The 72,089-nt window shown below is 36.8% G+C and overlaps 2 protein-coding genes across 3 annotated transcripts; both read left to right on the top strand.

Moving 5' to 3' along the window:
• The first annotated feature begins 22,225 nt into the window (after positions 1-22,225).
• LOC127860701 (kielin/chordin-like protein) lies at positions 22,226-25,769 on the top strand. 2 transcript variants are annotated; one of them, XM_052398946.1, is made up of 6 exons: positions 22,230-22,676; positions 22,963-23,113; positions 23,412-23,528; positions 24,277-24,420; positions 24,826-24,870; positions 25,316-25,769. In XM_052398946.1, the coding sequence occupies exons 2-6, from the start codon at positions 22,963-22,965 to the stop codon at positions 25,423-25,425; spliced, it is 567 nt and encodes a 188-aa protein (XP_052254906.1). In that variant the 5' UTR covers positions 22,230-22,676; the 3' UTR covers positions 25,426-25,769. The 2 variants fall into 2 exon arrangements, with proteins under 2 accessions (XP_052254907.1, XP_052254906.1); XM_052398947.1 differs by lacking the exon at positions 23,412-23,528 and having other exon boundaries at positions 22,226-22,676.
• A 15,996-nt stretch (positions 25,770-41,765) lies between these two features.
• Positions 41,766-67,955, top strand: LOC127860797 (SCO-spondin-like). The gene is made up of 29 exons (XM_052399074.1): positions 41,766-41,965; positions 43,624-43,684; positions 43,955-44,023; positions 44,211-44,369; positions 46,559-46,824; positions 46,944-47,082; positions 49,193-49,240; positions 52,847-52,996; positions 53,426-53,590; positions 53,891-54,061; positions 56,369-56,542; positions 57,269-57,439; positions 57,733-57,906; positions 58,633-58,803; positions 59,099-59,278; positions 59,443-59,613; positions 60,174-60,344; positions 60,467-60,508; positions 61,392-61,562; positions 61,688-61,787; positions 61,908-61,978; positions 62,274-62,444; positions 62,740-62,910; positions 63,129-63,225; positions 63,865-63,935; positions 64,627-64,797; positions 65,545-65,691; positions 65,927-66,097; positions 66,513-67,955. Exons 3-29 carry the CDS (start codon positions 43,969-43,971, stop codon positions 66,656-66,658), a joined length of 3,894 nt encoding a protein of 1,297 aa, XP_052255034.1. The 5' UTR covers positions 41,766-41,965; positions 43,624-43,684; positions 43,955-43,968; the 3' UTR covers positions 66,659-67,955.
• Positions 67,956-72,089: the final 4,134 nt, after the last annotated feature.

Genomic DNA, 72,089 nt, shown 5'->3' with positions numbered 1-72,089 from the left:
TATATTTATGAGGAGAAGTACTATACTTAAGTACCACAACCCTTCACTTTCTTTAATAAGAGTAATGACACTTTGTTGTTTTTGTCAAATAACTTTTCAGGCCTATATCTTGGTTGCAGTAAACATTTCCATATGAAACTTCATGGGTTTGTAGAAATAATTGGTAGAAGCGCCATGCACAAAAAACAAAAAACGTGCACTTTCTTAACTCAGAGTTATTTCCCTTTGTTGTTTCCGTATGATGTCACCTTTCAATGCTATATCTTAGATAGGCAACAAGATTTCAACATGAAACTTATTCATGATATAAATGAGAAAAATTGCAATTCTTAAAGCATTTACCCTAAACTAAATTATTTTTTTATGATATGTTTATAGGTGTCTATCGCAAACTTTGTTTATTTATGGTGTTTTCACTTCATATACACTTACGTTTGTTAATGCAGCATCAACATACTAAAACAATATCCCGGAAAGATAAAAATAATCCATTTGAATATCAAGTGTACTTTTGTTTTTAAACAGCTGACGACAGAAATGATTCGATGTTTTATGTGAATTTAAATTAAGTTATAGTGCAGATTCGTTCATACGACACAAAGACACAATTTTGTTTCACGGATCATTTCGGCTTAGAGGACTGGGTGAGTCATGTAAAATATCGAAAATAATATATATTTTTAGCTCGACTATTATATATGAAATATATATAGTGGAGCTATCCTACTCACCCCAGCGTTTCCATTCCCGTTAGTGTGCAAATGTTAAAGTTTGCGTACTACCCCAAATATTTCCTTTGACCTTTGACATATTGCTTTTATATTTTGCATACTTCTTTACCAACATGACCCCAATCTATAAACAAGAGCAGACAACTGTATCAAGCATTTTGACAGAATTATTGCCCCTTTTATACTTAGAATAGGCATATTATTGATAAGCCTGTTCAAGTTTGCGTACCACCTCAAATATTTTCTATGTCCTTTGACATATTGCTTTCATATTTTGCATACTTCTTTACCAACATTATCCCAATTTATAAACATGAGAAGACAACTTTCTCAAGCATTTTGACAGAATTATGGCCCCTTTTATACTTAGATAATTGAACATTTTGCTAAAATTGCCATAACTTCTTTATTTATGATCACATTTGATTCATACTTTGACAAAACAACACTTACCTGACATACCACAATGCACTCCACCCAAACCATCCCCCATGCCCCACCCTAGAATCCCCCCCCCCCCCACACACACAAAATTATTTTTTCCCTTATTTTTGAAAGATCATCTATTAAATGACCACACACCCACATTATACCCCCCCCCCTCTCCATAATGGCTTATGTTATACTGTCAAGCACTCGAATAGTCAAGCGCGCTGTCCTCTGACAGCTCTAGTTTTAAACAACTGGTAGCAAGATAAGTTGCAGATAATTAGTTATCAGTTACCACATTTTAACTAACTCTTTTAACCTGTTTATTCTTTTCAGCTCAATTCAACAGTGAAAAATGGCCATAATATCACTTTAACAAAATGTATTTTGCCGGGTATATCAATTGAACAAATTTGCTCGTTTAGTTGGCATCCTGTTGGTCATTTTGTCAATCCATCAAAAACGCATTCCACGGAGTCAGATTTACAAATGGAAATGGAAAAAGAAATCACAACATATTGTTGGTGATCCGAATGGCCATGTGCATCTAGTATTCGTTTCCGTATTCACCATTCAATTTTTAGACTTAAGAAAAAACAACATACTAAGAAGCAAAAGAAATACTTTTGAGTTGATCAAATGCATGCTTCCTCTGTTGATTATGTCATTAATAGATTGTTATACATGAAAACTTCTGCATTAAGATGTTAAATATGGAGCTAGACTCAACATTAGTGTAATTCAAGAACTGTCCAGTTTTAAAAATACTCTATTTTTAGGCTGAAGTCTAAGTATTGGATGGTTGAAAAGGACCCTGTTTACTTTTTTTTTTTTTGCTCTGCTGTTTTCGAAGAAAACCAAGGTATTGTCATAGCCAGCTCGTCCTGTTGTGTCATCCGCTGTCCGCCGGAGTCGTGCTAAAACTTGCACATTTTGCTCTAAAATCAAAGTGCTTCCACCTAAAACCTTGAAACTTCATATGTAGATGCACCTTGATCAGTTCTACAAGCCACACCCATTTTTGGGTCACTAGGTCAAGGTCACTGTGACCTCTTAAACAAAAAATTCTGACAAGCTTTCATTTATAAAAAAATGCACCCGCAGCTGAGCGTTGGCACCCGTTATGCGGTGCTCTTGTTATTTATTTTTTGGATGATGGTGGACTGCCAAGGGAGGTTACTCAGGCAGTTTGAAACGTTTATTTTCTATATTTATTCCCCTTGCATTCAGAGAGTAGCTTTCTTATTTCCACTCAGCTGTAACATGAAATATCTTTTTAGCTCGGCGTTTTCGGAGAAAACCCAAGGATTTATCATAGCCAGCTCGTCGTCCGACGTCCGCCGTCCCTGTCGTGCTAAAACCTTAACATTGGCTCTAAAATCAAAGTGCTTTCACCTACAACTTTGAAACTTCATATGTAGATGCACCTTGATGAGTTCTACAGGCCACACCCATTTTGGGGTTACTAGGTCAAAGGTCAAGGTCACCGTGACCTCTAAAAAAACCAATTCTGACAAGCTTTCATTTATTCAAAACTGAACCCGTAGCCGAGCGTGGCACTCGTTATGCGGTGCTCTTGTTAAAAAGATATTCGGCGTATATCCTGACGTTGAAATGAAGGTAGAAAATTTACGTTTGTAAGTTATTAAATTAAACAATGGTTTAAGTATTGTTGTGTTCTTTTTTACTGGCATTTACACCGCATTTAATATTTGTAATGAAGTGCACGTATATTAAACCAAATACCGGTGTCTCGTAGATACAAATTTTACTCCGTGAGATCACATCATATGTGTTCTCTCAATACTTATTATGAATGTATATCTTTTTCATCGAAACATATGTTTGGTATTTAAGTACGATGCAGATTTCTTTCCACACATTCAAATAACACTGTTACATCTGTGTCATGCGAAAATAGGTCTTATGGCATATATGCGGCTAGCGGAGCTGAAGCCCAGCCAGGGTTAGCCGGGGCACTTGCACAATCTGGTCAGGGGATACGTTTTCCGATATAAAAAGCACGCACTATTTCGTGGTATCTCCTGAGTTTCGTCCTTAGAATGCATATCATGACAAGTCTGCGCGGATGCATAAGACCCATTTTCGCATGACTTGGATATTTAAAAATCTCATAGCGTCTTGTAAATGGAACAACAAACCACGATGCTTTCCGACAGAAAATTGAAGTCACTCTGCTTTATTTAAAGCGAACTGGCAAATCTCGATAGCCTATTCTGACCTTCAGGAAAGATTTTTAGACGGACTGACCGCGTTCGTCACACATGTGTGGTTAGATTATTTAAACGATTTCCCTTCTATCATGGACACTACAATACTATTTTGGCAGTTTTGTCTCACACTACAGGACAAATGGCATTGACCGATACATTTTCATAATTTGTTCCCCTAAAATTCGTGTTAATTGATATTTATAAATTTACTGCGTTATCAACCTAAGGCGATAGAACATTTCGTCCACCCCTGATCAAAGTTATATCAAGAAACTGTGTATGTATAGATCTTTGCCCTGACGATTTACTGACCCAGCTATGTCCCTCAAAGTCTTGGGGATGGAATTAACCGGTAATGCGCAATTAAAACCGGGCGTAAATGTGTTTCTTTATTTCGTATGAACATTAAGACAGTAGCCCGCATTTGCTTAGACTTTTCAGTGCTTTATGCTGAACTACAAAACGCGGTAATGTTGCCGTATGGTCCGTGGGATTATGCTCAATTGAGCCAATGAAATATTGCGAATGTATTCATCTGGCTTTACTTGTGTAAAGCTCATTAAGGTAAAAAGCTGTGTTAAACAGCTATGCCGAAAAAAAATCCATTAGAGCGGAAGAGTGTCGTCCCTAATTGGCTTGGGCAGACTGCGCAGGCGTATCTGGGACGACACTTTACTCCCATTTTATTACAGCGAGGCTCTATTTCTCTATGACACGTGTATACATCCTACTGGTGTATTCTGGTTATCTTTCATTTTTAATACTCGAACAGTGATATGCGGTCTGTTTTAAGACAACTGTTACCCGCCATATTATTTTGAATTAGAAGGTAAATACAAAATACCACGTCTCAGAAGGTGCACAAATTGACAATGACGTGAGCAAACCCCATAATGCACTAATCTTGTTTGCATCTCAGCAGGCCTAAGAATCATTAACCCATTCATGCCTAGCGTCCTGAAAAAAGGACATGGCAAACAGCGTAAACCCAGATGAGACGCCGCATGATGCGGCGTCTCATCTGGGTCTACGCTGTTTGCTTAAAGGAATTTCTGTAAGAATTGTTCTAAATATAGAAATAAATATACTAGACATCCCTAATTTTGGAAATAAATTGATCCAACTAGAAGGATGGGAGAGTCCACTGGGCGGGCATAAATGGGTTGAATGACGATTGCAAATCCCAGGATGAAGTCATCACAGGCTAATCAGGAACTAGTCTTTCCGCCTAAATTTTTCACAAGGATTTCGCTATGAAGATACGTCCTTTACACGAAAAATACCATTAAAGGGACTTGTAAATAGAGTTCGGCATGTATCGAAGTTTTTCATTTAATGCTTTAAATTAATAATGTTAAAATTGGATACAAAATAGCACCGGTAAATAAACAGACTGAAATACAGAAATATAAAAGTAATTCTTAACTGGGCTCGAACCACTGACCCTTGGAGTTATAATTAAAGTGTAGCACACTCGGCCATCCGTGCTTAGACAGTGAGTAATGGCTTTATCCTTGATATAAGCAATCCATCGTGAAGTCGCAAATATAACGATAACAACAGAACTCTCAAATTTTGTAATCGTTTCGCGTTTGTAACGGCTTATAATGTTCAGGTTTTAAAAACGTCAATATCCAAACTGTGCAAATATAAAACTTTTTTTTAAGTTTGTCAATTTACCCAAACGTGAAGAGGTCCCTTTCAAGCGGAATGTGTCGTCCCTGATAAGCCTGTGCGGACCGCAAACATCTGCGACGGCACATGATTTAGCCCCGTTAGCGATGCTCTATTTTTTGTTGTTTCCTAAATACACGTGCATACAAATCAGGGTGAAATCGTATGAACAATCAGATAAATATTTAGCGTAGATACTCATTAAATTCAGCCTCATTTAGGAACAAAATGTTCTGAAATGAAGAGAATGTTTTAGATGTGTAGGACTTGAATATAGTCTCTAAAATAAAATTACCACTGACGTTGATACTGAGCAAATATACTATTCAAAATTAACATTGTACTTAAATGTTTTTAACAATGTGAATTAAGACGGGCTTTTGGTCGGACAGGTCAGGGTTTTTCTGTGTATTTTTTCCGATGTCGATTAATAATTTTTCTAAAAACAAATTGATATTTTAAAACTTTTTTAGTCATGAGTGTAATTCTGCTAGACAAAATAAATTACATACATTAATCTTTGAGTTTATGATTGTTAAAATGGCACAGGACTTTGTAACGACAAACAAAGTTATTTTACAATTAGGTTAAGTCGCTGGTGCAAGGTAACATTCTTGATGCATTCAACAATAACACATCTCTTCTTCAAAGGTATTGCTTGTGTTTGCTAATTAATAACTTAGATTACATAATCATTATCGACGAAAGTATTTATAAGCAAGCCTTCGCTGAGACTTAGCATTTGGGACCAGTGGGTTAAGGTCGTTTCGATGAAGGTAATTGTTTGTGAATGTCGCGCACACGTAGATCTAGATGAGGATTGCACTCGTGGCCCGTCGGGCCAATAACACGCAGACCTAGATGAAGATTGCACTTGTGGCCCGTCGGGTCAATTACACGCAAACCTAGATGGGGATTGCACCTGTGGCCCGTCGGGTCAATAACACGCATACTTAGATGAGGATTGCACTTGTAGCCCATGGGGTCAATAACACGCATACCTAGATGAAGATTGCACTTGTGGCCCGTCGGGTCAATAACACGCATACCTAGATGAAGATTGCACTTGTAGCCCATGGGGTCAATAACACGCATACCTATATGAGGATTGCACTTGTGGCCCGTCGGGTCAATTACACGCATACCTATATGAGGATTGCACTTGTGGCCCGTCGGGTCAATTACACGCATACCTATATGAGGATTGCACTTGTGGCCTGTCGGGTCAATTACACGCATACCTAGATGAGGATTGCACTTGTAGCCCGTGGGGTCAATAACACGCAAACCAAGATGAGGATTGCACTTGTGGCCCGTCGGGTCAATTACACGCAGATTGCACTTGTGGCCTGTCGGGTCAATAACACGCAGACCTAGATGGGGATTGCACCTGTGGGCCCGTCGGGTCAATAACACGCAGTAGATGGGGATTGCACTTGTAGCCCATGGGGTCAATAACACGCATACCTAGATGAAGATTGCACTTGTGGCCCGTCGGGTCAATAACACGCATACCTAGATGAAGATTGCACTTGTAGCCCATGGGGTCAATAACACGCATACCTATATGAGGATTGCACTGGTGGCCCGTCGGGTCAATTACACGCATACCTATATGAGATTGCACTTGTGGCCCGTCGGGTCAATTACACGCATACCTATTGAGGGATTGCACTTGTGGCCTGTCGGGTCAATTACACGCATACCTAGATGAGGATTGCACTTGTAGCCCGTGGGGGTCAATAACACGCAAACCAAGATGAGGATTGCACTTGAGGCCCGTCGGGTCAATAATTCACAGACCTAGATGATGATTGCACTTGTGGCCTGTCGGGTCAATAACACGCAGACCTAGATGAGGATTGCACTTGTGGCCCGTCGGGTCAATGGCACGCAAACCTAGATGAGGATTGCACTTGTGGCCCGTCGGGTCAGTAACGCGCAGACCTAGATGAGGATTGCACTTGTGGTCTGTCGGGTCAATAACTCGCAGACCTAGATGAGGATTGCAATTGTGGCCCGTCGGATCAATTACACGCAGATCGAGATAAGGATTGCACTTGTGGCCCGTCGGGTCATTAACACGCAGACCTAGATGAGGATTGCACTTGTAGCCCGTAGGGTCAGTAACGTGCAGACCGAGATGAGGATTGCACTTGTGGCCCGTCGGGTCAATTACACGCAGACCTAGATGAGGATTGCACTTGTAGCCCGTGGGGTCAGTAACGTGCAGACCAAGATGAGGATTGCACTTGTGGCCCGTCGGGTCAATTACACGCAGACCGAGATGGAGATTGCACTTGTGGCTTGTCGGGTCAATAACACGCAGACCTAGATAAGGATTGCACTTGTGGCCCGTCGGGTCAGTAACGTGCAGACCTAGATGAGGATTGCACTTGTGGCCCGTGGGGTCAATTACACGCAGAAGTATATGAGGATTGCACTTGTGGCCTGTCGGGTCAATAACACGCAGACCTAGATAAGGATTGCACTTGTGGCCCGTCGGGTCAGTAACGTGCAGACCTAGATGAGGATTGCACTTGTGGCCCGCCGGGTCAATTACACGCAAACCTAGATGAGGATTGCACTTGTGGCCTGTCGGGTCAATAACACGCAGACCTAGATGAGGATTGCACTTGTGGCCCGTCGGGTCAATTAAACGCAGACCTAGATGAGGATTGCACCTGTGACCTGTCGGGTCAATAACACGCAGACCTAGATGAGGATTGCACTTGTGGCCCGTCGGGTCAATTACACGCAGACCTAGATGAGGATTGCACTTGTGGCCCGTCGGGTCAATTAAACGCAGACCTAGATGAGGATTGCACTTGTGGCCCGTCGGGTCAATTACACGCAAACCTAGATGAGGATTGCATTTGTGGCCTGTCGGGTCAATTAAACGCAGACCTAGATGAGGATTGCACCTGTGACCTGTCGGGTCAATAACACGCAGACCTAGATGTGGATTGTACTTGTGGCCCGTCGGGTCAATTACACGCAGACCTAGATGAGGATTGCACCTGTGACCTGTCGGGTCAATAACACGCAGACCTAGATGTGGATTGTACTTGTGGCCCGTCGGGTCAATTACACGCAGACCTAGATGAGGATTGCACCTGTGACCTGTCGGGTCAATAACACGCAGACCTAGATGTGGATTGTACTTGTGGCCCGTCGGGTCAATTACACGCAGACCTAGATGGGGATTGCGCTTAGGGCAAGTCGGTCAGTAACACGCAGACCTAGATGGGGATTGCACTTGTGGCCCGTCGGGTCAATTACACGCAGTAGATGGGGATTGCGCTTAGGGCTCGTCGGGTCAATAATACGCAGACCTAGATGAGGATTGCACATGTGGCCCGTCGGGTCAATAACACGCATACTTGGATGAGAATAACATGTGGCCCGGCGAGTCAATTACACGCAGAAGTAGATGTGGATTACGCTTGGGGCCCGTCGGGTCAATAACACTATTCGCTGGAATTTGCTTTGAAGTATGGTTCTGAAAATTTGGGTTTCATTATCATACCTGCATACTAAGCATGTGGGCCGGTCGGGTATAAAAACCGTTTCCGCGTATACATTCTGATTAATTCCGTTGTGTTAAATTCTTACGCATGAGAACTCCAAAACGTTGTGCATTGGTCGGTAAACTGCGCCACTTCGAAACTTGCATCTTTATTGCCAGATTTTTTTTTTACATCTGGGCCTAATATCACGACAATATTTTAGTCAATATTATGGCTCAACTTAGATTTTGTTTTTTTCACACTTAGATAAGTGTGACAACCGTGCTCATAAAAGCTTGTTTTGAGTTTTAAATCCGATTCAACCACGAGTTTGAAGAGGAATATGTGCAAAGCCAAGAAAATGAATTTCCATTATACTGGATCCTAATCATAATTAAGTCGCTGAATTGTAGTGAGAACCTTATCTATGTAGTTAAAAAGTAAAACGACCTCATTTAATCGAGATATACACGGCGATTACAGAGGGATAGTCACGTGATAGTCAAGATGGTGACGTCCATGCCGAGACAGTTATTTATCGCCGTTTTATACCTTTTATTACTTTTGTTTAATTTTTAAATGACGCTCACTTTCAAGCCATATCAGTAAACATGTGATTTACGTTCATTTTGCATTAAAATTCGCTTAATATCTCGAATTTACTCCCCGCAAATTTTCTGTGTGGAGCTTTAATTAGGTCATCCCGCTAAAAAATTCTACGCAGCGAGTTAATTCTAGATAAAGAGCGAATAAACACGAAATAAACGCTAGTCACTGTCTTGTTGAAATGGCTGGAAAGTGAGCGGCATTAAAATTATAAAAACAAGTAATAAAGGTTATAAAACGGCGAAAAATACCTGCATCGGCATGAACGTGGCCATCTTGATCACGTGATTACCCCCTCTGGATTAGCTAACCTAAACCCGCGCTTTGAAAATGTATGAAAACAAGTTTCATCACATTTGCGAGGGAACGGCGAATGAGTGCATTGTGAATGCAGTAATTATGTGGGAAGAATCCTTTTAAATCATCATGATGCGGTTGAGGTATGCCGTATTCTTTAAAAGCACATGCATAAAGGTAAACCGTTCAATGTGCAATGACGCGTATGCAGCATCCCTTTAGAGGTACAACGAGGCATTTGCATTTGCATTTAATTCTTGAACAGTTAGTTAAGCATATGTACTTTGGTTTTTTAGATGAATGCGGTTTATGAAGTGCTTAATAAACGCAGTAATAATGTATAAGGTATCCTTTAGAGATCTCTTTGATCCCGTTAAGGTATGCCGTAAAATCCAGTAAAGTTACGCTTGTTTAATTCAAAATTAAATTAAAATATGCAGAATCTTTTGAAAATGCTAGTTCATTTTATAGTAGCGTACGTTGTAGTAAAGATATAAAGTATGCTTTAAGACTGACTCAAGAATGTCAAAAACCTTTAAAGATTCAGTAAAGTTATGCAGTATCCTTAAGAGATGTCATTTCAGCGGACGCGATGTCCTTTTAACGTGCGGTTTAGAGCACGAATTATCCTTTTAATGAGCTTCTCAGTATAAGCAGTTTTTTTTTAAAGATGCCCATAAGCACATGCATTATTATGCTAAGAGATAGTAAGCAAATTCATTATACCTTTAAAGGGAGACTCGAAATATGCATTATACTTTGAAGAGTTATTCTGATTTCGAAAAAAAAGAAACAATTTTTACAATATCTTTATTTTTTGACCAAAAAAACAAATCTGTGTCGGACAAAAGCGTGGTAATTTACGCATTGACTGATAAATAATGCTAAATCGAGGCAATAATTTTGACCCTAAAATGGTTTGAAAAATAACTCTGCAATTAATTCGAACCTCGTCCTTTTTTGCTGCTTAGATTAGGGACTTTCTATTGTATTTTTTGCAAACAGTTAGACAGCGATAATTGTATACAAAAAGAGGGCATCATGTAAAACTATTATGATTTCTATCACCAGTAACTGTTTAATTGAACAAGATCATTCAATTTCAAGATTCTGACACCAATAAACAAGAAATATATTTAAAGATATTCGTCGTATATTCAGACTTTGAACTTAAAGAAAGAAAATATACGTTCCCAAACTGTTAAATAAAAAACAGGTTTAGGTATTTTTTGTTCCGTTTTGCTATATAGCCGTATATATTGCAATTTCGCATTCTGATCACTGATTACGCTTTTCGCGATAAAAAAGATTTCTCGGTAACTCTTGGACATCTTCCTGTGTATGCATCTTCTGACAAGACAGCGTGGATGCACAGGCTGGGTTGGAGCTACGCTGGCAGCATGTGGAATAAGACCCATTTTCGCATGACGCGGATCTTTAAAAAAAGGCTCATAGTGTCTTGTAAATAGAGCATCTAACAACGATACTTTCCGGTAGAAAAATGTTACACTGTGTTATTTATTCCAAATGTCGCTAGCCTATTCTTGCGTGGTGATAATATTTATCAAGACAGGCTGAGCGCGTTCGTCACACGTTTGTGGTTAGACAATTAAACGATTATACGATTGTTATCATGAAAGCTCTACTATTTCTGTAGTTTCGCCTAAAAAAACAAGACAAATGGCCATTACCGACAGGGTTTCATCCGTCTCTTTTACTTAAAGTCGTGTTATTTGATATCTTAAAAGCAACACTGTGTTATCAACATAAGGCGTTCATCAATAGTTCATTGCGTCTTCCCTTGAACATCCACTGACCATGCACTGACCCTGAACGTCTGGGGGATGAAATTTAATGCGTAATTGTAATTGGGCCAACCTTTGTGTCTGTGTGTGGTATGAACATGCAGAGAATAGTCAGGATTTCCCTACACTGAACAGAGTAACATCCCATATGACAAAGACGCGGTGATGTTGCGGTATCGGGAGAGGCGCGCCCCCCCCCCCCCGAGAGGTTCTCCCCGGAGAGGTGTCCCGTAATTTTAAGGGGGCGGAGAGGTTCCCTCTATTCAAATCTGGAAGGGCGGATAAGTGCCCCCAGTCAGAATTACGCAGGCGGATATCTGCCCCCTAACAGCAATTCAAGGGGTGGATAAGTGCTCCCTGTGTCAGCTTCAAGAACCATGAATCGTGGAATGCCTTTATCAGTGGGTAAGGTAGACAATTGTCCGCTAACTTATATATTGGCATCCATTTTGCCACGTTTTGCAATATTTAGGACTTGAAGAAAAAAGGGATTTTTTTTCTTTGGTCACACATATGCAATGGAAAAAAGATCCCCTGAACAGACAAATCCTGCAGAATCAATCTGCTCAGGGTGTTCTTTAAGGGGAAGACAATATTTAGGGGGCACTTATCCGGGTCATCAATTCTGACAAGAGGGCACTTCTCCGCCCCCTATTTTTCAGAAGGAGGGCATTTCTCCGCCCAATACAAAAATAGTTAGGGGGCTAATATCAGCCCAGTGAAAAATCTTTGAGGTGGCACCTTTCCGGGGGGGGGGGGGGTAGGGTGCGCCAATCCTAGAATCTATGTTGCAAATGTAACGCTAAGGGGCGTGGTGTGCTCAAATCAGTTAAACAAATATTCGGATGTATTCATTCGGTTTACTGGCGGGAAATTTCTCCAATATTTTATTCATTCTTTTTTCTCTTAATACTATTTAAGGTGAACACTTTGTTTGAAACAGCTACGCGAAAAACAAGTAAAACATGCGGGTCCGTGTACACAAAGTCAGTTTGTTTTGCGTTCTGAATTCGACAAAACGTAAAACATTATTAGTATCACAGATTTGTTTTGATCTCGACATCGTTTCATTACAAGGAGAGATGTGTTTGCCGATACTGTTTTCGTTATTCTCACATGATCTTGACTTAAACTTAAAAGCTAATATAAATGCGTGCGTGTCTATTGATCAATTACCAATTTACCTTCTTTTTATGAGCCGACGACGCAGTAATAACCTCAGATTCCGCAGAAGGACTAAGATCTTCTATGAATAATTTTCTGAAGTATTGAAATAAATGGAATATAAAATCACTGTCGACCAGAACAAAATTGTTATCTGTCATAAAGTCTGATTGCAAAAGGGATATAGTTTGATGAATGCCATTAATACGAATGAAATCGTGAACACTTTTAATTATCTAGAAATATTTATGTCATTAAGCGGCGAATTTATAAAAGCCCTTAATACATTATAAGCCAAAGCCCGTAGGAAAACGAACTCATTACATACTGTTGCAAATTGTTTAATCTACTTGTTCAAATCATATTTAATCTGCTTGATACCTATGTTCCATAGATGCTTAATTATGGAAACGAGGTCTGGGGATTTACCGAGGGGTAAAATATTTAGAGTCAAACACTTATTCTGCTAATGGCTTTTAAATGTCAAAGCATCTGCAAACTCAAATGCTTCGTATGCCGAAGTAGGTGCGGTATATACCCGATGTATATAGGTCAATATTTACGAATAGTTAAATATTTCTTACAATTGCTCAACGAAAAATCTGTATTTTAACCCATTTTTGCCTACCGTCTAGAAAATTGGCCTTGGCAAACAGCGTGGACCCAGATGAGTCGCCGCATGATGCGGCCTCTCATCAGGGTCTGCGCTGTTTGCTTAAAGGAATTTCTGTAAGAAATATTCTAAATATAGAAATAAATATACTAGACATTCCTTATTTCGGAAATAAATTGATCCAATTTAGAAGGATGGGAGAGTCCACTAGGCATAAATGGGTTAAGCAATATTATTAGAACACGTATTTAATGAAGCATGTGGTAACCCTCAATCCAAGTCTCGGGCAACAATTATTCTGAAACTTTTGCAAGAATCAGGCATAAATGACGTATGGTAATATCAATTTTTTGTTTATTTTAACTGCTTAATTATATTTTTTCGCAAAACATTACATGATGTGTTTGTTTCAAAATGGCGAACTTATTTCAATGACACATCATCGATATTTCTTTACAAGGAATTGAAACAAGTTTTTTGAATGATTCATTTACTTAGAGGAAATAGAAAACACGAAATTGTGAAACATACTAGTTAGCAATTTGAGGTTGCCTTCTCATGTTCTATTAATAGAAACTGATAGGCACCGCCACATTATGAACCATGCGAGAATATATACCTTTATGTGCGCTTAATAAAATTAATGACAAGTATCATTTTTTTCTTATATGTGCTTTAAATGACAATAATAGAAACACATTTATGCCTGCCGTGTACAAAGGAGGACCAAATATGTTTGTTTTTTATTTACTTCGGAAACGAATATTCGGATCCGCAACGATCGGCGATTCGGTACGTCATTTCGGATCGAATCCGCACATTTCGGCGTTTCGGATTCGGATCGGATCCGAACATTTCGGCGTTTCGGAACCGCATTTCGGATCGGATCCGCACATTTCGGCAATTCGGAACCGCATTTCGGATCGGATCCGCACGTTTAGGAATCGTTCCCATATTCGGATCCGTACAATACAAAGATTAGGATCCGCGAGTATTTTACTTTCGGATCGGACTTGCGCTATTAGGATTTCAATTGGTTTCATTTTCGGAAATATTTCGGCGGCTGTTTCGATTATTTTTTTTTAATGAAATCGTAAATAAGGATCCAGCATTTAGCAAATAAATACGCATAATGTTTTAACCTTAGGTTTTAAAAGAGTACGTACCGGTTTCCGATTTAGAGAAGAAAGACCAAGCAATATTGTGATTGAACACAATTTAAACCATTCGGTAAAACATTTTGTGGAAATTTATAATACCCGGTATTAATTTCAGACATTTTTGAGATTTGCAGATCAGCAAACTACGGACAGCTAAGGTATTTTCAAGAATTGTTACATCCTCGTGTGAGTCGTTGAGAATAAAAATTGTCCTGTTCACTCGAGTAAATATACTACCACAAATATAATTACGTAATATTTAATTTGTTTTCACAGAAAAGCGCAAACAACACCAATAGGGCCGATGAACAGGACTCAGATTCAGAAGTAAATTTTAATGTTAATCACTTTGATAGAGGTGATGATGATGACGAGGTGATGGAGGAAGATCACCATAATGCACAACAACATGTCAAACGCAGAAGGCAAGCTCCGCATGTTAAACCAGACTCTTTTACAGGAGAGGAAGATTGGGATCAATATATTTCTTATTTTGAAGACTGCGCAGAGTTGGCTCAATGGTCTGAAAAGGAGAAATTACTGTATCTTTCGACTTCGTTGAAACAACAAGCGAGGGTTCACTATAGTTCTTTACCTTCCCATGAAAAAAGATCGTATAAAGTATTAACGGCCCAGTTAGAACAAAGATTCGGAAGAAAAAGACAGAGCACTCGATGGCTATCAAAGATCCAGAACAGGACGCGGGGCAAGACTGAGACTGTCGCCGCATTTGATGATGAAATAAGGCTTTATGCTCAGAAAGCCTTTGTGTCATTAGGACCGGAGGCACAGGAGATGCTAGCGTTGGAACACTTCTTGAAGAGCTTTTCGCCTGAGATGAGGTGCAGACTTATGGGTAAGGGCTGCAGGACAATAAGGGAGGCTGTGGAAGTAGTAGAACGCTACGAGGACATACTAGGAAGGTCCACCACGGGTGCGGGAGGAAGTCTTATTAGAGGAGTGATTGAAAACCGAAAAGGGTCGGGTGATACTGGTGAATCGCAAGATGTAAGATCTCTGGAAAATATACAGTGTTCAATTAAGAGGATAGAGCAGCGTTTAGATACGCTGGAAGCAAGTTCTTCCATAAGTAGTAGTAATAGTAGCAGAAATGCTACACGTGCGGGGCAAAAGATCATTTCTATAGAAGTTGTCCAAGGAACAATAACCAACTAGGAAAGCTTCACAAAAAGTCGGAAAACTTCAGACCGTCACCTTAGTAGGTCTACATATGACGGATACATATACAGAGAGACCTAAATGTAGGGCAGATAGTGATGGGCGTGACAGAAATCTAAGAATTGGTCAAGTTGGTATTAAGCAAAATACTGAGGACAATGGTTTGTACGTTCAGGGTTGTATTCATGAAAGGGACATATCATTTTTACTAGACAGCGGGGCCACTGCTTCGTTAATTTCAAAAGAGACATTTGAAAAATGCTCAGATAGTTTTAACTTGTCATTAGAACCACACGATGTTCATATCAAAGGTGTCGATGGAACAAAAATAAATGTGCATGGATACATCTTTGCAGATATAGCTTTAGGAAATTTTTCAACTAGGGTAAAATTAATTGTCTGCGATATGTCTTTGCCTGGGATTCTAGGACAGGATTTCATGATGCAAAATATAAAGTCATGAAATTTAGAGACTCTGCAGCTTTGTACAAAAGATGGGAAAACGATATACTGTAACTCAGGTGAATCAACAGGAAGCATTTGTAGAGCCAGCGTTAAACAAAATGTGGATATCCCTCCTAGGAGCTGCATGTTGGTTCCGGTGAGTGTATCAAATGCAATTGACATGCATGGGTCCGCTTTTGTTGATGATTTGAATGGAGAAAATATAAAGTGTTTAAAGGGTGTGATAGATCCAAACTTTGAGGAAACAGTAATTGGTTTACTGAATGAAACAGATGAAACCATACAGATTGAAAACGGACAAGTTATTGGACAATGTCACCCCGTTTTTGAAGAAGTGAAGCAAACGAAAGTTGACAGATGCAAAAGCTGTGCCGAAACTACTTCTAAAGAAAAAGATTAAAACAAAGCATCTATTGTACCAGAGCATTTATCATCAATGTTTGAGAGCAGTATAACTGATCTTAACTCAAGTGTGAAGGAGTAATTTGCTGAGCTTTTAAATAAATATCAAGATGTTTTTAAAAAATCTTCTTATGATATTGGTTGCACTAATAGAGTCAAGCACACAATTAACACTGGAATATCATGTCCGATTTGCCAACCTGTTAGACGTCAACCTTATGGAAAAAGAGATGTTGAACAACAAGAGGTCAAAAACATGCTTGAACAAGGAATTATAGGGCCTTCAACCAGCCCATGGTCGTCCCCAATTGTTCTTGTCGGCAAGAAAGATGGATCAACAAGATTATGTGTTGATTATCGGCGCCTCAACGAAGTGACTGTGAAGGACGCATACCCCATTCCACGAGTGGACGATTGCTTTGATGTTTTATCCGGCTGTCGATGGTTTAATTGCATGGATGTTTGCTCAGGGTTTTGGCAAATTGAAATGGAGTAAAAATATAAACTTATAACAGCATTTTCTACAAGTCTAGGATTGTATCACTTCCGGGTCATGCCTTTCGGACTCGTGAATGCCCCTTCAACATTTCAAAGGCTCATGGAAGATGTGCTACGAGGAATCCAGTGGGTGGAATCGTTAATATACATGGATGACATCATCACGCCAGGTGAGAGTGTGGATCAATGCCTTGAGCGGTTAGAAAATGTTTTTATTCGGCTGAGAGATGCGAATTTAAAACTAAAACCGTCAAAATGCATTTTCTTCCAGCAATCGGCCAATTTTCTAGGTCATTTTGGTACAGCAGACGGTGTCACAACTGATCCTGAGAAAATACAAAGTGTAAAAGAATGGCCGATACCGAAGAATTGAAAGGAGGTGCGTAGCTTTCTCGGATTGGACTCGTATTACAGGAGATTTGTTCACAAGTTTTCGGATATTGCAAGGCCATTACACAAGCTCTGTGAAACGTCAACCAAGTTTCACTGGACAGAAGATTGCCAAAAGTCATTTAACATGTTAAAGACGGATCTAACTTCAACACCTGTACTTGCATACCCAAAGCTTGGATCTAAATTTATTTTAGACACCGACGCTTCTGACGTCGCAGTGGTGGCGGTTCTTTCACAGATACAGGACAACAAAGAACGAGTGATTGCTTACATGAATAAATCGATGAATGAACATAAACGTGCGTATTGAATCACAAGAAAAGAATTCTTGGCAGTTGTTTCAGCATTGAAACACTTTCATAGTTACCTTTACGGACAAGAAATACTTTTGAGGACGGATAATGCAGCTGTAAGTTGGATGAGGTCACTGAAAGTACCGTCAGGTCAAGTTGCACGCATGTTGCAGGAATTGAACACATATCACATGACAGTGATCCATCGAAGTGGGAAGAGCCATTCTAACGCAGATGCACTTTCGAGAAGGCAATGTAAAGCATGTAAGCATCAACAAAGTCTGCAAGAGTCATTTGAAACCAACAATATTGAAACACATGACGCAGCAATAGAACATCAAGTAATGGTTAATCACAAGGAATATGACAAATGATGGTGTTAATAAGTTAACAAATAATCAAGTGCTATTGAACGGATGGAGTGCAGTTGAATTATCGACTAGTCAATTGAATGATGTAAACATCTGAACTGTTAAAATTGCACTACAAGAAGGACGACCCAAACCTTATTGATCAGATATTTCTTCACGTTCATCTGAGTTTAAGACGTTATGGAGACAGTGGGACTGTTTGGAAATATGTAACGATATGCTCTACAGAATATTTGTAACAAATGACGGAGCTTCGATTTACCAACTGGTTACCCCTTTTGATCGACAAAATGATGTCATTAGGTATCATCACGATCTTCCATCTAGCGGTCACCTTGGGGTAGAGAAAACATTAGAAAAGGTCCGGCAAGCATTCTATTTGCCGGGAATGACAGATTCAATCAAAAAAATATTGTAGAGCATGTGATAACTGCACGGCCAGAAAACTATCAAGGGAATCAAACGAGGCCCCATTGGGACAATATATAGTAGGGGAACGAATGGAACGTAAAATGATGGATCTTTTTGGACCACTTCCTGTAAGTGATGCAGGGAACAAGTATATTTTGGTAATTTCGGACTGGTTTACCAAATGGACAGAGTGCGTTGCGATTTCTGACATGGAATCAAAAACAGTAGCAAAAGCGTTACTGGACATGTTTGTTTGCAGGGTCGGGGTACCATTGCAGATTTATGCAGATCAAGGGACATGTTTTGAGTCGAAATTAATGAGGGACCTTTGCGATTTACTTGAAATAGAGAAGACTCGTGCAACTTCAATGAGACCCGAAGCTAACGGACTGGTTGAGAGATTCAATCGAACGCATATATCAATGTTAAAATCGTACTGTGATTCAAAACAGAATCAATGGGAGACTTATTTACAGCAAGTTATTATGGCCTATCGTTCCTCACCCCACAGCAGTACGAAAATTAGTCCGAAAAAGAAGGTATTCGGAAGACAGGTATCACTTCCTATGCGGGCTATCATTGGACGACCACAAACAGATACTGTGAATGATGATCTGAATGGCTATGTAGTTGATCTTCATCACAACATACAGAAATGTCATGATCTCGCAAGGACCTATTTAAAAGTAGCTGCCAAGTACCAGAAGAAGAATTATGACAATAATTCTAAGAAGAGAGTATACTCACTTGGACAGCTGGTTTGGTTGCATTACCCATCCCGAAAAGTAGGAATTAGCACAACATTAATCAACAAATGAAAAGGCCCATTTGTTATTACTAAGGTCTTAGACGATTTGGTATGCATGGTCAAGCAATCATCTAAGGGAAAACCAAATCACTTGGATAGACTTTATTCGTATCATGGAATAAAACTGTTCTTAAAAAATAGCAGAATTTAAACTGTCGATGTATTTTGAACGAACTATTATGCCATGTATATACACTGTAGTAATTATTATAAACAAAAAATGTAATTGTAAAACTTATACAAAAATGTTATATATCATACAGGCCTTAATGTGAGATTGGTATAAAGATTATATTTGTATTAAATTGCACTGTATATGTTTGTGAATTGATCCGCTTCCTTGGAGGCCTTGTGAGACCTGCCACTGTCGAGCCGGCAAAGTGACTTGTTATCCAAGGCAATGCACGCTGTTCCCAGAGCTGCCCCTTTGAACTCTTCACCGCAACTGAATTCCACTGGTCTGACATTGGTGTTACCTCTCCCAACTTGAAACGACTAAATCTACCACAAAGCTGTGATTGTCGTAACATTTCTCTTCTTAACCTGCCAACTGAGATTATATTTTAGAAACAACAGTCAACTTTACATGCCGAAATTAACCACTGAGGTGCAATTCCCGAAAGAACTCTCAACTAGAATCGCCGCTTGCGTATCCTACTAAGATGTCGCTGTCATAGTGTCTCTCAATTTAACATGAGTCATTCCAATAAGCTATCATTGGTGTAACAACTCTCAACTAGACATTCCGCTTGTATATCTTACTAAGCTGTCATTGTCACTTCATTTGCCATGAGCCATCTCCATCAGCTATCATTGGTGTAACAACTCTCAACTAGAATGCTGCTTGCATATCCTATTAAGCTGTTATTGTCAACCAATTAGCCATTAGCCATCCCAATAAGCTATCATTGGTTTAACAACACTCAACTAGACATGCCCTTCGTATATCCTACTAATCTTTCATTGTCACTGCATTCGCCACATCATTTAAATTAGCTATCATGGGTGTAACAACTCTCAGCTAGACATGCCGCTTGTATATCCTACTTAGCTGTCATTGTCATAGTGTCACTTTATTTTCCATGAGCCATTCGAATTAGCTAATATCGGTGTAAAAGCTCTCAACTAGACATGCCGCTATCCTTTACTGAACTCGCATCGGCTTCTTTTTTGAAAATAACTTGTGTGGAACTGCTGATAAAGTATGATGACATATGATATGAAAAAAATGAACGGATTGGCAAAATTTTCTGGATAGAAATTCATTAATATGCATTTGTATGCTTAGCTAAAAATGTCGACATGTGCATTCATAATAAAATATATAAAACAATAAACAATCTTTATTTTGATCTACACATGATGAGATTAGTATTATTATTTATATGCTATTTATGTGTAGTGATTACAATAAGTATTTAAATGTTATTTATATTTTTATAATTGTGTCACTACATGTAACAGCCAATATTTATGTATTTACCAAATAATAATTAAACATACAATACAATTTGAACATCGACAGAACATATCCGTATAATACAAACCTATATAGCACAAAACAAATGGTCGATAAGTACAAGAACCATTCAACCGTGTATTTTTAAATACATTCGTTACAGATTTGTTGTTGAAGTACATTCTGAAAAGTTCTTAGGCATCAGATAACTAGCTTTCATTTTCAAAACAGGAAAAAATAGAAGAAACAGTTTAAACGTTATATTTCTTTTGTGCATTTGATTGTTTTCATTTTTATTTCTTATATGTGTGCACTATCTACAATTAACTCGTATGTTAAATACTTTTCCAAAGTTTCGCTTGCGTTGAATGTGCATTCAGATGATCAGAATTTTTTGGGAAAAAAAAGTTAATGTTCATATTGTAATAAACAGAATTACGAATACCTTAACATTGCCAGCCATTCGAACCGACACGAGAAATCTTAGCAGCCCAAGATATTGATTATTGTCCTTATTATATTCTAAAATCTTCCATATTTGGCTAATGGGGTCATAATCACTGACGACGACTCAGAGATGAGGGCGAGTCAGGTAACGTTTTCTTTTTTTTTCTTCAAAACGTTCAGCTAAAACACTATCGGCATTCCTTGTGAGTATGTCTGGTATTTTCAAATCACACCTAGCAATCGACCTAAATATACTACTCCTGTCCGTAAGGTAGTAGCAATCATGTCATTGAGAAATTTCCCTGAGCCTTCACTTAAAGATATCTTCTATCCAGTCTTGGCTTAGGAATAAGGGTTAATAAGGTAACGTACCTAAATCCAGAACCGTTTCCGCTACAAACCACAAGGACATTATTCAATAAGTGCATGCCAAGTTTACTAAAGAATATATATACGTGGTTCAATGTTATTAACACAATTATTTAATATTGAAACATAACTTTGTTCAGAAAATTGACTAATGAAATCAAAGGTTCATTAATTATGCAATTGTATAAAAAGATTGATTCAAAAAACAAATACCAGAAACTCTAAAATATCGAGAAAAATCGAGCGCGATGATTTTCGATGATATATGACTCCAGTTTGTTGCCTGGGCGATATATCAAAGTTTAACTAAGTATAAGTAAAATTTTCCAAAAATCAAATGCACACGGTTTACTGAGATTATATTATTCTTTAACGATCAAATGTAACTGTACATGGACTTGTTTTAAATGTTACATAAACCTCAATTCGAAAACACGGTTCAGAAAAAAACGTGACGTAATATGATTTTTTACTATTTAGATCACATGTTCGCGACGCGCAGGAGCGAACAAAACATAACTAGGCCTGTGAACAACCTAACCTCTGAATCAGAGTATTCAATGATATTGTTTGTTATTCTGATCAATTTATTTTAAATACTGTATACATAGCTAAACAACCTGTCCTCTGAATCAGACTATTAAATGATATTGTTTGTTAATCTGATCAATTTAATTCAAAAAGTGTATACATAGCTAAAGCATTGTATGCTACCTATTTTATACGAGATAAGTATTTGGTACATTTATCAATTAATCTATGTTCACAGCGGGGTTGGCGCCGGATTATATGTTTTATCTATAAGTTTTATTTGCTCTTTTTTAATTCTTTATCTGTGTAAATGTTTATTGGATGACCGAGACATTAAAAAAGATTATCAAAAGCGCGGAATTTCTTTATGAAAGCAATCCTGTCTGTAATTAACATTTTATTTATTTACATCGTAGCCACTACATGTAAGCAGTGAACTGAAAATAAAATTAATTCAATGCTTTTATTGTTTCACTGTAAACTAAGTGTATCAACATGATTCATTTTATGTTTTAAATCTCTGCTTATATGTTGTAGGTATTATCCCACATCGAGTGTGCCTTTAATGAGATATTTTATTGTTTACAAAACGCATTTTACGAGGACACGATTCGACTGGATTACATTTGCATAAATAAGTCTAACAGGATACAAAAAAACTGATTGGTGAAAGGAAATACAACCAAATAAACTACGTTTTTTATTGGCGGATAGGCTTGGCTTACCTAAATCGTATCAACAGTACAGAGGTCGTTCACTTATACTTGCGAAAATACTTTAAATTGTATCTGTTCAAGTTGTGATTACACGAATCATTTGGCGAAAAAGGTAAGAATATTAAATATTACTTTATGCATAAGTGTGGTTTTAAGCTTATATATATTTTTATTTCGCTATTTAGAATATAATAACTAATTATAATGATAGAATATAGTGATTATTCTGCATTTATTAAAATAGTTATGATATTTAGTATTTGCCGGTTTCATAAGGGATCTTGATTTAATGTTTTTAGTGTTCATGTCATACAGCATTGTCTTAATTCGCCGCACAACAATAACTATAACCGCAATTACAATTATGATTAGTTAATGATTTATCTCAATGTGTGCAGATGCATCTGTTACTGCAAGTCGGTCTGGCATGCTCGTTAATTACGGCATGCCTCGCACGTATTCCCGATTGCTCCCTGGTGGACTGTAGGCCGCCAGATTGCCTCGACCAATACACGCCATATGGCCAGTGCTGTCCTATTTGCAAGCCAAGTACGTTAATATGTTTTTTCGAAGATAATACGTGATTCATTATATGGTAAAATAATATTATAAACAATCAGTGTTAAATATCTTAAGTGTTTATATTCAATTTCTTAATTTGGTTCATTACTACCATCATCATTAGTATCATCATCAACAGCAGCAGATCAGAAACATCATAAACAGCAGTAGAAGCGACAGCAAATGTCCGTACCAATATTGATAGCCTCTTTATCTTGAGATTACATAAATAGTTAGCCATAAGAAAACATAAAAACTTATTCTTTAAAGCATGCGTGTTTTACAGAACAACCATGTACTTACAAGGATAGAGTATACAAGGAAGGTCAGCGATTTAAGGATGAATGTAATACGTGTTCATGTACCAACGGAGCTGTGGTTTGTACAGAAATGGCTTGCCTAGGTAATATATTAGTGCTTACATATATATATATATATATATATATATATATATATATATATATATATATATATATATATATATATATATATATATATATATATATATATATATATATATATATATATATATATATATATATATATATATATATATATATATATATAGATATATATATATATATATATATATATATATATATATATAAATATGTCGCTCTGTGTATACTTTTAAAATCATGAGACATAATTGAAAAGCCGTTAGTGTCATTTGTTAATCAAATGGGCCCAAGTAAAGCACAATTGCACATCGCATGATCACTGTAATCCAAAGCTTAAAGTATATTATTATGTAAATATATGTTTCTGTTAAATTTGTTACTGAATCGTAATGATTAAAAATCGCCGTACACACATGCTATGGTGATTCTGATCGTTTAACTAAATTTATTATTTTGAAGGTATATTTAAGAATAATTCAATGCGTGCTTTAAACCTGTTTTCGTAGATTTTGTAATCAAACAGAATTCATCCGTGCATGGTTGGCGTTTGTCCTAAATAAGACTATAATAACAAACATTTTCCGGATGAGTGTTTTGGTCAGCACTAATCTCTTTTCTGACACATCAAAGCCAATCACATATCATGTAAATGTAATTGAGTGAACGTTTAGATGTTTTTTAATGAGAGGTATTCCACACCTACAGCTTTATTCTGATTCAGTTTGTATATAGTATAGTATCGTGTTTTAGGTAAAGACGGTTCTTGTCCAGTACTGAAGGGAAAAGGCGATGTCGCAGATATGTGTGTCCGAAAGTGCAGTTCTGACTATGACTGTCCCGGTGTCAAGAAATGCTGTTCAAAAGCTTGTGATAACCTCTGCCTTACACCAACACGTACGTTTTAAACGTTGAAGATATATCCGATTACTGATGGTGAAAACATGCATATTAAATGTTGACGTAGCGATGAGGCTGATAAACATGATTACCACTTTGCGAGTTATTGTTGTATGAAATAACGGAATATGTACAACACACGACTTTAATTATTCAGTTTGTAACTATGTTTTGTGCGTAATAGAGCCTTATTATTGCACCGAAACTCATGTTTATAGACATATATGTTTTAACTGTTTAGCTAAAAAATGAATACTTGGAAGATAAACAATATCTGTTTAACAGATGTATCTGTTGAATCTATATATTTTTAGTCTGATACAGTTGATACATAGAAACTAAATCATTCCTTATACATGTATTAATATCAGTTTTTGTGTAATTGTACTTGTTTTATATCAGGTAATCCTAAAACTTGCACGAGCAACGGAATCATCTATAAAGAAGGTAAATACTTTTCACCACTACCATCACTACGATCAACGCTCAAACCTCCTCCACAACAAACACTATCACCAACAAGAACGCCACCATCCCCAACAACACAACAATCACCACAATCACCACTTTCATCACCTGAACCACGACTAACAGCAAAAATAGTACCGCCATTACCATCACTAACAGCACCAACACCGCCACCGCTAATCAACAACACAACAAAATGTCAACTTCTAATACAACAGCAATATCATAAAAAATATCAACAGCTGAGCTTTGTCAACAACAATACATATAAATAAACTACTAATACCTATAATGTGTTCAGTAAGTCTGCATTTAATTATACCACTACTACTACTTCCACCACTACTACCTTTGTCTATTAGGAATAATGTCACGTATTATTGGATGTCATCAAAAATCTGTGTTTGTATACAACTGTCTACAGGTGAAAGTGTGCCACCAAGCCACAGATGTTTGACGGACTGCGTGTGTCAAGCCGGTCAAGTGAATTGTTTGCCAGTACCTTGTGCGCCGGATGTGCCTAACATCAAGTAGTGTAACATCCCCGAGAAGAAATGCAGATTTATACTGTAGAGTACAACAACTCACAACTCTTGATATTCGGATTTGTACAACAGAGCAAAATATCTCATAACTTGATGCGCCGATTACAACTACACAGCGCAACAACTTACATGTGTACTTTCGGCATGCTAGTATCTGCTGCTACTAAACAGAGCTACCATTAGAATAACCCGTTTCTATTCGATGCCTATTTCAGAATCCAAGCTACCGTTTGCAGACCGCCTTGATGCTTTGTATATCAAAATATGCCTTATTCTTCGGTTGTAATATTGCATGTATTTAATTTATTAATTATAATAAAATTGTTTCATTTATTTTTGCACGTGTTTCATTAAATATAACCCTTCGTATATTTGAACGCATGTTTTAATGAAAACACGAGCTGTGTTTATGAAACACAATTTCCCCTATTGGCATTTGAATCCGCAAAGCAACGATTTTAGAGAAAATTAAATCCAAATAATACAAGTAGTTAAATGACACACATTACTAAAGTCGAAGACACTTATCAAGACAAAAGAAATCTTATAATTAAAATAAGTACTACTGGTTTCTTAGCATATTTTCATTCATATGAATACAGTGGTGAAGCACGAGCATGTATTAGCAATTAGCGAAATCAAATCCACCAGTTTTTGTTTTATCGGACTGAAATATTATCGTGTAGACACATTTATAACACCAATAGCGAAGAGTAGCACAAGGATATTTTGAAAGGGTTACTATATTGAACATAGGGAAATTATATCATGGTAATGTTTATGGTGATCGAAACAACCTGTCAAGGGAAATACAAATAATTATACATTTTCAAAATTGTAATAACATAGCTAAACAGAACAACTGTAATCTGTTGTCAGTTTGAACCAGCGTAATAAATGATGGCATGTCCAATTTTATGGGAGTTTTTAAGACGTTCGAAAGGTTCTGTATGTATTAACCCAAATACCATATATGAACCTTTCGGTTTCTTTTTAGGGCACACAATATTGGAGGCATGTGCAACGTTGGTGCTTAATAAATGGTTTACGTTATCGATTGGAAATAACATTTCGTTAAATGAACTGATAACTCTTATGGCCTTAACAATAAAGTAAGTATGAGTAATCCGTTGCAAAATGAGAAGCCAACGTATTCATTTGCAGAAACGGGGCGAATTTATAACGTTAAGCTTCGCCGAAAAAAAAGTAACTTGATGTTTTGACCAATAAGTTAAAAGGATTGTGTCTTACACGTACGATAATAAGTGACTTCAGAACAAAGCACAATTTTAACTTAGAATAAAATGTGACTGCATTCATCGAATAATAAAGCCATAATTCAACACTCCACAAACCATTATGTTGCTTGCACTAATTATGATTTAAACATAAATAACTTGCAAATGAGTGAGTGACTGAATGCGAATGTAGATACACGCGGGTAATACGGTTCACCTAACCAAAATTAAACACATTTATGCTATACATGGCCTTACCGTTTTGCTATTTTCTTCATTAATGATTTTGTGTATTCAACAATAAGTATCCCTTACTGTTTTCTAACACCGAAAATATACTTTCGGATAAACGATCATTTACCTGGCGTCTCATGGAATGTTCGACATCGACCATCTGACAGTTGATTTTCCGTTGCAATATATTGTAATAAGAATACCTGATAATGCGGGGCTCATTGCAATATTGCACAGCTTAACTTAAATTAACATCATTTAGGATGTCATAGTCGCGACATATCAAACTGGATCGCGAATGCACATGAAAAATGGACTTAGCACGAAAAACCACATAACTAAACACCCTGATATATATTCGTTTCGTTAACAATGTCTCCGCAAGTCTTTTAAAAAGTAGATTTATACTATAATGATTGTGCAGAAATTCAGAACATGTACTGTTACAGGGCCGGATCCAAATTAAAATCACCGGGGAGGCACAAGTCTTTAAGGGGAGGATTAGGTGGGTTACACTGACCGGTATTCTAGAATCCAAGAAAACGCCATTTATTTATCTATAGATTGATCGATCAATTGGGACGGTGGTTGGGTGTTACGGTCGGTCAGTCGGGCGGACGGACAAACATACAGGCAAACCGACAGACAGACAGACAAACAGAAAGACAGACTGACCGACAGACAGACAGACTCAATGATTCAGTACTAAACACTTATCATCTAACATTATTCCATCAATAGGCTTATAAATCTACCAAACCAACCAACGTCCAAACAAATGCATACACCTCTCATTTGGCATCGCCCATGTGATTCATGTGAGCTTCAATCTGGGAAAATGGGGGTTAAATACATGTAAGTCAAGTGTCGCCCCAGTTTAGCGTGAGCAGTCAGCACAAGCTATCCGGAGCGGTATTTTTGTGCATAAGTTTTCACGATGACGAGACTTCATACACACGAAAAGTACAATAAAAGCGAAACAATGTCGTCCTAGTCAAGCATGAGCGGACTTCACAGGGTAATCTTGGACGACACTTGACGCAAATGCATTAAGCCCCGTTCTCCCGGAGCGAGGTTCGCAGATGCGATAGGAAAGGAACTTACGATTTTCGCTATGTTTATGCATTGCTTTGTACGTAGCACGTGTACCACTAAACTAGCAATGCATTTTGTTTTCTGACACAGTCTAACGAAATCGGTTACAATCGTTACAAAGTTACAGAACGCCTTATATTCATTTTAAATATCGTGATAAGATACTTTATTTTCTAGAAAAAAAAACAGAAGCGGGAAACCATTAATATAGGAGCCTCGCTCTGGGAAAACGTGCCTTAATGCATCAACGTAAAGTGTCGTCCGTGATTAGCATGGAGGTGGGGTGGGGGGAAAGTGTGCCCCCTGTGCCACGGGTGGATCGCGACTAAGTAATGAACATATTTGCTATGCATACGTTATAAATTGCACGAAATACGAACCCTTTACGACTAAACTATTCATTATCCGCTATTAACACCTGATACCTTTTGTTGAACTTTTCAATACAAAAATCTCCTCACAGCATGGGCTGAGCTGGTTATACATTGTGTACTGTTGTGTTTGTTATTTTGATTAACATATCTTTATTGTGGTTTATTTCCATTACTATATATATATATATATTTATATATATATATATTGTAGTTGTTTGCATATTTGTTTTTTTATTTTAAAATTACTTACTGAAATAACAAATACGCTAAATATTATAATCGGCTTTGATTGTCCCATAAACAACTTCGATATGCTGATGTGTTTTTCAATTAACAATGGCATTAACAGTTTGATTCCCTAGCGACATCTTACACTCGAGCTGTTTAACCGATATGCGACTTACATGGTGCTTCAAATAGGATACAAATAACTATAGGAACCATAAAATTAGGTCGTAGCGAAATATAGATATTATTCGCCGAACAAAGTAGTACGGTTGAATCATTTATGGCAGAAATTTCAGTTCTTCGACGACATTCATTCACAATTGACATACACTGTGAATTATATGTGAAATGAAATAATTTTAAACGGATCCCAAATACCAAAACAGTCAAAACACATTTATCATGTCGTGAACGAGTACATTGATGCAAATTTGTGCATAGTGCCCTATGCTGCGTCATAGCCACGTGGTATTATCGCGCGATCACATGTAGTTGGTTAGACTTTCCGGCTATAAATAAATCAAGTGAAAACAAACCACTGTCAGCAATTAACTCCCTTTACTGTGTATAGTGCGTTAGGCTCAATATCAGTCAAATATCTGTAATCACAAATTGAAATCATTCGAAACCTATGGCAAGCGAAATGCACATTAATTCCTTAAATCACGGTTTAACAGTTAACTATATAGTTAAGAGACTTTGAACCCGGGTTCCAAGTGCCGTTTGCACATTAATTTCATTAACCCAGGTTCAAGACTTTGAACCGCGGTTTAAAGTGCGTCTAAAAATAGATAAAAATCTGTTATATGAGACAACCAATCAGCAAAGCTGAAACCACAATTAGAAGGTAAATGCCGTGACTTCATTGGTCATCTCTTAACTATAGGGTTAAGAGACTTTGAACTGCGGTTCAAAGTCTCAAACTGCGGTTAAGAGGCGCGGTATGCACATTAATTATTTAACAGTTAATTAGTTAAGAAACTTTGAACCTGAGTTCAACTTGCCGTTTGCACATTACTTCCTCTCTTAACTATAGAGTTAAGAGACTTTGAACTGCGGTTCAAAGTCTTAAACTGCAGTTTTAAGTCTTAAACTGCGGTTCAAAGTCTTAAACGGGGGTTAAGACGCGCGAAATGCACATTAATTATTTAACAGTTAACTATAGGGTTAAGCGACTTTGAACCCGAGTTCAAAGTGCCGTTTGCACATTTATTCCTTAAACCAGAGTTCAAGAGTTTGAACCGCGGTTCAAAGTGTGTCTAAAGATAGATACAAATCTCTTATCTACATTAGTCAGAGACAACCAATCAGCGGAGCTTAATCCACAATTAGAAGGCAAATGTCAAGATTTCATTGGTCGTTTCTTAACTATATAGTTAAGAGACGTTAAACCGCGGTTCAAAGTCTTGATCCCGAGTTTAATGAATTAATGTGCAAACGGAACTTTGAACCCGGGTTCAAAGTCTCTTAACTATATTGTTAACTGTTTAACCGTGGTTTTAGGAATTAGGCATTTCGCTTGCCATACAAACCATTATTATATGCAGACGGCGCAGGCTCGAATTGCCACACACCTATGCGGAATAAGGGGGGATGAGATGAGATTTAAGCACGTATCGAAGTCTTTATTTATTGCTTTAAATAAATAATATAAGCATTGGATACAAAATAGCACCAGTAAAAAACAAGAATGAAATTACAGAAAGAAAAAAGTAATCCTCAACTAGGCTCGTACCACTGACACTTGGAGTAAAAGTTAAGCACACTCGGCCATCCGTGCTTAGATAGTAAGTAATGGCTTTATCCTTGATATAAGCAATCCTCGTGAAGTCGCAAATATAACGATAACAACAGAACTCTCAAATTATTCAATCGTTTGGCATTTATAATTTTCAGGTTTTAAAATCGTCAAAAGATGCATATAATTGCTATTTTAAAGCATGTCTCCTCGAAATTATCAGTACTACAACGAAAATTTGCAAATCTGAAACTTTTTTCAATTTTATCAAGTTACCAAAACGTTAAGAGGTCCCTTTACAGCGGAATTTGTCGTCCCTGATAAGCCTGTGCGAACCGCAAATATCTGCGACGATACATGGTTTAGCCTCGTTTTTCCACAGCGATGCTCATTTTATGTCTCCCAGTCTATACTGGGGGACATAATGTTTTTGCCCTGTCTGTGTGTTTGTTGGTTGGTTTGTTTGTTGGTTTGCGTCAAACTTTAAGATTGGCCATAACTTTTGCAATATTGAATATAGCAACTTGATATTTGGCATGCATGTGTATCTCATAGAGCTGCACATTTTGAGTGGTGAAAGGTCAAGGTCATCCTTCAAGGTAAACGGTAAAATATATGGGGGACAAAGTGTTTCACAAACTCATCTTGTTGTTTCCTTAAAACACGCTCATATAAACCAGGGTGAAATCGTATGAAAAATCAGACACATATTAAGCGTAGACACTCCTTATATTCAGCCACATTTAGGAACAAAATTTTCTGAAATGAAGGAAATGTTTTAGATTTGTAGGACTTAAATATAGTCTCTAAGATAAAATCACTACAGACGTTGATAATGAGCAAATATACTTTTAAAAAATTGCTTCGTACTTAAAATTGTTTAAGAATGTGAAATAAGACGGGCTTTTTGTCGGCAGGTCAGTTTATTTTGTATTTTTCCCGATGTCGAAAAATTATTTTTCTAAAAACAAATGGGTATTTTAAAACTTTTTTAGTCATGGGTGTAATTCTTATAGACAAAATAAATTGCATACATTCAACTTTGAGCTTATGATTTTTAAAATGGCACAAGACTTTGTAACAACAAACACAGTTATTTAACAATTAGGTTAAGGCTCTGGTGCAAGGTAACATTCAGGATACATTCAACAATAACACATCTCTTCTTCAAAGGTAAATGTTTGTGTTTACATGTACTAACTTATAACTTTAGTTTGCATTGACCAGCCTTGACGAAAATATTTATAGCAAGTCAGCGCTGAGACTCAGCATTTGGGGCCAGTGGGTTCAAGGTCGTTTGGATGAAGGTAATTGTTTGTGAATGTCGCGCACACGAAGACCTAGATGAGGATTGCACTTGTGGCCCGTCGGGTCAATAACACGCAGACCTAGATGAGGTTTTCACTTGTGGCCCGTCGGGTCAGTAACACGCAGACCTAGATGATGATTGCATTTGTGGCCAGTCGGATCAATTACACGCAAACCTAGATGAGGATTGCACTTGTGGCCCGTCGGGTCAATAACACGCAGACCTAGATGAGGATTGCACTTGTGGCCCGTCGGGTCAATAACACACAGACCAAGATGAGGATTGCACTTGTGGCCCGTCGGGTCAATTACACGCAGATTGCACTTGTGGCCTGTCGGATCAATAATACGCAGACCTAGATTAGGATTGCACTTGTGGCCCGTCGGGTCAATAACACGCACACCTAGATGAGGATTGCACTTGTGGCCCGTCGGGTCAATTACACGCAAACCTAGATGAGGATTGCACTTGTGGCCTGTCGGGTCAATAACACGCAGATCTAGATGAAGATTGCACTTGTGGCCCGTCGAGCCTATTACACGCCGACATAGATGAGGATTTCACTTGTGGCCCGTCGGGTCAATAATTCACAGACCTAGATGATAATTGCACTTGTGGCCTGTCGGGTCAAAAACACGCAGACCAAGATGAGGATTGCACTTGTGGCCCGTCGGGTAAATGACACGCATACCTAGATGAGGATTGCACTTGTGGCCCGTCGGTTCAGTAACGCGTAGACCTAGATGAGGATTGCACTTGTGGCCTGTCGGGTCAATAACAGACAGACCTAGATGAGGATTGCAGTTGTGGCCCGTCGGGTCAATTACACGCATACCTATATGAGGATTGCACTTGTGGCCCGTCGGGTCAATTACACGCAGACCTAGATGAGGATTGCACTTTTAGCCCATGGGGTCAATTACACGCAGACCGAGATAAAGATTGCACTTGTGGCCCGTCGGGTCAATTACACGCAGACATAGATGAGGATTGCACTTGTGGCCCGTCGGGTCAATTACATGCAAACCTAGATAAGAATTGCACTTGTGGCCTGTCGGATCAATAACACGCATACCTAGATGAGGATTGCACTTTTAGCCCATGGGGTCAATAACACGCAGACCGAGATGAAGATTGCACTTGTGGCCCGTCAAGTCAGTAACGTGCAGACCTAGATGAGGATTGCACTTGTGGCCCGTCGGGTAAATGACACGCAAACCTAGATGAGGATTGCACTTGTGGCCCGTCGGTTCAGTAACGCGCAGACCTAGATGAGGATTGCACTTGTGGCCTGTCGGGTCAACAACACGCATACCTAGATGAAGATTGCACTTGTGGCCCGTCGGGTCAATAACACGCATACATAGATGAGGATTGCACTTGTAGCCTGTCGGGTCAATTACACGCATACCTAGATGAAGATTGCACTTGTGGCCCGTCGGGTCAATAACACGTATACCTAGATGAGGATTGCACTTGTAGCCCGTCGGGTCAATAACACGTATACCTAGATGAGGATTGCACTTGTAGCCCGTCGGGTCAATTACACGCAGACCAAGATGAGGATTGCACTTGTGGCCCGTCGGATCAATGACACACAGACCTAGATTATGATTGCTCTTGTAGCCCGTCGGGTCAATTACACGCAAACCAAGATGAGGATTGCACTTGTGGCCCGTCGGGTCAATAACACGCATACCCAGATGATAATTGCACTTGTGGCCCGTCGGGTCAATTACACGCATACCTAGATGATGATTGCACTTGTAGCCCATGGGGTCAATAACACGCATACCTAGATGAGGATTGCACTTGTAGCCCATGGGGTCAATAACACGCATACCTAGATGAAGATTGCACTTGTGGCCCGTCGGTTCAATTACACGCATACCTAGATGAGGATTACACTTGTAGCCCGTGGGGTCAATTACACGCAGACCGAGATGAAGATTGCACTTGTGGCCCGTCGGATCAATTACACGAAGACTTAGATGAGGATTGCACTTGTGGCCCGTCGGATCAATAACACACAGACCTAGATGATGATTGCACTTGTGGCCCGTCGGGTCAGTAACGTGCAGACCTAGATGAGGATTGCACTTGTGGCCCGTCGGGTCAATTACACTCAAACCTAGATGAGGATTGCATTTGTGGCCTGTCGGGTCAATAACACGCAGACCTAGATGAGGATTGCACTTGTGGCCCGTCGGATCAATTACACGCAGACCAAGATGGAGATTGCACTTATGGCCTGTCGGGTAAATAACACGCAGACCTAGATGAGGATTGCACTTGTGGCCCGTCGGGTCAATTACACGCAGAAGTAGATGAGGATTGCACTTGTGGTCTGTCGGGTCAATAACACGCAGACCTAGATGAGGATTGCACTTGTGGCCCGTCGGGCCAATAACGTGCAGACCTAGATGAGGATTGCACTTGTGGCCCGTCGGGTCAATTACACGCAAACCTAGATGAGGATTGCATTTGTGACCTTTCGAGTTAATAACACGCAGACCTAGATGATGATTGCACTTGTGGCCCGTTGGGTCAATAACACGCAGACCTAGATGAGGATTGCACTTGTGGCCCGTCGGGTCAATAACACGCAGACCTAGATGAGGATTGCACTTGTGGCCCGTCGGGTCAATTACACGCAGATTGCACTTGTGGCCTGTCGGATCAATAACAAGCAGACCTAGATGAGGATTGCAGTTGTGGCCAGTCGGGTCAGTAACACGCAGACCTAGATGAGGATGGCACTTGAAGCCCATGGGGTCAATTACACGCAGACCGAGATGAAGATTGCACTTGTGGCCCGTCGGGTCAGTAACACACATACCTAGATGAGGATTGCACTTGTAGCCCGTGGGGTCAGTAACGTGCAGCCCTAGATGAGGATTGCACTTGTGGCCCGTCGGGTCAATTACACGCAGATTGCACTTGTGGCCTGTCGGGTCAATAACACGCAGACCTAGATGTAGATTGCACTTGTGGCCCGTCGGGTCAATAACACGCAGACCTAGATTAGGATTGCACTTGTGGCCCGTCGGGTCAATAACACGCAGACCTAGATGGGGATTTCACTTGTGGCCCGTCGGGTCAATAACACGCAGACCTAGATAGGGATTGCATTTGTGCCCCGTCGGGTCAATAACAAGCAGACCTAGATGAGGATTGCACTTGTGGCCCGTCGGGTCAATAACACGCAAACCTAGATAAGAATTGCACTTGTGGCCTGTCGGATCAATAACACGCATACCTAGATGAGGATTGCACTTTTAGCCCATGGGGTCAATAACACGCAGACCGAGATGAAGATTGCACTTGTGGCCCGTCGGGTCAATTACACGCAGACCTAGATGGGGATTGCGCTTAGGGCTCGTCGGGTCAATAACACGCAGACCTAGATGGGGATTTCACATGTGGCCCGTCGGGTCAATTACACACAGAAGTAGATGGGGATTGCGCTTAGGGCTCGTCGGGTCAATAACACGCAGACCTAGATGAGGATTGCACATGTGGCCCGTCTGGTCAATAACACGCAGACTTGGATGAGAATTACATGTGTGGCCCGGCTGGTCAATTACACGCAGAAGTAGATGTGGATTGCGCTTGGGGCCCGTCGGGTCAATAACACTATTCGCTGGAATTTGCTGTGAAGTATGGTTCTGAAAATTTGGGTTTCATTATCATACCTGCATACTTAGCATGTGGGCCGGTCGGGTATAAAAACCGTTTCCGCGTATACATTCTTGTTAATCCCGTTGTGTTAAATTCTTACGCATGAGAACTCCAAAACGTTGTGCATTGGTCGATAAACTGCGCCACTTCGAAACTTGCAACTTTATTGTCAGATTTTTTTTCTACATCTGGGCCTAATATCAAGACAATATTTTAGTCAATATTATGGCTCAACTAAGATTTTGTTTTTTCACACTTAGATAAGTGTGCCAACCGTGATCGATTTGGTATTCATAAAAGCTTGTTTTGAGTTTTAAATCCGATTCAACCTCGAGTTTAAAGAGGAATATGTGCAAAGCCAAGAAAATGAATTTCCATTATACTGGGTCCTAATCAAAATTAAGTCGCTGAATTGTAGTGAGAACCTTATCTATGTAGTTAAAAAAGTAAAACGACCTCATTTAATCGAAATATACACGGCGATTACAGAGGGATAGTCACGTGATAGCCAAGATGGTGACGTCCATGCCGAGACAGTTATTTATCGCCGTTTTATACCTTTTATTTCTTTTGTTTAATTTTTAAATGATGCTCACTTTCCAGCCATATCAGTAAACATGTGATTTACGTTCATTTTGCATTAAAATTCGCTTTATATCTCGAATTTACTCCCCGCAAATATTCTTTGTAGAGCTTTAATTAGGTCATCCCGCTAAAAAATTCTACGCAGCGAGTTAATTCTAGATAAAGAGCGAATAAACACGAAATAAACGCTAGTAACTGTCTTGTTGATATGGCTGGAAAGTGAGCGCCATTAAAATTATAAAAACAAGTAATAAAGGGTATGAAACGGCGAAAAATACCTGCCTCGGCATGAACGTGGCCATCTTGATCACGTGATTACCCCCTCTGGATTAGCTAACCTAAACCCGCGCTTTGAAAATGTATGAACTCGTGGTAACAGTTTCAGCACATTTGCGGGGGAACGACGAATGAGTGCTTTGTGAATGCAGTAATTATGTGTGAAGAATCCTTTTAATCCCACTTTTACAGCGAATTCGGTTGATTAAAGCCCCGCTAGGCGGACACCTCATCCACTACACCACGGCGACTGTTGAAAGTATCAGACAAAAATGTTGACTATTCATTAAAAGTTTCACCGGTTCGCGTAATTGCCCAGTCCCTGTGATCTTTTATTGGTGGCCAGCCCCTGTATTTAGCTATTAATTAAAAGAATTAACTTTGCATTATTGGCAATAAATGTTGTAATAAATATAATAGGCACAAATGCAGTACTTATTTACACTTATTTACACACAAAAATCACCACTTTGAAAGATATTCTTAAAACAAAAATATATACATTGATCCGTACAATAACTGCTCCTCCCATAAAAAATGCATTACATACTAGTCGCCGCTCTCCAGAGCGACGCCAATAATAATTTCTAACCTACGCTTATTAAAATCAACAAGTCGGTGACTTCATATCTTTCGTACACTAAAATCGCATTTTGCTGTGTTCATTTCTATATAAACTTTCTAATAGCAATAAGATGTGTATCGAGGTTTGATTGCGGCTATTTCTGTTATGTTATCGACTATGTCACGGCCGTTAATCACGGGCGCTGCCTCTTTTTTCGCGATGCATTGATAAAAGAGCCTATGCTACTTCCGAGGTGGCGCTAAGAACAGGAGGTTTTGAAATGTCACGGATAATTCTATATAGTGAATAGATTTTATATGTTTTGTTCAACATAATTCGCCTTATTTTTAAAAAATGGGCAATGTAGTGCGATTCAGCGAAGACTTATTCATCCACAGATGTACAGAAACATATAATTACAACCTATTCGGAAACGTGATGACCTAAATAAGTTGTGGCATGGTGAAGGTTTTAACAAAAATTCGATGTACTTTGACTGTGTGACGAGCACATTATTTACCCAACGAAATCGCTAAAACATCAAACCATTGCTTTGAACATAATATATATAAGTTGTCCTATGCACAAAACATTGGCATCTTGTCGATCTAATAAAGTATTTGGTATTGTTCCAAAAGAGATGGAACCAATGCCAAGGAGGTGGCGCTAATGACAGTAGATGGCGCCAATTCACATTTTCAGCTATTTTAAATTTCTGTGCCGACCATACACTTTTTGTGTCGAATTCCAGGTTGACTGTTCGATGATTTTGTCCTAATTCGATCATAATGAAATATAATAAAAACGTTAAGTCTACATAATTATGAAGAAACGTGCGTTGCAAAGAGATTTTAAAGATTTCTGTCATTGAATATATTATAAAACTGGAAAGAAACTCGATTGTAATACAAAAAGGTTCACGATTAAAACCGGAGCTATCCTAATGTTTTGCAGATGTTAGTAGGAACAAACGACATATTTTAGCCTAATAAAGATTCGTTGACCTTTGTCTTTTAGTGAATTAAACGATTGGAATATTGTAAAAAACTAATCGTTGCAAGCAGACGTAACATCTTTTAATTATTTCGTAAATTATGTTATTGTATAAACACATTTGTTTTAGAAAACATTATTTGAGACTGGTGAGCAGTTAGTTATTTGACTTATTGAATATTACACATTTTTGGTTTATATAGTGCTGTATGTTTGTTAGGTTATGGACTTTATTATTAAGTTGGTTACTTATATATAAACATACCTACATCTTGTTTTTTTATAGAATGTGTTTATATTCAGTATAGATTTTTTGTTTAAGTATTTACGTTGAAAAATATAAAGACATAATAAAAAGGAACATTATATATCTTATGTAAGTCATGTGATAATTCATATATCGTTCATTAGCGCCACCTCATGTCCTTGCATGTGTTTTTGCATGCAACAACTAGTATAGGTTGAACACAATCGTTTGATGTCATTCGCGAACTTATCGGCATGACAATTGCTCGTCAAACAGCTAAAAAACATCGATTTGCTTTCAAAAACTCCACCATGCCACAAATGTTAAAGGTCTTCACGTTCACATATGGGGTTTGATTGTATGTTTATGTAGATTTCTGGGTGAATTAATCTACGCTGAATCGCACTACATTGCCAGATTTTTTAAATAATGCGAAATGTGTTGGTAAACATATAAAACATATTCACCCTGAATAATTATGCGTGAAATTTCAATGCATCCGGTCCTTAGCGCCACCTCGGAAGTAGCATTGGTTCATTTAGTAATGCATCGCAAAACAAAGGTGGCGCCCGTGATTAACGGCCGTGTATGTTAACAGTTTGAGTTTCTAGCCAGCTGATATAGTGAATGACATTTCTAATGCAGAACATTTATTATTCTCCTTCCTTATAACATGGTCAAAACATCAACCTGAAATTTCGCATATTGATATTGTAAAACGTTTACACAAAGTTGCATTAACATCATTTATCCATGACGTTCCGAAACTTCTACACCACGTGCGAGGTGTCTTCCACGTGCTGCTCTTGCTAATGGAAGTAGGCGAGTATGCGAACGGTATTGCTTTTGTTTTGCAAATTATTTTTTTCGTAGGACAATTTGACCAAAGTACAAATATTTGTTTTAATATTTGATAAAAAGGTGATTGTAGACTGACCACTCGTACAAAGCAGCCATGTTGTTGAACGCAAGCTCGTATCGCACGTGAAACAAGAATCACATAAACTAAAATTTACTCTGCCATTAAAACGATAATATCCAAGAAATATGAAACGTTTCTGTGACGAGTTGAACATAAAGATTACGGGACTTGAACGGACCTATTCGTGAATTGATGAATTTTCCTTCGGCATTCAGCTGATATCACTAGTCCTCGATGACTAAATAGATGTAGAAAACGCATGTGTCTGTTGAATTTGGGGTCGACACGTGCTCATGACCGTGTGGGACACGGCTCACAGGCTGGTTGTTAAACTGAAAGAGAATACCAAGATCTATCACAGTGATATCAAGCTTTATAAAACATTAAACGTAAGAAACAAAAAAGTGTGATCTAAACGAAGTACGCTCTGTGATCCATTATTGATAATTGAAAATAATTTACCTTTCAACAAATTGCAATACTGTTTAGAATGTATATCACGGTATTGTTTGTACTGCTGTCGTTTGTTATCGTTGAAATTATAGTCAAAAGCAATCTCTTAATGCACATGAACCTCTATTCATGCTTTAATGTCATGTTTATTATTGATCTTACATGTTTTATATATCATCGCACCAACCACATTTACTGTAAAGAATAGTTGTAGTGATAATCCCACGTAACTAGATTTCTATATCACTTGGCATGTGCTGTTGTATGATGCCTTTATTATTCCTTTTTTTATATAACTTACTCATTTTTGATTACACCTTACCAAAAAGTTTGTTTAAACATATTTTTCATTTCACATTATATAGTAGAATATGTAAGCACATGTGGTGCCGGAATATAGCAGAGAACACTAGAGCTAAAATTCACTGACATGGTGGAATAAGAAGAATATTGTCATGATATCGCGTCAAAATGAATCATGTCCATATATCAAATGTTTACCTGTATGTCACTCTGTGTTTTGACTGAACATATAAATAGAAAAGACATTGATTTTGTATATATCCTCTAAACCAATAGGTAATTTATACGAACATTATTGGAAATAGTGTCAACAATAACAATTTATTTCCTAGGTAAGACACGGTAAACTGAATCGACTAAAATAAAACTGACACTTTTGGTCATAGTGCGCCAGACAGTTGCAAGTATATTACTTCGTTTTACAATTTTAACAAAACGTCAAATTGTTTCTTATTCAAATAGATACCCCTGTTCAACTTTATTATATGATTTTAAATGAGATTAATTGCGATTAATTATGTAACTCGCGTGACGTTTGTGTGCCTTCCAACGGGTTTATGCCGATAAGTATTTCAATATGATTTTGTTCAAAGGATTACAATAAAGTGATACTACGATTTTTATTTTTTATTTTTAATACCATAGTTTTAATATCCATAATTAACATACTACCATTAGGGGATAAACCGTTTCAGAGAACGGCGTTTGTTCTGCTTAGAAATAGTGTTTGGTAAGCGATGAGGCTTGTAACGATGGGACCAACAATCGAACCATATACTGCAAGTACACACCAGACGCTGTGAGAAGAAATAATAGGCATTGTCCCGACCATGAAAACAACGTTGTTCTAAACGCCGACACGATACTCCCTAGTAAACCGATGCATTATATTTAGGAATAAATATACGGGATATCAAGGGCCAACGTTTTGGGACTTACTTCCATTCAATATGCTGCGTTTAAAAGTAGATCCTATTTGAATTTTAATTTGTGTTATCTACATCTTCTATAATATCAGTGCGATATCCGCTACTGTTCAAATGGACATTACTACAACGCAAATGTGCATTATCGGAGAAAATGTATTATTATGCAGGAAATACATACACCATACACCGTCATATTAAACTTATGTAAAATCCTATTTTGTTTGACTGGCGAGAATGTCGTTAAAAAACAATATAGAAAGTAAAGTAATTTGGTTAAATATAATCCGAATCCAGGCCTAATAAATCGCGAATTTCAATGGAAACTTCCATGCGGTTCACTAAAATGATTACCATGTAATCTTCAAGTAAATTACTAAATGTTTTCCCGCTCTGACAACTGAATATTCTTCTGCGATGCACGCATCAAATATCTTTATTATTAATGGGTTATTTCGCGATTCCAAAATGGAAAAAGACCTGATTTCCTGATTTGCATCCGAGCATATATTACCATTGATTAAACCAAAATCCTCGACAGACTGGACTCGTCTTACTGCTCCATCCAAGTGGTCAATTAATGGTTCCGACAAATTGGTAACATAGAAAATATAAGAAGAAAGAACAGAAAATCAAAATGTCGTCATACAGTTATAAAAATGAATTCAGGTCATTAAGCGAGACAAAACATGAAGAGAACGCAAACATGTTATCAATCTTATGATTTAACTTGACATAAAATCGAAAAGCTCAAATAACAGGGAAACACGACTTTTGACAAAAACTCTTAGATTTTTTTCAAAAATCAGTATTACAACCGCTGTGTTTAAGACACAAATTATAAATGACCCAATAATTAACAAAGACCGAATGAACTGCTTTAACTGTCGCTGGTGAGAAAGATAAGGGATGTGTAATTTGAAAATGTGGTCACGTTTGGAGATCACCTCAGTGAGTACTGACCCACAGGTTGATAAGATGGCGTTCGTAAACTGAAGTAGCCTGGAAGCGTCAAAAGCCATTATGATTTTGGTTATTTTTATAGGTAGAGTTTTTTCTTTATTTGATTTTTTTTAAAGAAAAACACAAACATTTTACTTCTTATTATTCAGTTTCTAGTACAAATGCATGTCGATTTTTGTTTTTATCTTTACAGGCTTGTTAACATGTTTAGTATTACTGTTGCCCGGTGCTGGACGTGCCACGGCCTCAATATGTGTTTGCACACCCAGCAATGAAGCAACACCAGTGTACAGAAAATCAAATTCGTTGTCCGAAATAGTTGGTCATATCAGAACAAACACGTGTTTGCATGGCGAATTAGTAAAGGGAAAAGATTGGCGGTTGTTGTTAGGCAATTTGGTAAGATTGATATTATGAGCGTATTATCACAAGGTATATTGATAACATGTATAGGCTGTTATGAAGATAAGTTAACGTTGTTGCATTTAATGCATATTATGACCCAGTTCTGCGCTTTTTGTGTGGAGATGTCTCTCTTGTTGCAATAATGACTAGTTTTACAAATGCATTAAAACACTAATTATTATATATTAAGGGGTGTTGCGGCAGTTTATTTAACCGAAGATATATTTATTTCAACACCAATGATGCTATTATCACAACCTAATATTATTGTTATCAGTATCATCAGAAATGACCGAGTTGGTTCATAATACAATTGTCAGTGGTTCGATCCCAGGTGCGGTTAACTTTTTTTATACTTGTTTTCTTTCTTTAATTTCATTATTGTTTTATACTGGAACTCTTTATTCACGTTATTTTCATTTATCAATTTAAAGCATTTAATAACCATCTTCAAGGTATGCCGAAATCTGTGAACAAGTACGTGTAAGTTATTAATGATTAAGGTCGAGTTTGATACTGTATGGTCTTATGTTTGTGATTAAATAATGTTTTTATTAATGTATTTTGGTAAGCTGTTGTGATCCCAGTTAAAATTGCAAACAATGTCTAATGTGCATATTTCTAACAATCTATGTGCCGGTATTTGAGTTTTGCATAATTGCTGTAACTTTTTTTTATACTTTTTTTCTTTCTTTAATTTCATTCTTGTTTAATACTGGAACTCCTTAGTCACGTTGTTTTCATTTATCAATTTAAAGCATTTAATAACCATCTTCAAGGTATGCCGAAATCTGTGAACAAGTACATGTAAGTTATTAATGATTAAGGTCGAGTTTGATACTGTATGGTCTTATGTTTGTGATTAAATAATGTTTTTATTAATGTCTATTGGTAAGCTGTTGTGATCCCAGTTAAGATTGCAAACAATGTCTAATGTGCATATTTCTAACAATCTATGTGCCGGTATTTGAGTTTTGCATAATTGCTGTATTTTATGAAATTTGACGTAGACGGTAGGGATTGTTAAAATCTCTGTTCAAAATGCGGTGACCCCCTTTTCTTATTTGTGTTTTATGATGACAATACGTACATAAACATATGTGAGCATTTTCGCAGAATTATATTAGACAGAATAATTTTAAATTCCATTTATGTGGCAACAATATTAAACAAATGGCGTTTTTTTGGGTGACATACAAATTATTAAAAATAAATTTCTTAAAATTAAATTTGTGTACTCCATTTTATTGGTAATGTGTGGTTTCATTAAATGGTATATGATGTATCTTAGCTTATATAATATCTACATGTTGCCAATTTCGTAGGTTATTTATTATTTTTACGCAATTAACGATTTTTCAGTTTTATTGAAAAAGTACATGTTATATAATGGTGATTAAAATCAAAACAAGGCCGTTGACCCTATGTTTTTATTTCCATTGTTCATATAGAATTTGTATATATATCATGAATATAAATTTTGGACAAAATCTATTAGATGGAAAAAAAATCAGCAAAACTGCTGCAACACCCCTTAAGGTGTCTTAAGTCAGTTATTTATCTGCGTTGATCAATTCATTTAAGGTCCTTCGAAAGCATGCTCATGTTTGGACAATATTATTTTAAAGAAAATTCCCGTTTGATATTTTTAGGACTATTATATCAAAATACAGAAACTGATAGATTGCCCAAATGACCGAGTAGAAATCGAACGTAAGTAACTCTTTAGTATTCTCTAAAATTGTGAAATCCTATTTAAGCTCCTTCTCAAATACTTACTTCCAGATCTACGGACACAAATGCATATCTATAAAAAAAGGATTCTGTAAATTGTAATGGAACATCAAAGCATTAAATTATAACTTAGCTCCGTATTTATTTGTTTGCGAAAACGAAATTATCATTATTTAAATAAGCGTCATACAAGTACGTTGAATTGCAACAGTGCGCGTTGTAGTCAGTTCGTCTTCTATTTATTATCAGCAATCATAATACGGATGCCGAAGAGAACCAAGGCATACCACAGCATTGACCAAAAGCGTTTTTTACTCGGTAATGTAATATCACGACTCTCTGACTCGAACTACGCATGAAATTAGTAATAATATTGTCGACATTTGTAACGTTATAATTTAGAGGAAATAACAATACGCCGAGTTTTAGTACACGTGATAGCAATAATAATAATAATAAATGCGATAATAATAGTATAGCTGTGCCTTCGTTGTTTTTATTTCAGACAGTCTCAATCAAGCGCAGTGTAACTTTGATGTAAACTCGTTTTGCTCTTGGCGTAACGTGCACGGTTTCGATGACTTTGATTGGGTTTTGTATCGATCATCAACACCCACGGACGAAACGGGGCCAGACTTCGATCATACAACACGCAATTCCTCTGGTCGCTTTTTATTTATTTATTTTTTTGCAGCATTTCCACGTGGTTTAATGCATACGTGTATAGCATCAACGTTATTGGCATAGAGATTTTTTTCTAAGACTGTTTACATAGGCCAGGTTCGTATCTTCGTTACGTGTGTCCAAAGACTATGTCACCAGGTCAAATTTTGTTACCACGCTTGAAGTCACATGTATGACTCAATCTTCATGAAACTTTGTTAATTTGTGTACCTGGAGCATAAGTTGGTCTTTGAATCTGGACAACATTTGTCAAAAACTAGGTCACACGGCCTTATTTGAAATAAACCTTGTAACCACTGAAAAAGCCACCTTTATGACATAATTTTCATGAATCTTGGTCAGTATTGAAGAAATTTTTTATATTGACAATGTCTAGGCAAATTTGTTTACACCGGGTCAAATCTGAGAACAACAACTCTAGAAGCCACATTTATGATTTAACCTTTATGAAACTTGATCAGAATGTTTATCTGTACGTATCTAGGCAAAGATGAAATCTTTTTGACTTGGAGACGCCAAACATTAGGTCACCATGTCAATATTCGGAACACCTTGTTACCACTCTACAAGCCACTCGGGTGACGAAATATTGATTACACTTCATCATAATATTTATCTTCTAAATATCTAGGTAAATGTCAAATCAAGGCCAAGAGTGTACAAAAACTAGCTCGAATGGTCAAATCGTTATATCATAGCCAAATTTGAATCTAGAATACTGGTATCCTAAAAAGAGGTCACCAAACAAATAATAGAAAAACCTTTTTACCACAGCATAAACCACACTCTCACCAAATTCCGATTTACCTTGGTCAGAATGTTCATCGTTACCATGCCTACACCACTTTCGATGTTAAGTAACGTGTGTCCAAAACCTAGGCCATAATTATCACTCCATCTTGATTATACTTGGTAAGAATTTTGATATCCATAATATATAATCTTAATTCGAATAAGGGTATGTGTTATAACAATAAGGTAAAACAATCCAATTGTGAAACCCTATTAAAACTCTAAAAGCAACACCTTCGACTCAATATGAATGAAACCTTTTCAAATTTTTTATCTTATATGAAGTTAACGATGATTTTCGTTTAAAAAAGATCGCTTAAAGGGGCCTTTTCACAGATTTTGGCATGTATTGAAGTTTGTGATTAAATGCTTCGTATCGATACATGTAAACATTGGATCTTAAAAGCGCCAGTAAAAAATCAAGAATAAAATCAAAGAAAGAAAAAAAAAGTAACCCTAAACTGGGCTCGAACCACTGGCCCCTGGAGTAAAAATATATCGCTTATACCATTCGACCATCCGTGCTCATACGATGAGTGATGTATTTTTTACTTTATATAAGCAATCCTCGTAGAATCACAAAATATAATGACAAAACAGAACTCTCCAAAGTATTCAATCGTTTCGCAACGCTTTATATTAATATTTTCAGGTTCTTAAATCGTCAAAAGATGCATATAATGGATATTTTAGGGCATGGTTAATGTTCAGTTTAACTGTTTCCTAACAAATATCATAACTACAATGAACATTTGCGAAGCTGAAACAATTTTATTTAATTTTGTCAAACTTTTTTGTTTACCAAAACGTGAACAGGCCCCTTTAAGAATTCTCGATTCTGAAATTGCTACGGTTGATACATTTTACTAAATATGACACCATCGTGCCTGTCGATAATTGTGTTGCATGTATGCTGTTTAAAGTCAATTTATAATACATATATTTAATCTTATAAATGAATTTTAATATTTTTTATACACTTTATGATTGATGTTTACATGAGCAATTCACTCACGAAGTAAGTTTGAATGGAAAATTTGCTGAGCACTTTGAAAAATTATGTATTGATGGATTGCCAGCTGAATTTCAGTGGTGTTTTACAAGTTTTTGGTCTTAGATTGAAAGTAAAACTACCGAAAACTAAATGATTGTTTGTCAAATTTGTAATTATAAACTTCTCCGAATAAAACATGTTGCGTAGAATGCCCATTCGTTAAATATCTTGCACCTAAGACCAGACACGAACTATAAATGATTTAACATTATAGTGACTTATATGTTGTATTGTTTTCAATGTCACTTAATCACGCAATATTTAATCCAGAATGAATTATGAAATTTAATTCCTTTAAGTTCCTATTCCATATTGATTTTCAGGATCGTACATATTCACAGAGTCAAGTGCTCCGCGAAATTTGTTCGATACAGCTTGGATTCAAAGTCCTACGATAGAGTTGACTTCAGAACCCGTGCATTGCTTCCGGTTCTGGTACCACATGTATGGATCTTCGATAGGTCGACTTAACGTTTACCAAGTAACCAACGGTGGGTTACCTGGCAAGCTGGTTTGGTCTCTTTCTGGCGACCAAGGTAACTCGTGGAAAGAAGGACAAGTGCCACTCAATTCTCATCAAAGTTATTCGGTAAGAACTACTGAAATAATTATTTGACCGTTTTCACATGTTTCATTCAGGTAATTGTCTACATATACGAATGGATGGAAAATCAAAAGCATACATGTATTCACATATCTATTTCTTAGATTCTCCTTAGTGGGATAATAGGCAATGGCTATCAAGGTGACATTGCTGTAGATGACATCAATGTGTCGGTTGGTTATTGCAACGTCAAACCATCCAACGCCTCAAGGACTGATGTCACAAACACAACGTCCATAACAGGTGCATACTTTTTTAAATGTTTCTTTATTGCTAGAAAAACACTAGCATAAATATAAGATAACGATCGTTGAACATAAACAAGACATATCACAAACACAAAGTATTATATAATATACATACTATGTACTCTCTTTACGTTTAAGTAAATGTCCATTGTCTATTAATAAGGGCATTTAAATCAATCTCTAGGTAACGATTTTATTGACTACCAATATTTTGAGTTTTGTAACTCTATAGAAATGTATTCATGATTTACTGATTTATTGTTTGACAATTATTTTATGTTGTTACGTACACATGCGAATTATTTCTCAGTAATAACAACTACGACAATAAGTCACAAGACAACACAAACACCACCATGTAAGGACTTGTTTAACTTTTCTTATAAAAATATTTCGGTAATGTTTTCTGATCCAATTTATCTTACATTTGATTGAAACAAAAGTATAAGCACATTTTCATATTAATTATGTAGACAATATGTACCTAGTTTGTAAACAAACACGATGTCTTATGTATGTATTTTAATATTAAATATGTGATTCCTTTCAAGTAAAATACATGAACAATAATATAATTTTTGTATATTTGAATTTCCTTGCATATATATATAATAATATATATAATGTAATGTATAATATATATAATGTAATGATATTATAAACACAACCCAATTATACCAATACAAAACCTAAGACATGAACGTACCATTCCAATATTTTAGACTTTTAGAAAATAATTCTTTACAACAACAACAACCTATTTAAATAACGGTAATTTATTTGAAAAATTAAATAATACAGCATTCTCAAGATATAATGTGGAAAGTTTATTTGTGATGCAAGCTGATGTGAACTTGAATTATAACTGTACGTACATAGCTTTAAGTAAAAGAAACCATACTTATATCGATTGCCGAAGGTAAACGCTTTTTGTAAAAGTCATCAGGAAACCGAATTGTCCATTGAGAATCTAGTTTTCGTGTTATAATTTATAGTTATTTCGGTTTCATTTGCGGCCTTAAAAGTGGTGTTACCATCATCCGGATTTGGATTACTAGTATCATAGACACAATTGTTCACGTTGATATCGTGTTGATATTACCAGACAGATTTGGGATTTTTTTGCAACACAAACTATTGTTCTGTATTTATATTTGTACACCCTATTTCGTATACAAAATCCCAATCAATAGGAAAAGTTCTATTTTTAACCAGTACCATTTGATTAAGAAAATGTATGTAGTAAACCATATAAAAACACATAACATGACATTGACAACGGAGATTTGCCATTAACAAATGTGACAGTGCTGGACAATCGACGTTTGTATTTAAATTTATGAGTGAAACCTTTTTAAATAGCCTTTACTGTGAGGTGTGTTATTATTTGCACGCGCCAAATGTCTCAATCGAGCGCAATCGATTGTTGAGGACAGTCGCCAGTTTACGGAAGTAGATGCATTGTTAGTGTTAATATCTTTGTCTGGTTGATGGACTGTAAGCTAAGAATTAGGTGTAAACATATGCATAAAGTGATCGTTTAAAGAGTAAGAAAAGACAAGTTGCCATTTTTTCTCGGACTAAATAAATGTCAATCTCCAAACAGAAATATAGTCAGAATACGTAAAAATCAATACATGGCCAGCCCAATTACAAGATGATATGAACAAAAGACAAATGCAGATGAAAAAAGACAGATATATTTACATAAAACATCTACTGCCGTCAACTGTTGACTGTCCGTCCTCAACAAACGATTGCGCTTGACTGAGACATTTGGCGCGTGCAAATAATAACACATCGTATAGCTGTCCGCCCGTCAGTGCAAAACCCACCTCCCACTCACGCACCCAAAACACCCACCAAACACCACCCACAAATCCACCCACCGAAAACCACCCAACTCCAACCAACCAAACCCGACATTTTCTCATTTAATCATGAATGTAATAAGGTAATTTAAATCAATCACTAGGTAAAGATTTCATTGACTTTAAATATTTTGAATTTTGGTACTCTTTAGAAATGTATTCATAATTTACTGATTATTTTTTTGACAATTATGTTATGTTGTTACGTATACATGCATTGGCGAATTGTTTCAGATATAACAACTACGACAATAAGTCACAAGACAACACCAACACCACCATGTAAGGATTGGTTTACCTTTTGTTATAAACATGTTTGGGTAATGTTTGCCAATCAAAATTGTCTTTGATTTGATTGAAACAAAGGCATTAGCAAATTTTCATCTACATTTTTTGTAGATTATATGTACCTAGCTAGTGAATAAACACGATCTCTTATGAATGTATAATACTATTAAATATGTGATTCCCTTTTAAGTACAATACATGAACAATAATTTAATTTGGCATATTTAAATATATAAAATATAATGTAATAATAATATCAACACAACCCAATTATAATTATACCAATATAAAACCTTAGACATAAACATATCATTTCGATCTTTTATACTTTATAAAATATTTCTTTCCAACAACAACCACATACTTAAATAACGTTAATTATTTGATTTTTTTAAATATTACAGCATTCCCGAGATATCATGAGGAAAGTTTATTTGTGATGCAAGCTCGTGTGAACTTAAATCATAACTGAACGTACATTCCTTCTAGTATAAGAAACCATACTTATTACGATTGCCGAAGGTGAACGCTTTTTGTAAGTCATCTGAAAACCGAATTGTCCATTGAGAATTTAGTTTTCGTGGTCTAATTTTTATTTATTTTGGTTTGATTTGCGGCCTTAAAAGTGGTGTTACCATCATACGGATTTGGATAATCATAGACAAAGTCGTTCACTTTGATATCGTTTTGATAGGACAAGACAGATTCGTGATTTTTTTGCAACACAAACTATTGATCTGAATTTATACTTGTACACCCTATTTCGTATAAAAAAAATCCCCATCAATAGGAAAAGTTATAATTATTATTATTTTACCAGAACCATTTGATTAAGAAAATGTATGTAGTAAACATTATTAAAATACATAGCGTGACCTTTACAACGAAGATTTGTCCTTACCAAACACGATAAATGATTATCAAGATGTGCAATTATTGTTCTCCGAATTGGAATTTACCCAGTTTGAACAGCTTATTCCTTTTCATTATTTACATGCAATCAATCACTTAAGCCCATGCTTCTTTCACGAACATCGCTTGTTGTCACAGTTTGATTTGCGATCACCTCTTACAACTGCTTGTATGTAGATATGATCAGTAAGAATGCATGTTTTTGTTCGGACCGGAACATAATATCCATTATCCATCTTCAGTCCCCAAAGACTGAAATGGATGTTGTTCAGATATTCAAGAACGATGGCAAATTTGAAGATGAGCGCAAAGGCTGTTTAACTTTTCAGAAGCCGGCGTCGTTGACAGGGTATTATTTCAAGTGTTAAAACTATAACTGCCATTTTCAGGAAATGTCGTAGGTGTAAACTGTTCGAAGTAGCGACTTTGGGTCTATTCGTCTTGGTTTTATCATGATCGCGGAAGATTTTTAGGTCACTCACAGCTTTGTTTTTGTAATGATTCAGACTCGATAAGCGTGTTTGTCTTATTGGAAGACAATTGTATATCCCCCTAGTAATACATGGGCGCATGAGAGCATCAATAATATATATTCACCAATAAGTGTCGCCGTTTTTACAAAAGGCAAATACGCTTCAGATGTAATATGTATCACATCTTATCCAATGTTTAAAAGAGTGACACCCAGAGGACTAATGGATTTCGGTTATTTTGCTCTGTTCGCCACGAAATGGAGGAATTTTTTCAACGAAAAAGAGTTTCTACCGAAAAACGGGTGCTCTAAACACCCATGCTTTGACTTTGATGGAACCTTTATTGGAAACGTCATATGTAGAGGGGGGCGCAAATGCAGCGGACGAACATAAATGTTTGGAAACCTCGCGTTTGCATGTAAATGGTATACAAACAATGTGCAAATCCCAACATATATCCCGTTTGCAATTGAATATTGTGAAATTCAGATCCAACATCAAGTACGTGACCAATCTCAACACACTTGCTCAATATCAGCAGAACAATCACCATATGGCCATATTGCGTCCGAAATTGTTGCCTTTTGCGCATCTCGCATGCATCAGGTATTGTCCAATGACGACGATAAACCTTGGCCAAATTCCCGGGAAAAATATATGATCTAAATCATTAAAAGAGCTGTCGTTCATAAAATAGGATTGCGATCTTTGGAAAATTTATATCTCTTGATAGAGGCGTTTATTTATTATTTTCAATTTCCTGATATCAAGTGTCAACTTTTTGATGGAATAATTTACTGCCGCACATACCACTGGACCCTTTGCACTTTCAACACATCGTTATTGGCGCAGACCTCCATTGGACTTAGGATTCCTCATTAGTGTCTGCTCGATTCTCCTATGGGTCGATGACCAAGAAATGAACATATGAAAATTGTTTACATTAACACATAGATTATTGCATGTGACCACCAGATAATCGGTCAGCCTATGCTCGACTGTTTAGATGTGTAATGTCTTATTGCCAGTCCCTGCGGCTTTAAACAATTATTTTAGGATTTCGATTTTCGATTTCATTTCCATATGTTTGACCAACAAACATGATGTCAGGTTTAATTTCAGCTCCATAAGTTTTGTATCGAAATTTAGTTTGACTCGTCAAAACACCTAGTGATTCTGAACACTATAAGGAGATACCTATCGTGGAGCAACGAAACAAATCATCTTGTACTCATTATAGTTTATTTAAGTTTTTAGGTTGTATGTAGGAAAGGTTTTCTTGGGGACATTTTGTTAATTGCGTTTCATTAGATTTTACTATGCAGATTCGGAGCATTTTATGAGAACTTCATTGTGATTTTGTATTACGTTTCTACTTACCAATTGGCTAAATGATACAACCGTTTTAATTTCGTTCGCAATGTGTTAGAGGTAACCCGAACCTGTTTGGGCCTAAGACGAAATTATCAATACCACAAACACAGTCTGTTGTGATTGTCGACCTGTAAAAAATTCAAATTCAATAAGCATCTTTTTTTCTGGGGGGGGGGGGGTGCGGGAGTAGCTGGTCGATCTGGCTATCACCGATTTTTCCTCAATTACGTGTATTTTTCGTATTTACCATTCTCATTTGACAACTTTACTACCGCGATGCCAGTGTTTGAAGACCATTAATTTCGTATTTGATCGGTCATGCTGTATAACTCTCATGAAACTGTCAAATATAAATTATTTTGTATCAGTTCTAGGAATAACATGGACACAGAAGGCTTGATGCATACTTTATGATTATTATAATATGTAATGGATTGATGTTGAATTGTGCAGGCGATAGTTGATGTACATAGCGGGTATTTGGAATATTTTTTTTTCATTTTTTCTCCCATGATATTATTTCTGAAGTGTATTATTTCTATATATATAACACTGATCTTTAAGTGAATACTGTTTTGTGCCTACACGTCTATTTCACAATTGTATACCATACCCATTATCATCGATAATGGCGTGAAATTATGTTTTAATAAATGCATTTAGTAGCATCTCTGATCGGAGCACGAAGTAATGACAACCCAGGAATATTCATTTTGAAGCATTGTGTACTGTGGGCTATTCTAATCAAGTTCATTAATTCATCGGTGAATACGTTCCAGTTTTTATAAAGAGAAGAATTTAAGCGCTCGTTGAAAAAACCTTTCTAGAAATATTCTTACAGCCTGGTCCGAATGGCAGAGTGTGATCGCGTGTTCCACAACATGTGGCTCTGGGTTTGAAGAACGAAAGCGAAATTGCTCCTCTGGAAAAAACAACGACTGCCCCGGATCTTATTTCGAAGTCGTCGTTTGCAACAATCGGTCCTGTGACGGTGAGTATTAAAATTATCCGTTAAATTCGTATAAAGGTCTTTAAAGTTGTTATTTACATCATATGTCAAGACACGCAATTTCTAACGTAAAAGTACAACACGGTCAATAAAGTAAATAATGATAACTGTTAGTTGTGCAAAAGTCTATTTCATCATGTGCCAGTTGTTATTTGCCGTTTTCGATATTCAATTGACGTTTATAGTATTGTCTTAAATACTAGATAGAACATTTGTGTAGACGAATGGTATGACATTGAGCGAGTGCAGTGCAGCAAGGAAAGCAAAGACCTCACGCGTTAGTTTTACTCCGACACAACTTAAAAACACTTCCAACAAGTATTTAGATGTAGAAGTTTTAAACATGTACGATTGTACTAAGATGCGGTCCACCTGAGCTTGTTAAAGATTAGCATTGCATAACATATTTAGTTGACGGCATTTGGACACAATGGTCTGAAACATGTTCGGTCACCTGTGGGGGTGGTCTCTCAATCCGAACAAGGGCGTGTTTCTACCCGGACCCAGATCGCATGGGAAAGCCTTGTTCCGGGGGTAACGCGGAAACAAATGTCTGCAACACCAATGTCTGCCCAGGTTGTATAATGTATTATGTTTTCGAAAATAATATAAAACTATAATTGCAAAATAAAATAAAAAAGTGAATAATTCGAACAGCGTCTGTATAACAATGCTTGCCTTAAATTAACGTATTGAAGTACAAAATCACCTTTAGACTAGAATTTTAGTCTACCGATGATTTATTTGGTGCTTTAGTTAAGATTCAGTGGCAATTTCCGATTCGTACCTCTCCGATGCATAGAAGCATAAGCTCTGCACTTTAAATCATGTGTATAATCGCGTCATTGTTAAATACAGTTTTATTCTTAAATACAGTTGACGGTATTTGGGCCACGTGGACGGCGTGGGGCGACTGCTCAAAGTCGTGCGATAAAGGTAGCCAAACACGCGCCCGGGCGTGCGCATTTTTACCTAATGCAACCCACGGTCTGAACTGTTCAGGGGATTCCAAGGAAACTCGACCATGTCAGATAGCTGTGTGTCCAGGTATTTGTTTATAGTAATGTTCAGTTTTTAGTTTCAGATTATACTTTATAAGTACACATGTACAATGAAAGTTATGTACATACATTTTTATACTAGAGTTGCGACACCTTAAGGGTTTCGCGGGATGGAATGAGTGGGGAGATGAAATAAAACCTATTTCTTTTTGTGCATTTAATGATGGTAACCAAAGTTCTCGCAAAAATTTAATATACATATCACATGATAGTAACCATAATACTCGCAGACATGCTTATTTTTTCGAAGCCGTTCGATTAGCTACCTTTAAAAGTAGAACTTCAATTCCCATGACTATAATATTAAAAACGTGAAAAGAGCAAACCACTGCAGTGTGTCGGACATTCCCATCTTAAACACTATCGACTAGCATTAAGCCTTTTTCTGTGTCTACAAAATTCTGTGTATTTTATTGAATCATCATTATAGCTTTGCGTTCAAGATAGTGTTGAATTCATTTTGCAATGCAATCAGCGCTTTGATTTTATATTACGAAATGTATTACGCAGTACATTGTGTGACGTCATTTCGGTGACGAAACACAACAGTTTTATTTACACTCTCTGGAATTTAAGGACATGTCGCGGACGTTGTGTTTTAAATCTGTAAACTATTTGTTTAAAGCATCGAACGAATGCAAAACGTATTTCGGATTGTGTGTTCATCATGCATAAATGTAAACATAAATAGGAATACAATACAATTGTGTGGTTTGAACTAAGTTTCGATAAAGACATGGATTAATAAAGGTGGAAGTGCATATCGTTTCAAGGTGTTTGATATAAACTTTGGATTAAAGTAGTCAACTTATTGTTACAAACATTGGATTAATAATGTCATTTAGATAAGCGTGACGTTAATACTTAATTAAGTATTTTTATAACTCTTGTTAAAGCTGAAATTGAGTCATCAAATTTCGCTACAAAACGGTGTCAGTTGCAATAGATATTTAAATGTGCTACGTTAAATTATTATTATGTTTGATTATTTTGTTTATTTGTTACGCACTTTATGCTGCTAATGATGTGTTGCTCACGGCAAGCCTCGCCGTGTAAACCTTTCTTCAACTCGTCGGACAAAATCAAGTACACGTGATACTTACATTGTATTTTATTTTTTCTGTGAATTTGATGATGGTCACCAAAGATATCGCAGAGATTTTAATATACATGAAACTATTTCAATTAATGCTATTTTGAGAAGTCCGTCCCCGCTCTGCCGTTTGTTATTGTTTATATCATACTATTTTGCTGCTCTATATAAACATTTCTCAAAACCGGCTTTCCGTACTTTTATTTTGCATGCAACTGATTGCGCAATTTATGACGTATGTTGTGTGACGTAATTTATTTGTCAAAACAAACAATTTTAAGTTAAATTCTCTGGATGTTTTTAACAGTTATTTATTTGTTTAAAGCATCTAACGAATGCAAAAACGTATTTCGAATTGTGTGTTTATCATACATAATTGTAATTGTTATAAATATTGGATTATCGTCGTCATTAAGGTAAGCGTGTTGTTTATACTAAATTGCTTTGCTGCTCACGTTTATTTATTGATTCAATAATTAAACCCTAAATTAATAATGTATTTGTCTCATGATTATCATGTATATTAAAGATATTATCTGATAAATAGAATACCATGTTAATACCAGTGTGTACTTACATTTATCCGACACGTCTCGGAAAGCCTCGCCGTGTAAACCTTTCTTCAACTCGTCGCACACAATAACACATAAATTTTTGTCATTTATATATATATCTAAACAACCACACTCGATCTCCACAAAAGACATGCATGTGTACTTCGTATTGATATTCAAACACAATTATCGTTGTTTATCGATTTAACGCCTAACTGCATATTGCATTAATAACGCGTAACGTCAGTTACTTTGTTTCTTAACAAGATGGAAGCTAGCCTAAGCGCTTTTATGACGTGACGTCACAATGTTTATCTTAGCGCGTGTGGTTTCCCATAAAAAATATTCAAACGCAAAATACTCAAAAACTTGATTTTTCCCAGGTATAACGCCTACGCCAACAGGTAGATCGCATTCTGGTCCATATACATGTCAAATTTCAGCAAACGTGTTCGGCCAGTTTTCAAGGCGCCCAAATCGCGACTATATGCCTCAACTTAATGAAACTTAGCCCCCTTTATCATTCGTTCGATTGAACGTCATCAATGATGACGTCCAATACATCACTCATTCCATACTTGATCGAAATGTAATTTTATAGTTTATATGCCTTACATGCAATCGCAAATTCCCTTCTTTCATTAAGCTGATGGTTCCTGGGCGGACTGGTCAGACTGGTCCCAATGCACCAAGACGTGTGGTTCCGAGGGAAGTGTGTTCCGTGCCAGATCATGTGTGTTTGACTCCGATCGACCGCATGGCACATATTGTCCTGGCAATAGGTTACAGCGAGAAACATGCACGCTGAACAATTGCATTGGTATATTGTATTTGATTTCGTAGATAATTGTGATTATATCTTCCTGATGAAGGACAGTGTTTTCAGTGTAATTAACGATGCCCCATTACGCAATATAAATGGTTGACACTTTGTTTGATTTTAAATGTTATCATTTTATTTGATAAATCGTTATGTAACATTATGCTAAATATTAAAATTACAAATTTCGTAATATTCAAACATGGGAGTAATACAACTCTATAAATATAATTGGTAGATAAATTATTGTAAGTGCCAGTCTTTATTTGAAGCAATGTATTTAATGCCTATACAAAACAGGATACTTTTCAGGATATAACACTACATTAAACATAATAGTGTTAATAGCTAGGGTCGCCGCTTGGTTACTGTCAAATGCTCGGCACAAAAGCTTTAAACTGGTTAAGATGAATTGCAGGCCTTACATGCAGTCATGACACATGCAACTATATATATCAAAGTTATACTAGTGCAATACCAATAAAACTGCAATAACAAAGTCGATTTAATTACAATAATAAATGGTAGAATACTCAACTTAAAAGCACAATTTACTTTACATGTAATTTAATTTACAAAAAAGCGGCATGATGACATTCTGTAAATACAATTATCACCCAATCCCTCCTCATTTAGTATTAAAAATTCTGTATTAAAAAGTGCATATAATTATGGAAAGCAACAATATTGATATATACGGTTTCATTATTGGATTATTTGTCTAAGCTGATGGCGCCTGGAACGAGTGGTCCACCTGGTCGCAGTGTTCTCACACGTGTGCGGGAGGGAAAAGGTCGAGAAGTCGAGTTTGCCTGTATAGGCCTGACTTTGATCACGGTCTACCGTGTCCGGGAGGCACACTGGAGTTGCAGGAATGTGGGTTAACAGAATGTCCAGGTAGCACTTTAATCATTTTTAAATAATAAAATATGTAAGAACCTATCATGCGTTCATCAAAACATTATGTTTTGGATTCGGTTATCAGCGTATTGTAAAAAAACAAAACTCAATAGTTAATATCACCATAAAACATGCAAAATATCGATATTCAACACACTTCCTTTTAATGTTTATTGCTTTTTGCTATTTTCCATTATAATACTTGATCTTACATTTTTATACTTGATCGAAATGTAATTTTATAGTTTATATGCCTTACATGCAATCGCAAATTCCCTTCTTTCATTAAGCTGATGGTTCCTGGGCGGACTGGTCAGACTGGTCCCAATGCACCAAGACGTGTGGTTCCGAGGGAAGTGTGTTCCGTGCCAGATCATGTGTGTTTGACTCCGATCGACCGCATGGCACATATTGTCCTGGCGATAGGTTACAGCGAGAAACATGCACGCTGAACAATTGCATTGGTATATTGTCTTTGATTTCGTAGATAATTGTGATTATATCTTCCTGATGAAGGACAGTGTTTTCAGTGTAATTAACGATGCCCCATTACGCAATATAAATGGTTGACACTTTGTTTGATTTTAAATGTTATCATTTTATTTGATAAATCGTTATGTAACATTATGCTAAATATTAAAATTACAAATTTCGTAATATTCAAACATGGGAGTAATACAACTCTATAAATATAATTGGTAGATAAATTATTGTAAGTGCCAGTCTTTATTTGAAGCAATGTATTTAATGCCTATACAAAACAGGATACTTTTCAGGATACAACACTACATTAAACATAATAGTGTTAATAGCTAGGGTCGCCGCTTGGTTACTGTCAAATGCTCGGCACAAAAGCTTTAAACTGGTTAAAATGAATTGCAGGCCTTACATGCAGTCATGACACATGCAACTATATATATCAAAGTTATACTAGTGCAATACCAATAAAACTGCAATAACAAAGTCGATTTAATTACAATAATAAATGGTAGAATACTCAACTTAAAAGCACAATTTACTTTACATGTAATTTAATTTACAACAAAGCGGCATGATGACATTCTGTAAATACAATTATCACCCAATCCCTCCTCATTTAGTATTAAAAATTCTGTATTAAAAAGTGCATATAATTATGGAAAGCAACAATATTGATATATACGGTTTCATTATTGGATTATTTGTCTAAGCTGATGGCGCCTGGAACGAGTGGTCCACCTGGTCGCAGTGTTCTCACACGTGTGCGGGAGGGAAAAGGTCGAGAAGTCGAGTTTGCCTGTATAGGCCTGACTTTGATCACGGTCTACCGTGTCCGGGAGGCACACTGGAGTTGCAGGAATGTGGGTTAACAGAATGTCCAGGTAGCACTTTAATCATTTTTAAATAATAAAATATGTAAGAACCTATCATGCGTTCATCAAAACATTATGTTTTGGATTCGGTTATCAGCGTATTGTAAAAAAACAAAACTCAATAGTTAATATCACCATAAAACATGCAAAATATCGATATTCAACACACTTCCTTTTAATGTTTATTGCTTTTTGCTATTTTCCATTTCAAGGTGATAAATGTCACGACGAATTTAAAATTGTATGACTAATGTATTAACAATAAAATGTTGATCTGCTACGTTTGTGTTTGATCCCGTCGAAGTTGATGGCGTTTGGTCTATCTGGTATAAATGGAGTCAGTGCACGGTCACATGCGGCACGGGTCGAGCTGTTCGAAACCGCACGTGCAGTTTCTATACCCGCTATCCGGACACGCCGCATGGTGATGATTGCGATGGGGAACACGCTCAAGCAAAAGATTGTAACACACAACTGTGTCCTGGTAAGCAGTATATGCATGATTTGCACGATATAGAATGAATGTGTGTTTCAAAGCAATACAATATTCGCATATTCGTATTACATGGTCTCTCAGCCGCAATATAATATAATTATTATTCTCTGTCGTTGCCATTTTTTCACTGACATGCTCTTCTTGATTTTCAGTTGATGCACGCTGGTCGACATGGTCTGCTTTCTCCACGTGCAGCCAAACATGCGGCGGAGGACGACGTACAAAAGCACGTCAATGTATTTATGACGAGGTCGCCCCAATCGGTCTTAACTGTACTGGCCAGTCTACCGTAACAGAGGAGTGTAGTACAAACGAGTGTCCAAGTAAGGCAGCCAAATTTGAGTAATTCTTCACTGATAATATTCTTCAGTCTTGATATCTTAGTTATTTGCAAATAAATTACAGGCCATTGTTGATTCTTTCATAACTTAACATTGTTAGAATTATTTGTTAAATACAAATGAGCAAGTATTGCAAAGAACAGCGTATACTATTCGTGAATGTGTGACATGCGTGAAACGTGTAATGGGTATAATTAAAAAAGTATTATAATGTTATTTTGTTGATGGATATTTTGAAAGAGACAGCGTTTAATGGGCTTTGATAGTTCACACGATGAACACTGGTATAAAAAACGTGATAAGACCGTGGTGCCTATTATAAACCACATGGCCAATCAAATCATTGTCTGTAAATAAATTAGGTCGACCGCCCTTACTAGAACGGTAAGACCATCATGAAACATTATTGACCATGCATAAAACATGGTCTTATAAAGACTAACGAAGCTCTGAGAAACATGAATAACATTGTTTCAAATATGGTATATAAGGTTTATCTCATATGGAGATACACATGTAGCATTTCAAATTTCGAATTTCAGTAGACGGTATTATTCAACCCTGGAATTCCTGGACCTTTTGCTCCACGAGCTGTGGCGGAGGGGTCCACACTCGAACACGGGACTGCTACTTCCCTCCAAACAGACCTCATGGAGCCGACTGCAAGGAACAACTGAACGAGACGGCGCCTTGTAGCGTCCAGTATTGCCCTAGTGAGTCATTCCATAACTGAGTTATTATAAGAGGTATACTTTTTATCGTTTGAGGTAATATTTTGATTTTTTTATAGTAAAAAAGGAGAAGTATATTTATCATAATTTGTTTTTGATTGTAGCCACCACAACAACACCACCACCGACAACAACGCTACCGACAGGTAAGTTAACTATTATCCTGGTGTACTCAGAGGGGTTAAAATATTCATAGTGTTTCAGTTTAAAACCATATTATAAAACCAAATCAAGTCATTCAATATACATAAAATAATAAGTACAATAGCCATGAAAAAAAAGAGAAAAAATCGTTAAATTTTATTCTACGCAACGAAATATGTTACCACGAAAATTATAACCCCTACACATAAATACACGCTCTGTAATTGTTTGCTCAATAAATGTAACGTTTTTCGCATTAGATTCTATTACAATTATTAAAAGTCATATATATATATGCTCTCAAATATGCATTTTACAAACGCAAAAACAATGGTATAATTTGGAAAGTTCTGTTGTTATCGTTATATATTTGACCATACAAGGATTTCTTGTAAACAAAATAAAATACGTTCTGTAACGTCTCATCAAGAATAGCCGAGTGGTTTAAGCGCTAGTCTTTTACTCCAAGGGCTAGTGGTGCGAGCCCAGGTGTTGATTTGTTTTTAAATTCAACTTTATTTTTGTTTTATACTGCAAATCTTTAAATTCTATGTTTAACGACAAACTTAAAAACATCTCAAAATCTGTGAAAAGGTCCCTTTAACCGGTTGTCATGGTTGCATATACAAAATATGTAGACACAAGCGTTCATGATTGTTCAAGCCATGGATATTGTTAATAGTTTCTGATGTACATGTATTAATCAATTTGAATCAAAGAGCTTGAAATGAACGGTCAATTAAATTCCCGTATTGTCAATGCAAATACGGAATAAGTAATGTCTTTAAATTATAACATTTCATATAAGCATCACTATATTGCGGCAAATGATTAAATTTTTTTTGCTCTGCCTGTTTGCACAAACTATCGCGTTGCAAACCACAGCTGATGGCCACTGGTCAAACTGGACCTCATGGACTGTGTGCACGCTAACCTGTGGGGGCGGGCAACAGTATCGAGAGAGGCAGTGTACTTACCCCGACCACACCTTACATGGACAATACTGCCCGGGGCCTAAAAATCAAACGCAGGAGTGCAATTCCCGGAACTGTCCAGGTATGGTTTGCACTTGAACAAAATACATACCGATGCATGGTAAGTTTCTTGATGAAAATACAAAAATCTTGTTGACATGATTTGTATTGATGAATTGTTAAATTCGACCCTTATGTTAATTTCAGTGGACGGCATTTGGACCCAGTGGTCCGCTTATTCCAAATGTTCTGTTTCTTGCGCAAGTGGTTTCCAAACCAGGACAAGACAGTGCCAGTTCGATCCAAGGTATGAAACATATCAATATATAAATATTTTTCGTTTTGCAACATACTTATTTTTATGTTATCAATAATGCCATTCGAACAACTGTGGACCAAATGTTTTATTTCATTTACCGTCTTTAAGGTATGACAGAGGCAATAGCTGTCCAGGAAATGAAACATCTACTCAGTTATGTGACAATGGACATTGTCCTGGTGATTATATTTTATTAAAAACGTTATGATGCTGTTCTATGCCAAGATACATAATTTAGTATTAATAAGATGCAGTTAATTGCGGCGCTTACTTAAAACTATTTTCGAACCATGTGTCCACTAAAGTTCATAATATATTAATTACTGCACAATAATAAAAAATTACTACATGTTTCATGCAAGGTCTACTTTGACACTGTTTTAATAGATTTACATTGGATTTATTGTAAAAATCATTTATAGGAAATGTTTTTCAAAATTTTGTATTTATCTTATTTTCTTGTCTTACACTCAGTTGACGGTGTGTTCGAAAACTGGAGCACGTGGAACGCTTGTCCGGTCACGTGCGGAGGAGGAATACAAGATCGCGTGCGCGTCTGTCACTTCCCACTTAACGTTCCCCATGGTTTGGCCTGTTTGGGAATCTCACACGAGAACCAGACATGTGGAAATTCAGATTGCCCAGGTGTGGCAATATCGTATTGTTTGTTATTTTAAATTAAATAATTTAGGTGTATTAAGTTCGCGTTTCAGAATCAATACATTTTATAAGGTATTTACATCTAACATAGTTTGATTTTTTCTTTTTCGAAAAGACCACCAACCTTCTAAACACTATCCGTAAACAATTAATTGAATTTAAAGAGATTTTAAACATATATCATGTCTCAGAATCTAATTGCTTTGTAACCCAGAATATAACTGTTTGCCAATTTATTTTCAATTTGTGCCTTTGAATGTTGATATATTTTGTTACTAAGTCGATGGAGTATTAACGGAATGGTCACAGTGGGCCGACTGCACCCTAACCTGCGGAGGCGGCCATATGATTAGGAATAGGACATGCTACTTTCCAACCGACATACCACACGGCCATGACTGCGTTGGAAACCTTAATTTTGCCAAAGCCTGCGCCACTCATGCATGTCCAGGTATCTCGCACATCTATCGTTATTTTAAATATTATTTTTAATGCAACCTATGAACAGATTAGGTATTAATAGTATTGGTGTTTTAATATAGCTGGTACCTTTGCAGTGGGTATACAATTGACATTAAAACACACACGGTGAAAAAGCTCAAAAAGTATATTTCATTTAAAAATGATATGCAAAAATACAGTATTAGCATATTTGAACTCATATGTCAGTGGACGGTGTTTGGAACGATTGGGCTTCATGGGCCACGTGTTCTTTGACCTGCGGAGGAGGGTCACAGCAGAGGACGAGGAGGTGTCACTATGACAGGTACGATAGGTCGATAATGAAACGAAAATATAGCATTGTATTGGCGCAGTTAATGTCTATTGATGTTTCCTTGTTTAAAAATTTATTGAATCAATGTGGTGTTCTCACTGTTTTGCTGGACAAGGTTTGGCCATATATAAGGTTGAGTCGTGTTAGTGAATAAACGCCACGCTATGTGCTGAAAGTAACCCTTATTAATGAGATGTAGGAAAATAAAGGTCGTAGGAAAATACGACAAGGTCGATCGACACGCACGGTATGTGTTCAGGGTAAAATTTGACCTTGAAATCTCCGGATAGAAATTGGAGCGCTCTACCACCAGAGATTGCTGGGCCCGGACGTTATTGGTATGATGATGTAGGCAGTTAGTTAGTTGAACATCTATAATATTTGATATATACTAGACTTGTAATACGTATGCAGTTTATGTATGTTTGGTATAAAAGTTAACTTATTAGGGGTACTACATAGAAAGATAGTTGTCTCTGCAACACTTTTTTCTAATTGAGTGGTGGCATTTCTGTCGACTTCGATGCACACTGTTTCTAACACACGTTCATTTACTTATGGTTAAGAACAAAATAAATTACCCGGATATAGTTTCTGGACGTTAATTGATGCCATGTTTTCATCTTAAAGTAATCATCACGGGACCCCATGCGCCGGACCAGATACTGAGACGAGGGATTGTAGCACCGATCACTGCCCAAGTATGCATATTAATAGACTTTACTTGAGCGATGGTTTGGTTCTATTACTGAGACAGGAAACATGAAAGTAAACAATATTTAAAACATAAGTAAAAACCCATATGGCATCGTCATTGTATTCAGCATTCTAACTACAATATTCCAACGTTAACAAAATTTTAATAACAAAATGTTAAACCGTAAAATGAAGTAGTCTTCGTCACGGAAATCCAGGTAAATGATCAGTTAACAGTTCAATTACAACCGTTTCCACCAGGTAACATCCGCATCTGTAATCTTATAAAACATAAACGTTGACATCCTTTTTCTTATCAATTATACGGAGTTCATTGCAAATTCTTGGTTGAATAGCCTCCTTACGTCATTTTGCTGAATGATCACTAAAGTTGAAATGTTAAACAATTTATCATGTTTCTTGAAATTAAGTTATCCATTGTTAAAAATACTTAATTTAACAGCTTTAACATGCTTTGTTAACTTTTTAAATACAATTTTATAAACATTGCAATGCTTGCTTTACTTTTGATGTCGTTTTTACGTTATTATTCAACTCTACATTAGGCTAAATGGTAATGAAAAGATCGCGTGAATTACATGGGACACTATTTAGCCTTCTACCGAGTTAAATATGGTGGAACTGGGGTGAAAATGATAACAAATAAAAAAACTAACGCAACGTTTTAATCTTTAGTTGATGGTAATTGGAACACTTGGAACTTATGGACCTCATGTTCGGTTACCTGTAGCAACGGAACAAAGTCTCGTGCTAGAGAATGCTATTTTGTGCCTAATGAGCCCAAGGGCAACAACTGCTCTGGAAGCGCCAACGAGACTTTTGATTGCAATCTTGGGTTATGTCCAGGTATGCCACGTAAAATCAACGGAAACTAGGATGCTGTATGTAAGAAAAATAATTTATTATAGCTATCTGGTTACTTTGAAAATTCACGTTAACTTCAGGTCAGCAATATTTCTAAAGAAATGGCAAAATGCTGTTAAAGTGTTATGAAGTTGAATGACATTGAAGTCATAAATATAATATCACATACTGCTATAAGTTATACTATATAAACTTTCTGCTCTGAATTGTGAAAATGTATATGAGTGTGAAATACTGCATATGAGACAATAACATGAGGTTGATATGTTATCAGTACAATGTTCTCGCAGTATAATATTTAATTAATGATCAACCACACGCCTCAAAACAAACACACACAACAGAAACAACAAAAACGTATTTTAAATAATGTCACAGCCTTGGCAATTAATAGTCATTAACAAGCATTGACCGTTAAAGAAGTTTGATAGTTCCCGAAACTTACACTTGGCCCTGATTTTTAAAACAATATCTTGCAAATGAGCATTTCTTTCAAACATCACAATGCACATAATGCGCAGCAAAAGTGAATACGTGAACAGTCATCACTAACGTTAGTAAATGCGACTAATATGCATTCAGGATACAAGTGTTGGTATTCATTAAGGAAAGGCATTTGCTTTGATTTCTGAAGATATAAAATACTTATCATAAATATTTATTGATGAAAATAATAAATGCATAATGTCATATCATTTAGTTGTTCGTATATTTTCTCCATTATCCCAGTGTGGTCGTCCTGGTTCAGTGGAACATGCTCAGTGACATGCGGGCAAGGCAACCAGGCACGTTTACGACATTGTAGTACCGGAAATTCAGCTGACTGTAATGGACCGGCGTTCGAAAACGCCACGTGTCATGCCTCGCCATGTGCTGGTTAGTACATAGCCGAATCTGCTATTTTGATTTTCTTTTGTTTGAACCCCGATTTCAATGAGCTTCTTGGTATTGCATGTCATTTTGTCTAATAATTCATTAAATGTCTTGCTTTAGTTTATTCCCGTTGTCATCTTAAATGTTCGCTTTTTAGATAATGAAAAAAAGTTTGTTTTAAGTCTAAAAGTTGAGATTTGAATGATTATGTATTCACTTAGCATAGTTTTGATTTTAGTCGACGGACATTGGTCCGAATGGTCCACGTGGTCCAATTGTGACGTTACGTGTGCAAGTGGACATACACACCGAACAAGGAACTGTTCAAATCCCAAACCACTATACGGGGGATCCGACTGTCAAGGGGATACTGTGGATACAAAATCGTGCACTTTGCAGAACTGTCCAAGTGCGTTTTATATATGATATATTAATCTGGATTTAAAAAAAACCAGCAACATAGGATGTTTTGGTGTGATGGCATGGTTATTGGTTGTATAAAGGAATAATTAATAATATAATTACACACACTTTGGAGCACACGATTAACTGTATTGAAATGTAAAAACAAACAGATTATTACTTTTTGTCAATAAGGATGTCAATAAAAAAACAGGTATATGACTAAAAATACAGTCAACATAATGAAAATCAGCAGTTTGAAGTATCCAGTCGAATCCGTCTCGTTGATTGGTTTTATGCCTTGATACTTGTTTGCGATGTTATCAATTTGCATATTCTTTCGGATACTTATATGACTTTTTCAAACTATCTGATGAATATATCTAAGCGTAATGTGATATATATCTAATCGTTTTGTTTAGCCTGGTCCCAGTGGTTTACGGGCGAGTGTTCGGTCACCTGTGGGGACGGATCCGCGAGCCTCCTGCGGATGTGCTCTACCGGAAAGGACTCAGACTGCTCAGGAACGCCGTTCGACAGTGTAGCCTGTCACAAGCCTGCTTGTTGAATGTTCCGTTCGATACATTTGAAATACACCGCCTAGGTCTGAAAACCGTTTAGTTATGCCTATCAGCAAACACCTTAGTTTGGTATTGAGATACATTCCGAATTCCTTCAAATGGGGTTATGTTGTGCCTTCAATAAACGTCCGTGTTTCATGAATGCCGCCATACATATACAATCATAAGTTTTGCCAAACTGCGGACAAATCCAGCCATTTTCTGTTGCAATTATTGATTATTTTGTGTGATAAAGTAAATCACTTGGACAAAGTATATGTAATAAGATTTCAATCATAAGTTTAAAATGAATACACATCATATATAATCACTTTAATTAAACTGGTAAATGTCGATGATTTCCCGTTTGCTAAAAGTGGATTTGATTTAAATCAATCATTTAAAGACTAGTTAACTATAAGTTCAATAGTTAGTTTTTAAACTTAATCTAAAGAATAATATGGAGAACGTTTTTCACACATTGTAAATATAAATTATAACATGTAGCTGGGGAAGGTTGATTCCACAACAAGTGTTATATATTACGGCTGAGTTGAATAACGATCGATAATACATTAATTTTAACAAAACTAATAAAACTAATAAGTAAAGTATACCTTAGTATACATTTATTTTAAATTTTCTCATTATCCAATATACCTATCTTACTGTCCTTTTACTGGAAAGATGAAGTTGCAAACGTGTGTAAAAGCAATATCGATATACGTTTCAACAATTATAAGGTCAATTGACCACACAAGCCAACTTGCTTATCCACAAACGGCCCACTGGCTGTAAACAAACGGCAAAATGGCGTTCAACAAACGGCCAACTGGCGTTCAACGAATAGTCAACTGGCGTTCAACAAACGGTCAACTGGCATTCAACAAACGGCCAACTGGCGTCTAACAAACGGCCAACAGGCGTTCAACAAACGGCCAACTGGCGTTCAACAAACGGCCAACTGGCTTAAACAAACGGTCAACTGGCGTTCAATAAACGGCAAACTGGCGTTCAACAAACGACCAACTGGCGTTCAACAAACCGCCAAATGGCGTTTAACAAACGGTCAACTGGCGTTCAACAAACGGCGAACTTGCGTTCAACAAACGGCCAACTGGCGTTCAACAAACGGTCAACTAGCGTTCAACAAACGGTCAACTTACAACATAAGCCACCTGACATGTACTCAAGTCCAACTGAGTTTCAAACAAGAAAAAGTATTTAGCGTATATTCTTACTTTGAAATAAAGGTAGAACATTTACTTTGCTATGTAATGAAATTAAAAAACAAACGTTTAAGTAGTGGTGTGTCCTTTGTTTCACTTAAAAGTCGCATATCCACCGCATGAAATGTTTTTCATGAAGTGCACGTATATTAAACGATATAATAGTGTCCGTTGATACAAGTTTTACTTCGTGTGGTCATTTCATATGTGGCTTATTAGCAATTTGTTACTTCGTCATCGAAACATTTCATATCTGAATAAGACGCAGCTTTTTGTCCACACATTCAAAAAACACTGTTACATCCGCGTCACGCGAAAATATGTCTTAGGGCATTTGTGGCCTGCGTACATGTTACTCAAGTCCATCTACCCCACTTGCGCAGTCTGATCAAGGGCAACGCTTTCTGCTATAAAAAGAACACAAATTGGTGCTGTATCTTCTGAGTATCCTCGTCAGTACGCATATATTGACAAGACGCAGGCTGGACTGAAGCTACGTTGGCAGCATCTCGCATGACGCGAGTTTTTACAAATCTCATTGCGTATTGTAAATGGAACATCAAACTACGATACTTTCCGCTAGAAAATTGGAGTAACTTTGTGTTATTAATAGCAAAATTGCTAATGGCAGTAGCCTATTCTGGTTTGCAGGAAAGATTTTCGGACAGACTGACCGCGTACGTCACGCAATTGTGGTCATATAATTAAACGATGTCCCTTCTATCATGAACACTATCTTATTTCGGTAGTTTTGCCTCACAATGCAAGACACATGGCATTTATTGATAGGTTTCCATGAACACCTTCCGCTTAAAAATAGTTATTTTATATCATGAAAGCAATACTGTGTTATCAACATCAGACGTCGAATTATAGTACATTTCGTATTCCCTTGACAATTTAATGACCCAGCAATGATCCTGAAAGTCTTAAAGGGGCCTTTTCACAGATTTTGGCATTTTTTTAACTTATTCATTAAATGCTTTATATTGATAAATGTAAACATTGGATCATAAAAGCTCCAGTAAAAAATCAAGAAAAAAATTAAAAACAGGAAAAGAACATTGCCCGGAGCAGGTTTCGAACCAGTGACCCCTGGAAATCTGCCAGAGTCCTGAAGTAAAAACGCTTAAGCCTACTGAGCTATTCCGCCGAGTACACATTCTTGACGTATTTTATACCTTATATAAGCAATCTTCGTAGTTTTACAAAATTTAACGACAAAAACAGAACTCTCCAAATTATTCAATCGTTTCGCGTTGCAACGCTTTATAATTTTTAGGTTTTAAAATCGTCAAAAGATGCATATAATGGCTATATTAGAGCATGGTTAATGTTCACTGTATTACTGTTTCCTCACAAATATCATAACTAAAACGAAAACTTACGAATCTGAAACAACTTTTTTCAATTTTGTCAATTTACCAAAGCGTGAAAAGATCCCTTTAAAGATGGGATTTACTGTTATGCATAATTGAAAATGCAGTGAATAGTCCGCATTTCGATATACTGATTAGTGTTACACCCTATACTACAAAGACGCGGTGATGTTGACAATGTTCGTGGAGATAATGCTGAAATTAGAAAATGGCATCAATGGAATGTATTCATTCAGGTCTGCTGGCGTAATGTAAAGGTCTACGACTACTACTACTACTACTACTACTACTACTACTACTACTACTACTACTACTACTACTACTACTACTACTACTACTACTACTACTACTACTACTACTACTACTACTACTACTACTACTACTACTACTACTACTACTACTACTACTACTACTACTACTACTACTACTACTACTACTAAGGATTCCGATTGAATGCCAAAATAGTTCTATTAGCACTTAAACTCTTCATCAATAACAGTCCTTGTCTCTTGTTTACGAGAACAGAATTCTGAAAACACATATAAAGTCATTATCTAGCTGTCGATTGCGATTGTTTCAGGTATGTTATTATCAGAAATAGACCGCTCTAACAGTGTCTGTAAACCAAATACCAGCAAAGCCCTTTAAATTGTGATCTTACGTCTTAACGAGCCAGACGAAAACTGTTCCTGAGCCGATCGAAACTGAAAGGCGGTGGCTATAAGAACGCGTCCGTCAATGACGACCAACTTCCGAGAGATGTTTCCTGTTATTCAGTGCGCTGGTGATTGTGAAATCCGGTCGCCTTCTAGGGTCATGGTAATCTGACAGGAACATTGTGGTCCAAGCAAATAGCCGAAGAATCAACCACACTGACGACGTAAAGTCATTTAGACATGACAGCGCCCAGCATTGAGATTCCATTTATCTAAACTCTTAAGAAATAAACGCCAAGGTACCGATGATGTATCACGGGGAGATTACACTATTCGTTGTTATTTTAACGGACATCATGGTACTTTGGGCTAAAAACTCTTTAATATGTCAAAACAGCGCGTCTTCAACATTAGCATTGTTGTTTTTACTTTTAAAGTTTACCCTAATGTCTTTTGATAGAAGAAGTCGAAATGCTGTCACGTTATAAACATGAACAAATCTGATGTTGTTGCTATATATCTTCAGTTATTGAAATGAGCTTATGTTTGACCCGACTTATTTCTAGTTTATGCACAAATAACACATTTTCTAGCGACATATATTTATATTGGCTTTGTTGGACTAATGGAGACATCGCTGTGTTGACAATAAAATTCGCGAAACAATTTAAAGTGCTATTGTATATGTAATTGGTGTACTGTACTTTTGTTTTCTTTCTAACCCCAAACGTGCATGACCATTTAACATCACGTGTTTACCTTTAAGTATTATTTGACTAGCAATACTATTTAAAAATTTATGGATATTAATAACTTCATACAATACCCAAATGATTACACATATTTAATCATGTTGGCGAAATATAGTCAAGATATGGACCATGCCAATAAGATAATAAGATTAAGGCTGTTCTTATAGGTTCATGTGGGGATAAAATTCATTAAAACTTCGCTTTGGTTTTTCTTCATTGAATGTGGTACAATATGGTCAAACTATATATCATTTTAAAGCTAAAGACGGATAGAATAACATAAACACATTTTTGACAGTAAATATTTGTGTGCTTTATTCATATTTTGGTTTAAAACCAATACATTTTTACACTAATTTACAAAATCTCAATCTAAAGTTAGGAAGGATATGCACTACCTTAAGTTGAATAAATACAAAGCTATATACAAATACAAGGTCAAGTTAGCAACATTTCACAGAAAATTATTGTCATAAAACAACAAATGAGTTTTTATTCAACTGCGTTTTTGGATAAATATCCTAAACAAAGTTCTAAAAATAACTTAAACGTAAATACTTTTTAAAAATCCAGGTATGGTGGATAATAAGAGTCACAATTCTATTTCAAAGGCTTAACAATTTTGTTATTTACCTCTCAACCAAATTGCAAATTTTAAACCATCTCAAATCGAAATAGATTGCAGACAACATATAAAATTGTAAAGGAATATAAAGAAATTGGCAAAACGATTGATTTTATATTTCGATTCCTTCTACCCATTTTGAAAGCGTGGTCGTCGCTGTGATCCGTAGAAAAACGTGCAAAACAAATCGGTCGAAACCACGTGCAGTGGTGAGAAAACCGGGTATGTGTATACACATACCTTAGAAAACACATACTTAGTTTGACAGTTGGGTGGCAACTAGTAAAACAACTATTAACATTACTCAGCAAGAGATCGCACTAAATAATAGAAATGACCACGTAGAGATATCATCACTTAACTTATTACAAACATTTTCCAGCTGAAAATTGTCCCCCACACGTCTATTTTAGTTTATTTGTATTGTTTTTCTGGAGCCGAAGTGCATCTCACAGAATATCCATATAACTTCCGTTGCTTTCACTTTCGTTATTAAAAACTCCATTTAAAAAGAATTATTTCTACTTTAAGATTGTTAAAGCGATGTATTATTATATAGTATCGATAGAATAGTATACCGTGATGGATTGAACAGAGTTACGTATCGATCTTTCAGTCTGTAAGCGTACTATTTTATGCGCAATAATATATGTCGTGTGATTCGACAACGATTGTAAACATTGGTGAAATGCTTCTTACATAGTTATTCTTTTGAGTGTTTATAAGGTCTGATCGTGCAGTTTGCAAACATCAACGGAAAGATTACAATCCAATGCATTTGTCATCGTCAACCGTTTG

Source organism: Dreissena polymorpha, chromosome 15 (genome assembly GCF_020536995.1).
Source record: "Dreissena polymorpha isolate Duluth1 chromosome 15, UMN_Dpol_1.0, whole genome shotgun sequence".
Taxonomy (NCBI): Eukaryota; Metazoa; Mollusca; class Bivalvia; order Myida; family Dreissenidae; genus Dreissena; species Dreissena polymorpha.
Note: the sequence above shows the minus strand (reverse complement) of the source record. Positions and strands in the feature narration are given on the sequence as shown.

Excerpts from the sequence above, each read along its gene's own strand:
- LOC127860701 (XM_052398946.1), top strand. The coding sequence starts at position 22,963 with ATGCATCTGTTACTGCAAGTCGGTCTGGCATGCTCGTTAATTACGGCA. Across the intron at positions 23,114-23,411 it reads CTGTCCTATTTGCAAGCCAA|AACAACCATGTACTTACAAG; the intron begins GTACGTTAATAT and ends CGTGTTTTACAG. Across the intron at positions 24,421-24,825 it reads CCTCTGCCTTACACCAACAC|GTAATCCTAAAACTTGCACG; the intron begins GTACGTTTTAAA and ends GTTTTATATCAG.
- LOC127860797 (XM_052399074.1), top strand. The coding sequence starts at position 43,969 with ATGCCGAAGAGAACCAAGGCATACCACAGCATTGACCAAAAGCGTTTT. Across the intron at positions 44,024-44,210 it reads CCAAAAGCGTTTTTTACTCG|ACAGTCTCAATCAAGCGCAG; the intron begins GTAATGTAATAT and ends TTTTTATTTCAG. Across the intron at positions 62,911-63,128 it reads CGCCACTCATGCATGTCCAG|TGGACGGTGTTTGGAACGAT; the intron begins GTATCTCGCACA and ends CTCATATGTCAG.